At 37.8% G+C, this 71,875-nt stretch overlaps 7 protein-coding genes across 16 annotated transcripts in view; 4 read left to right on the forward strand and 3 right to left on the reverse strand.

Annotated features, from left to right (window-relative positions):
• Positions 1–29,569: 29,569 nt before the first annotated feature.
• On the forward strand, positions 29,570–30,972 carry LOC119981896 (transcription factor RSL2-like). Its single transcript, XM_038825036.1, has 4 exons — positions 29,570–30,187; positions 30,297–30,551; positions 30,642–30,773; positions 30,865–30,972. The coding sequence occupies exons 1-4, from the start codon at positions 29,570–29,572 to the stop codon at positions 30,970–30,972; spliced, it is 1,113 nt and encodes a 370-aa protein (XP_038680964.1).
• Positions 30,973–43,259: 12,287 nt separating this feature from the next.
• Positions 43,260–44,644, reverse strand: LOC119981897. Its single transcript, XM_038825037.1, has 3 exons — positions 44,623–44,644; positions 43,667–43,824; positions 43,260–43,532 (listed from the first exon to the last, which is right to left on the reverse strand). The coding sequence occupies exons 1-3, from the start codon at positions 44,642–44,644 to the stop codon at positions 43,260–43,262; spliced, it is 453 nt and encodes a 150-aa protein (XP_038680965.1).
• On the reverse strand, positions 44,641–47,003 carry LOC119981898. Its single transcript, XM_038825038.1, has 4 exons — positions 46,448–47,003; positions 45,740–46,330; positions 45,543–45,554; positions 44,641–44,759 (listed from the first exon to the last, which is right to left on the reverse strand). The coding sequence occupies exons 1-4, from the start codon at positions 47,001–47,003 to the stop codon at positions 44,641–44,643; spliced, it is 1,278 nt and encodes a 425-aa protein (XP_038680966.1).
• Positions 47,004–55,938: 8,935 nt separating this feature from the next.
• LOC119981719 (mitochondrial outer membrane protein porin 2-like) lies at positions 55,939–60,008 on the forward strand. Its single transcript, XM_038824827.1, has 7 exons — positions 55,939–56,080; positions 56,282–56,349; positions 57,378–57,482; positions 57,600–57,689; positions 57,954–58,043; positions 58,929–59,143; positions 59,573–60,008. Exons 1-7 carry the CDS (start codon positions 55,978–55,980, stop codon positions 59,877–59,879), a joined length of 978 nt encoding a protein of 325 aa, XP_038680755.1. The 5' UTR covers positions 55,939–55,977; the 3' UTR covers positions 59,880–60,008.
• On the reverse strand, positions 56,074–61,269 carry LOC119981720. 9 transcript variants are annotated; one of them, XR_005464231.1, is made up of 6 exons: positions 60,730–61,269; positions 60,269–60,572; positions 59,243–59,309; positions 58,797–59,085; positions 56,699–57,740; positions 56,074–56,473 (listed from the first exon to the last, which is right to left on the reverse strand). XR_005464231.1 is itself a non-coding variant. In XM_038824831.1 (3 exons), the coding sequence occupies exons 1-3, from the start codon at positions 61,060–61,062 to the stop codon at positions 59,282–59,284; spliced, it is 282 nt and encodes a 93-aa protein (XP_038680759.1). In that variant the 5' UTR covers positions 61,063–61,269; the 3' UTR covers positions 59,143–59,281. The 9 variants fall into 9 exon arrangements, 3 of the variants coding, with proteins under 3 accessions (XP_038680759.1, XP_038680757.1, XP_038680756.1); XR_005464230.1 differs by having other exon boundaries at positions 58,944–59,122; XR_005464229.1 differs by having other exon boundaries at positions 58,797–59,122.
• Positions 61,270–66,691: 5,422 nt separating this feature from the next.
• LOC119981899 lies at positions 66,692–71,000 on the forward strand. Its single transcript, XM_038825039.1, has 6 exons — positions 66,692–66,843; positions 67,937–68,086; positions 68,537–68,711; positions 68,919–69,317; positions 69,672–70,064; positions 70,179–71,000. Exons 1-6 carry the CDS (start codon positions 66,692–66,694, stop codon positions 70,998–71,000), a joined length of 2,091 nt encoding a protein of 696 aa, XP_038680967.1.
• A 635-nt stretch (positions 71,001–71,635) lies between these two features.
• The window catches only part of LOC119982195 (adenylyl-sulfate kinase 1, chloroplastic-like), a 6,055-nt gene continuing 5,815 nt past the window's right edge, over positions 71,636–71,875 (forward strand). The window contains exon 1 of one of the 2 annotated variants that reach the window (XM_038825437.1): positions 71,636–71,875. This exon is cut by the window's right edge and continues 136 nt beyond it. The gene's annotated coding sequence lies outside the window, so the exon portion shown is untranslated. The other variant, XM_038825436.1, reaches the window with a different exon arrangement.

Genomic DNA, 71,875 nt, shown 5'->3' on the forward strand with positions numbered 1-71,875 from the left:
CGGACTTTCCTTTGCCCATAAACTTATCAGACGTGGCAATGTGTGACTCTGAAATTCTGTCTTCATTACCCTTGGTAATAAGACATCCTCTTTCAAACTATCTCCATGCTCGGATTGCATTCTGCTCAACTCATCTCTTACGTCATAGATGTCCACCTTTTCATATACGGACACCCTTGACGCCATCCTGTTTCAATTGAAAGATGTTTTGACAATATTATCAAACCAAATTGCAATGACTGTGCCTATGTGAATTTCATGGGAAAGGAAACCAGTAATTACAATTAAGAATGTGTACAACAAAACATCAAATGAATAAATCACACAAAAATAAAACATGCCATTATATGGGGTAACCTAACTTTCTGGAGGTTTCGGCCATGGATCTAGGGCTTTATAAAGTGCAGGGGTAAGTTTATCTAACTACTCCGCGAGGTCCCAGATCATGTTGCTTTTAAAATCCCAACTATTGGGACAAAAGCTCCTCCCTTAACTTTTAAGGGAAGTCGATCCGGTGAGGATATCTTCCACTATCCATGCGGAGACGGAATCTCACGAGAATAGTGGTCAACCCTCTCTAATACTAAAGGTAGAGCCCGGGTGGTAGGCTACAGTGAGTGTAAATGTATGAGATGACAAATACTTTACCACAACAAAATAAATCAACATCCCTAACATATAAAGGAAACAAACAATTAATCATACAAAAAGAAGTAACCGTAGCCAATCAATTTAATCATATGGGTTTGACCCTCTTAGGTTTAAAAAACCTGGTGTCCCCAGCAGAGTCGCCAGTTGTCGCAACCGGGGTCACGACGCGGACCGGCGTTTGAGGATGAAAAATGTTTAGAGTCGCCACCAATTGATTTAAGGTGCAATTGGACACCGAAAAGACCTGCGAACCAGAGAAAAGGGTACGGGGATCGATTGAGTGTGGGGAAGGTGTTAGGCACCCCACAACTCCCGTTTGAAAACGGTTACCGGGATTAATCTAATGGCTATCTTATGGAAACTTGCTCTTTGCAAGGTGTAATTGTTAAAGTTTGAATTATTACTTTCAACACACTTATCAACTTATGATAGTGTTTGAAAAAAGCTTGGAATATTACTATCAATTTATGATGATTTTTATTTGGAAATAGGTTTGAAATAACACTATCAACTTATGATAGTTTTGGGAAAAGATTTGTAAGAATACTATCAACTTATGATAGCATTAAAAAAAATTGTAATATTACTAAAACTTATGATAGTTTTTATTTGGAGCCACACTACCAACTTTTGGTAGATTTAATTTTAAACACCAACTTATGGTGTTAATGATAAAATGTCCTACCAACTTTTGGTCGGTTTAATTTTAAACACCAATGTCGCAACCGGGGTCACGACGCAGTCCGACGTTTGAAAGGATGAAAAATGTTTAGAGTAGCCACCAATTGATTTAAGGTGCAATTGGACACCGTAAAAACCTGCGAACCAGAGAAAAGGGTACGGGGATCGATTGAGTGTAGGGAAGGTGTTAGGCACCCCACGACTCCCGTTTGAAAACGGTTACCCGGATTAATCTAATGGCTTTCTTATGGAAACTTGCTCTTTGCAAGATATAATTATTTTGAGAAAAAGATTGGTATGAAAAATACTATCAACTCATGATAGCTTTGGAAAAAGGGTTTGAAATAACACTTATCAACTTATGATAGTGTTTGAAAAAAAACTTGGAATATTACTATCAATTTATGATAGTTTTTATTTGGAGACACACTACCAACTTTTGGTAGGTTTAATTTTAAACACCAACTTATGGTGTTAATGATAAAATACCCTACCAACTTTTGGTAGGTTTAATTTTGAACACCAACTTATGGTGTAAATGATAAAATGCCCTACCAACTTTTGGTAGGTTTTAATTTTGAACACCAACTTATGGTGTAAATGATAAAATGCCCTACCAACTTTTGGTAGGTTTAATTTTAAATACCTACTTATGGTATAAATGATTATTTGGAAAAAATGTCATTTGCCAATTTAATCCATTATTGCCAACTTATGGCAAATTCATAAATGAAATCAAATATGGTCCATAATCCAGATAAATGAAATCAACTTATGATTTCCTTAATTGAAATGACAACATATCAAAGAATCAAGATTTGCACAAAACAGATTTTCAAACCACACACTGCGCACCGATTTTTCAACTCTGATTTCACCTATCAAATGAGGTCGAAATGCAACGAAATTTTATATACAATGTCACAACACCTCAATAAACACTATATCAAAATTTCAGAGCAAAATTCAAAGTTTAAAGCAGTCTGCTAATCTCGGACAGATTAGGGTCTTGAAAATCCTGCAGTTTGAAGTCCTTGATTGTAGAGGCTCGCATTGGAGAAGATTGTTGTAGCAAAAAAAATAACAGGAAAGCTTGATGATTGATGAACTTGATAGCAAGAAGTTTCTCCCCTTTTCTTTCTCTCTTTTTCTTTTTCTTTCCCCCTAGCTCTCTATTTTTGCTCTCTTCCCTTAGCTCTCTCCCCTAGCTCTCTATCTTGCTCTCCTCCTTTAGCTCTCTCCCCTAGCTCTCTATTTTGCTCTCCTCCTTTAGCTCTCTCCCCTAGCTCTCTATTTATAGGAAATTAGGAGCTACCCATCCATTGAATGACCAACCATGGCAACCTAAGTGGAGTCACCACCATTGAATAACCAATTTGCACTAAGTAAGTGGATTCACCACCATTGAATGTAAATGGAGTCACCACCATTGAATTTGCACTAAAATGATGGATTCACCACCATTGAATGTAAATGGAGTCACCACCATTGAATTTAAGTGGAGTTGCACATCAATTTGCACTAAAATGATGGTGATGCATGGAATGATGTCAAGAGAGATATACATATATGTGTATATATGTATAGGTGGAAATAGTAATGGGTTTGACAAATCATGTGGTGGGCTTTCAAATGATAATCAAGACATTGGTCAAGATGGTAGTGGACACAAGCAAATTAGCTTTTCATGAAATGGGCCAACAAATGTTGAACATAGGTTGGTATGAATTGGGCTAAGATATGAGTATTTGTGGGCTTAAGAATCCAAGAAAGAGAATATTTATGGGCTTATAGGTACAACAAATGTGTTTTTTTGCATTTTTGTGTTTTTTCTCATTTTTGTATTTTTTTGTATTTTAGCCGGACGAAAATCGGGTACTACAGCTGCCCCCCTTTGTATGTCTTTTATGAAATAAAAGGCAAACAAAGGTATAGTCAACCGAGTTTCGTACGAGAATTGAAATGCACGGGATCACTATGGCCATTCCCGGCTTGGCCAAATATTTGTGCAAGAAAATAAAGGGGCACGGGATCACAAGGCCATTCCCGGCTTGGCCAAATATTTGTGCAAGAAAATAAAAGGGCACGGGATCACAAGGCCATTCCCGGCTTGGCCAAATATTTGTGCAAGAAAATAAAGGGGCACGGGATCACAAGGCCATTCCCGGCTTGGCCAAATATTGGTGCAGGAAAATAAAGGGGCACGGGATCACACGGCCATTCCCGGCTTGGCCAAATATTTGTGCAAGAGAATAAAGGGGCACGGGATCACAAGGCCATTCCCGGCTTGGCCAATGTTTTTTTTTTAATCTTTGACTTTTTTTTTTGGTGAAAAGGTGCTCGGGATCACTGTAGCCATTCCCGGCTTGGCTGAAAATTTTTTATTTTTGATTTTTTTTATTGTGAAAAAGGTGCTCTGGATCATTGTAGCCATTCCCGACTTGGCTGGAAAAGATTTTTTTGATTTTTTGAGAAAAAGGTGCTCGGGATCATTGTAGCCATTCCCGAATTGGCTGGAAAAGATTTTTTGATTTTTTTGATTTTTTGATTTTTTTTTTTTTTTTTTTGAGAAAAAGATGCTTGGGATCATTATAGTCATTCCCGGCTTGCCCGGAAAATTTTTATTTATGCAGCGATGATGCATGCACTGACCTATTTTGCTCAATTATGAATGTCTCATGAATGAATGAATGCATGTTTTCTCAAGGCTTTGCCATCCTCCAACAAGCGCACAATTACGAATTGCTAAACCAAATTTGTTTCTCTGTTAGGGTTGACCTTCTGACTCACTGAGCTTTCAATGTATCTTCTTTAATCTGATTAGTGAAGGCCTTTTTCCATTCTGGATTCTAGCTCTTGGGCTATCTCTTTTCCTTTTCCAATGTGCATTCCCATAATCAATTGATTTTCCCTGAAATTTGCATGTTCGTACGCATCTGAGTTCAAAGCTACCCATTTATCTGAATTTCCTTATTCAAATCTTTTTTTTTTTTTTTTTTTTTTGCACGGCTTAGGAATGTGAGCTTATCTTTCCTGCTAACACCTGCTTCAGCTTCAAGCTTTTCACTCAGATCCTTTCCAGCTTAGGATGCCAAAATCCATCAACTTCCTATCAAAAGTATTGTCCTGATGCACTCATTATATCTCCTGTCAAAACTTTGTCAGTGATAAATTCAAAAGTACAACCATGCTTGTCAATTATTGAAAGCAAATGATAATAATTTGTTTTTGGAGTATGAGATGAGAATTGAATTGGGATATGAAAAAAGATGCCACAAGTGACAAAACCGAAGAAATGAATTTCCTCACAATTTGTTTTTTGGAGTATGAAATGAGAATTGAATTGAGATATGTAAAAGGAGACTACAAACAACAAAATTGAAGAAATGAATTTCCTCACAATTTTTATTGAAAAGGATAGGTGGTAATAAAATATTTTAGAATGAAATATGTACAAGAAAGTAGAGAGGTCAAAGGTAAGAAGGACAAACCGAACTTCTTCAAGATGAAATATGTGATAATTCAAAGATTGTACCAAAATTGCCCCAATTTTGGTGTGCACCCAATTAACAATAATCAAATCTGACTTGTATGAGGCTATCTCTGAACCTTCCATTTCTGCCAACAAACTTCTTCTTCTATGTAACAGACTAACACCTTAGCAAGGTAAAATATCTGATGGTATCAAGAGCACCCCAAAATCTACCCCAGTTTTGGGCGCATGTCCAATTAACTGATCTCCAACCCTTCAATTACGAAATTAATTTTGCACTCCCACCTATGTCTATGTGAGACAAGTTAACAGCCAACTCAGGCAATACTCATCAATTCAACAGATTCGTGCTCCAACCATCTTGCAGCCCAAACTAAAATGCCCATAAGGGTTTTTTTTCACTTTAGCGGAATTCTTCTTCTTGTTTTTTTTTTTTTTTTTTGCCCCTATTTTTGCCTAGAGCGCCCTTGCAGGTTTTCACTCTAGCGGGAATATTTTTTTTATTTATTTTTTTTTCTACCAATAAAACTTAACAACTTCCTTGAAATTGTCCCGAATGTGCATTTTGAGGGGTTCAACTTCAACTAGCGTCTTCTCAACCTCTTGAACAAACTTTTCCAAGTTAATCATGTGATCTTCATCCTCACTTGGCTTGGCAATTATGTTATCCCCATGCACTTCAATCTCTTTATGCATCATATCATGAAACAGAATGACCTTGGTTTGCTGATAAGTATCTCCTGCATTTTTAGACCAAATGGCATGACTTCATAGCAAAAGGTATCACATAAAGTGATGAAAGTAATTTCCTCTTTATCTTCTAGTGCCATCGTGATCTGATTACAATCATCCTTCTTCAGTACTGGTGCAATATTTCCATATCATTCGGGGTATTTTACTACAGCAAGACATCCCGCATCAAATTGCTTCTTTTTTTCATCTCTAATCTTCCAAGTTTGCACCAATTCAAATTTCCAACCCCAAATTAACAACCTCATCCATTTGAATTATCTTTTCTTTTTGATTAAACTTGTTTCAACATTTCTGACTATATCTCAGATTCATCCTCAATGTTCAAGTCAAACTCGACATTGTTAATGGGTGCCCTAAAATCTGGTTCATTCGGTTCATCTTTTCATTATCATCAATTTCAATCCTGTCAAAATGGAATTTGCAAGATTTGGAATTTTGGAGGTGATGGATGAAATGAAATGAATAGATGTGAGAATTATGAGCAACGATTTTTGTGTATGATAAGCATATCAGAATCATCAGAAACATGAGAACATGCAAAGGCCTTACTATGTGAATTCATCAAAAGATAAAGTAAAGACATGCTCATTATTAAAACCCAATCAGTGGCCGTGAGCTGGACCACAGATGGTAGTGCAGATGGATTTTACTCTTGAAGGCTGCTGACAGAATCTGGCAATTCCAAATTGGTCCAGTTACTGAGTTTAAAACATAACTCCCCAAAATTTCTAGTGTTTGGACTTCCGTACCATATCCATGACTGCGGCCAACATGTGCTCCAGCCTTTGCTGTCCCTCTTCTAGTGTTTGTAGCCCCATCTCTAGCCGGGCTATCGCTGCACGCATGCGATCTGATTGTGGAGATGCTGCAACTGTTGATGAGGAATCACTAGGTGGTGATACTGAGTGACCTTCTTGGGTCTGCTTCTTTCCAGCAGAAGTTGTTTTCAAATGGTTGATGCTCTGACGCCATGTCCTTCTTTCTAGCATGGTGACCTGATATCCCAAAGATGCTTGAGGCCGAGGAGGTCGAATGCTTTTGAACAAAAGCAACCTTGTGATAAGCCGTGGGAAAAATAACTTCCCCGCCTTTGTTGGCTTCGTCTCGACAAAATCCTTGGCTTTGAAGATAATGGCCAGATAGATCTTCCCAATATCAAACCACTGCCCTTTATACATAGAGTATAAGACTGACAAGAATTTTCCTCGTCGTTCTTGCTCATGGCTAATAGGGCACAGATTTTTCCTGACAGCATCATCCAGCAACCACATCTTTGAAGGCAAGTAAGCACGGCGTGTAGCGTTGCTGTGCCTATTCTTTTTTCCTCCACACATATCATCAACAATTTTCTGCTTTGACGCACAGATCGGTTGTCGAGATCCAGTGGGCTTATCATCTACTGGTGGATATCCCAAGCAGCAACACAGATCTGCTGTCGTGAATTGAACTTTTATACCATCTAGAATGACCTGATAAACCAGTTGATTCCTAATCCGCTCACTTCGTGGTAGCTCGATGAGAGTGTGATAGAAGGAGCGAACGATCTAAGGATACACCAGTAAGTCATTTTCTGGATCTGGGTCTACTAGAAACAGCAAGGAATGCTCCCTCAAGTAGCGCATCGCCCATTTGTTAAGTGCTTCTCGCTGTACCGTTTCTTCGATTCTACATTCAGGAATAATTTCAGCTTTGTTGAACAACGCAAGCCTGGACTGTAATCTTGAGGCGATGGTGCGCGAGCGTCTCGGCATAGCTCTTGATCTTTGTGAGAGAACACACTTTTGTCAGGAATGATTGAGATGAAGATGGAGATGGAGATGGAGATGAAGATAGCTCAGAGAGAAAACACACTTTTGCAATTGAGATGGAGATGAAGACGGAAATGGCTCTGCATATACGAAGACATTTGCGGTGCCTGTCACATCAGTACTTACTTGACTGTCACCATCCACTGTTATTTTCCCGCTTGAGGACAACTCTTTTCTTCCTTCTTTTTTTTCAACTAGATAATAATAAAAAACAAAACTGTCACACTCAACTGTTCATTTCCCGTTTGAGGACAAACTTTTTTCTTTCTCTTTTTTTTTCTTTTCTCTTTTTTTTTCAACTTAAATAAAAATAAAACAGAATAATAATAATAAAAAAAACTTTCACACTCCCCAAGAAATTACGAATATTTGCACAGTGAGGCAGGGTACATAACAGACGATCAGGATTTAATCCCAGCAGGACCTTTTAAGCTGTCTGATAAGAGATTCCAACGGTGGTGGAGAACATGACTCTAATGGTGATGGTGGTAGTGAAGGAGAAACTGACAGCGATGGGGGCGGAGAGCTAAGAGTGGAGGATGACGGTGACGGTGATGATGAACATAGATCACAAGTCCCCGGAAGCTTTCTTTTGTTTGTTGATGCATCTCTCTTGGTTTCCATCTCTGGTCATGTAACCTTTCAAGCGCTTCACATCTGACAACTTCACTGGCTTTACAATAAAATCCTTTGCTCCTTCTCTCAAGCATCTGTTGATCGAGTCACTACGTTCTCAGATGACATGATTACCACTGGAATCTCTCTCAAGGCAGACGATCTCTTGATTTTCTTCAGCAACTTGTATCTTTTCATTCCAGGAATACAGTAGTCGGTGATAATCAAATCCATCTTCAAACTATCAAACCCAACAGAACAATTATTCTCCTCGTGTAATCCCAGAAACTGAAGTACTATTTATTCCACTATCCACCGTAGTCACTTTACAGGAAGTAATCTTGAGCAACCTTTCAATGACCGTTCTATCAACAAGGTTGTCATCGATAGCCAAAACATGAATCTCCTCAGAATCAGACAAAGAATGATCCATTCCAACTCGATCAACAAGAAAATTAAGAGTCAATTTCCTCAAAAACTGCCCCAGTATTTTTGCTGCTCATTTTTCATTGTTTTAGCAATTCACAACTGTAATCTTGTGTAATAAGGATGGCGATGATATGAGTGAATTTTTCTTTTTTTTTTTGTTTCTCATGCATGACTATGAACTTATTTAGTTTGACAAAATGCAATGACTGTGCCTACGTGAATGCATGAGAGAAGAAACCAATAATGGAAATTACAATTAAAAATGTGTAAAACAAAACATCAACGACAAATGAATAAATCACACAAAAATAGAATATGCCATTACACGGGGTAACCTAAATTTCTAGAGGTTTCGGACATGGATCTAGGGCTTTATAAAGTGCTTGGGTAAGTTTTTCTAACTATTCCGCGAGGTCCCAGATCATGTTGCTTTTAAAATCCCAACTATTGGGACAAAAGCTCATCCCTTAACTTTTAAGGGAAGTCGATCCGGTGAGGATATCTTCCACTACCCATGCGGAGACGGAATCTCACGAGAATAGTGGTCAACCCTCTCTAATACTAAAGGTAGAGCCTAGCTGGTAGGCTACAATGAGTGTAAATGTATGAGATGACAAATACTTTACCACAACAAAATAAATCAACATATCTGCCATATAAAGGAAACAAACAATTAATCATACAAAAAGAGGTAACCGTAGCCAATCAGTTTAATCATATGGGCTTGACCCTCTTAGGTTTAAAAAAAACCTGGTGTTCCCCAGCAGAGTCGCCAGTTGTCGCAACCGGGGTCACGACGCAGTCCGACGTTTGAAAGGATGAAAAATGTTTAGAGTAGCCACCAATTGATTTAAGGTGCAATTGGACACCGTAAAAACCTGCGAACCAGAGAAAAGGGTACGGGGATCGATTGAGTGTAGGGAAGGTGTTAGGCACCCCACGACTCCCGTTTGAAAACGGTTACCCGGATTAATCTAATGGCTTTCTTATGGAAACTTGCTCTTTGCAAGATATAATTATTTTGAGAAAAAGATTGGTATGAAAAATACTATCAACTCATGATAGCTTTGGAAAAAGGGTTTGAAATAACACTTATCAACTTATGATAGTGTTTGAAAAAAAACTTGGAATATTACTATCAATTTATGATAGTTTTTATTTGGAGACACACTACCAACTTTTGGTAGGTTTAATTTTAAACACCAACTTATGGTGTTAATGATAAAATACCCTACCAACTTTTGGTAGGTTTAATTTTGAACACCAACTTATGGTGTAAATGATAAAATGCCCTACCAACTTTTGGTAGGTTTTAATTTTGAACACCAACTTATGGTGTAAATGATAAAATGCCCTACCAACTTTTGGTAGGTTTAATTTTAAATACCTACTTATGGTATAAATGATTATTTGGAAAAAATGTCATTTGCCAATTTAATCCATTATTGCCAACTTATGGCAAATTCATAAATGAAATCAAATATGGTCCATAATCCAGATAAATGAAATCAACTTATGATTTCCTTAATTGAAATGACAACATATCAAAGAATCAAGATTTGCACAAAACAGATTTTCAAACCACACACTGCGCACCGATTTTTCAACTCTGATTTCACCTATCAAATGAGGTCGAAATGCAACGAAATTTTATATACAATGTCACAACACCTCAATAAACACTATATCAAAATTTCAGAGCAAAATTCAAAGTTTAAAGCAGTCTGCTAATCTCGGACAGATTAGGGTCTTGAAAATCCTGCAGTTTGAAGTCCTTGATTGTAGAGGCTCGCATTGGAGAAGATTGTTGTAGCAAAAAAAATAACAGGAAAGCTTGATGATTGATGAACTTGATAGCAAGAAGTTTCTCCCCTTTTCTTTCTCTCTTTTTCTTTTTCTTTCCCCCTAGCTCTCTATTTTTGCTCTCTTCCCTTAGCTCTCTCCCCTAGCTCTCTATCTTGCTCTCCTCCTTTAGCTCTCTCCCCTAGCTCTCTATTTTGCTCTCCTCCTTTAGCTCTCTCCCCTAGCTCTCTATTTATAGGAAATTAGGAGCTACCCATCCATTGAATGACCAACCATGGCAACCTAAGTGGAGTCACCACCATTGAATAACCAATTTGCACTAAGTAAGTGGATTCACCACCATTGAATGTAAATGGAGTCACCACCATTGACTTTGCACTAAAATGATGGATTCACCACCATTGAATGTAAATGGAGTCACCACCATTGAATTTAAGTGGAGTTGCACATCAATTTGCACTAAAATGATGGTGATGCATGGAATGATGTCAAGAGAGATATACATATATGTGTATATATGTATAGGTGGAAATAGTAATGGGTTTGACAAATCATGTGGTGGGCTTTCAAATGATAATCAAGACATTGGTCAAGATGGTAGTGGACACAAGCAAATTAGCTTTTCATGAAATGGGCCAACAAATGTTGAACATAGGTTGGTATGAATTGGGCTAAGATATGAGTATTTGTGGGCTTAAGAATCCAAGAAAGAGAATATTTATGGGCTTATAGGTACAACAAATGTGTTTTTTTGCATTTTTGTGTTTTTTCTCATTTTTGTATTTTTTTGTATTTTAGCCGGACGAAAATCGGGTACTACAACCAACTTATGGTGTAAATGATAAAATGTCCTACCAACTTTTGGTAGGTTTAATTTTAAACACCAACTTATGGTGTTAATGATAAAATGTCCTACCAACTTTTGGTAGGTTTAATTTTAGATACCAACTTATGGTTTATTTAATAAAATGTCCTACCAACTTTTGGTAGGTTTAATTTTAAACACCAACTTATAGTATAAATGATTATTTGGAAAAGTGTCATCTATCAACTTAATCTATTATTGCCAACTTATGGCAAATTAATAAATGAAATCAAATAAGGTCCATAATTCGAATAAAGGGAATCAACTCATGATTTTCTTAATTGAAATGACCTATATTCAATTTTAAACTCATATACTTATAATAAATAAATAAAAATCCAAATAATTAATGTCCAAGTTATACATGTTAATGGGGGTGATATACTCAACATAAGGGCCAAATATACATACTTAAACAAAGAATAAAGAATATCTTAAGCAAAATCCTAAAATTATTCAAGTTCTCCTTGATCCCGGCCCAAATGATGTTCAACTCAATTCAAACCCAACAAATAAACACAAAAATGGGGGTCAATATGGGTATTCAAATATAATATCAAACCAAACACATACTTAAAGATTTACATATACATATAAACATATATACAATATATGCATATACACACATCCAAACCATGTATAAATACACACATACCGTACACATATAAACATAAATCTCTAAAAAAACCTATACAACTTATTCCTAATGTTGCCGGGTTTTGAACAAAAAACATATATACAAAACATCAATTATACTCAAACCGGACATCAAAATATACTCAAACAAACAACAAATATATTCAGTATATTAGCATGCCATATTGACTGATTATGAATGAGTCAAATCCAAATCCAGTATTGCAAAACCAAGTCCAAATCCCGTACCAATACCACCGATTATCATTCTATATAGAACTTGAAAATTACAAGACCAAATCCGGCACAAAAACCAGCAAATCTATTACAACTAGCAGGGTAAAAACAAGGAATAACCTTAGTCAATCATCATCAATATCGAACAAAACAAAAACCCACATCATGAACCAAATCTATGAGCAAAAGGTTTGAACAATAACGTAAACATATTGGCAACGAGTCCGAACAAACACATAGAATAAAACCAAATTTGAATCAAGGAATTTGAGTCATTACCTTCTCAAGGAGACAAAGAAAACCAAACTTCTTCTCTTCTTTTGCTCGGTTGCTTCTCCAAATCTCCTCCTTTCTTCTTTCTCTTCTTTTTTGTTTTTGCTTCACCAAAAAAAACCAAAGTCTCCTCCTTTCTTCCTCTCTCTCACGCCTCCTTTCTTCCTCTCTTCTTTTTTTTGTTTTCTTTTTTTTCCACAAAGTCTCTTCTCCCCTCTTCTTATTCTTTTTCTTTCCCCAATTTGTGCCACATTTCTCTCTTTGTCTCCTTCTTTTTATTCTTTTTCTTTCCCCAATTTGTGCCACATTTCTCTCTTTGTCTCTTTCTTTTTATTCTTTTTCTTTCCCTAATTTGTGCCACATTTCTCTCTTTGTCTCTTTCTTTTTATTCTTTCCCCAATTTGTGCCACATTTCTCTCTTTGTCTCCTTCTTTTTATTCTTGGCTTTTTCTTTCTTATTTTTTACTTTTCCATTCTTCTAGCAAAAACAATAAAAAGATTAAAACAATTCTCTTATTTTTAGATATTTTCTAAGATTTGATCTTATTGGGTCAAGATTTGAGTATTTAAGGATCCAAGAAAGGGATTATGAATATCTATGGGCTTGTAGGTCAAAGAAATGAACTTTTGCATTTTTTGTGTTCTTTTTCTATTTTTTATTTTTCGGATCGGACGAAATCCGGTTACTACAGCTGCCCCCCTTTGTATGTCATTTATGAAATAAAAGGCAAACAAAGGCGTAGTCAACCGAGTTTCGTACGAGAATTGAAATGCACGGGGATCACTATGGCCATTCCTGGTTTGGCCAAATGTTTGTTCAAGAAAATAAAGGGGCACGGGATCACAAGGCCATTCCCGGCTTGGCCAACTGTTTGTGCAGAAAAATAAAGGGCACGGGATCACGAGGCCATTCCCGGCTTGGCCAAATGGTTGTGCAGAAAAATAAAGGGCACGGGATCACGAGGCCATTCCCGGCTTGGCCAAATGTTGGTGCAGAAAAATAAAGGGCACGGGATCACGAGGCCATTCCCGGCTTGGCCAAATGTTGGTAGTAGAAAAATAAAGGGCACGGGATCACGAGGCCATTCCCGGCTTGGCCAAATGTTGGTAGTAGAAAAATAAAGGGCACGGGATCACGAGGCCATTCCCGGCTTGGCCAAATGTTGGTAGTAGAAAAATAAAGGGCACGGGATCACGAGGCCATTCCCGGCTTGGCCAAATGTTGGTGCAGAAAAATAAAGGGCACGGGATCACGAGGCCATTCCCGGCTTGGACAAATGTTTGTGTGAACTTTATGCAAGAAAATATCCATGAGTGTATGAATGTATGAAGAGAAATTGTATTTTATTTTTTCATTTTGAAAATTCGACTTCGGTTAATTGTCGTCAGCACCATCACCCCTATCATCCTGCCATTATCCCTCATGAGAAGACTGCATCTTTTGATTCCATCCTATCTTCAATCTGCCATGTTACCCTTATTCTTGTATCTTTCATTCTCTTTTGTCTGATCTTCCCATCGATTTACTGTTTACATCTGATTTCCATCAAATCCGACGTATCTTTAATGCTAAACAAAATCTCCCTGGCCTCCACTAATGCCTTTTAACGCCATTTAATTTCTTTTAGCCCTCCTAGAGTTAAGAACACCACAATCTCTCCGACTCCCCCATGCCTTTTAGCGTCATTTAATTTCCTTTTGCTCCGTCATAGCCAAGAACACCAAAATCTTTCAAGTCCCTGTGAAGAACAATATCCTAATGCACTTGTCATAATTCTCTTATTACTTTACTCAATTTCAAATAAATTCAATAGCATGGCGATGCTTGTACTATATGAGAATTTTGCGCAAGCAATCAAAATTTTGATGAAAACAATCAATGAATTAGGAACTCAGAAATGAATGACCTCAGAGCATTTTATTAAAATGGATAGATAACAAGAGAAACTGACGAGGTACGTATATGATTCCAGAAGGTTAGAAACAAAGGAAATAGCAGAAATCTTTGCAAGATATGAATGAAATAATTCCGATTCCGCACAAAACTGCCCCAGTTTTGTGTGCCCCCATTTTGCAATTATTGAATCTGACTACTTCCATATCACTCGTCTCCTTCGCAGCCTCATCATGCATACCCCTGAACATAGCCAATTCACCTGTGTACAGCCTCGCCATCTGTCATTCATTGTATTTCCTTATATTCATCTCAAATCCTCGAAAGGCCTCTGCCTCATTCCCCTTAGTTGCTTTCACCACACCCTTCTGATCTCAATATTATTTGAAGCTCCCATGAAGGGTTTTCACTATAGTAGAGACTTTTCTTTTTTCCCTAATTTTTGCCTGAAGCGCCCACGGGGGATTTTCACTCCAGCGGGATTTTTATTGCTCTAATTTTTGCCTAGACCGCCCTTTCGGGTTTTCAATCTAGCGAGCTTTTTACTCTAATTTTTGCCTAGATCGCCCTTTCGGGTTTTCAATCTAGCGAGTTTTTTTTTTTTTTTTTTTTTTTTTGCTAGGGGTAATACTTTTTGATGGCGTCTGCATTCACCGGATTAGACAATTCTTCTCCATCCATTCTTGTCAATATTAATGCTCCTCCTTCAAAAGCTTTTTTCACCACATATGGTCCCTCATAATTCGGTGTCCACTTCCCTCGGTGATCCTTTTGAGGTGGCAAAATCATCTTCAACACTAACTCTCCCCCCCTGAAGCTGCGAGGCCGAACTTTCTTATTATGTGCTTTCATCAATCTTCTTTGATACAATTGCCCTTTGCAAATTGCTCTTAATCTTCGTTCTTCTATCAAATTCAACTGCTCATATCTCGTTCGAGTCCATTCTGATTCTTCCAAACCTGCCTCCAGAACTACTCGAAGGGATGGAATCTCCACTTCGATAGGCAAAACTGCTTCCATACCATACACCAAAGAGAAAGGAGTCTCCCCGGTAGATGTGCGTATTGATGTCCGATAACCATATAGAGCAAAAGGGAGCTTCTCATGCCAATCTTTGTAATTCTCTGTCATCTTCCTGATGATCTTCTTGATATTCTTATTCGCCGCCTCAACAGCCCCATTCATCTTTGGTCGGTATGGCGTCGAATTATGATGACGAATTTTGAACTGGTCACAAAAACCTTTCACCATTTTGCTATTGAAATTCGTGCCATTATCAGTAATAATTCTTTCCGGGACTCCATATCGACAAACAATCTCTTTCCTCAAAAACCGAACAACCACGCTACTCGTCACATTAGAATATGAAGCAGCCTCCACCCATTTGGTAAAATAATCAATGGCAACCAAAATGAAACGATGCCCATTAGAAGCCTTTGGCTCAATTGAACCGATGACATCTAATCCCCACATAGAGAAAGGCCATGGTGACGTCAACACATGTAATGGATTAACGGGAACATGTGTCCTGTCTGCATTAATCTGACACTTGTGGCATCTATTTGCATAACTTATACAATCCCTCTCCATGGTTAACCAATAATACCCTGCACGTATAATCTTCCTTGCCATTGCATATCCACTAGAATGAGTCCCACATATCCCTTCATGAATTTCCTCCATGATTTGCTTAGCCTCAGCAATATCAACACATCGTAAGAAAACTATCCCATCATTCCTTTTATAAAGAACATTTCCACTCAAGAAGAAAGATCCCGCCAATCTCCTGATGGTACGCTTATCATTTTCTGATGCTCCTGATGGATATTCCTTCTTCTCAATGTACTGTTGAATATCATGATACCACGGTTTACCATCAGGCTCTCCCTCCAAATTTAAACAGTAACCTCGAACTTCTCGTTTCTCGATTTTAATCACCTGCACTTCCCCTTTTGGGTCTACATCAAACATTGCTGCCAGAGTTGCCAGAGCATCTGCTATTTGATTTTCTCCCCTTGGGATATAATCCAGCTCCACCCAATCAAAAAACTTGATTAATTTTTTGATATGCTGGTAGTATGGAATAAGCTTGTCATCTTTGGTTTCCCATTCGTCATTCAATTGCCTAATCACCAACTGTGAATCACCATAGACCTGTAGCCTCCTAATCCCCATATCAATGGCAGCTTGAATTCCCATCGTACATGCTTCATACTCAGCCACATTGTTGGTACATTCGAAATACAACTTAGCTGTAAACGGTATAACCTTCTCTTCAGGTGATATTAACACTGCACCAATTCCGCATCCTATAATATTAGAAGCGCCATCAAACAACATAGTCCATTTTGCCAAATTCTTTTGATTCTCTTCTTCTATCGACACAGTCATGACATCAATATCTGGAAATTTCAAATCCATAGTTTGAGTATCATCAATCGCTCCCTCTGCCAAATAATCTGCTATTGCACTCCCCTTGGTTGCCTTCTGTGTGACATATAAAATATCATATTCTGATAATAACATTTGCCATTTAGCTATCCTCCCTGAAAGAGAAGGTTTCTCAAAAATGTACTTGATAGGATCCATCCTGGAAATCAACCATGTAGTGTGATAAAGCATGTATTGTCTAAGTCGATGCGCAGCCCAAACCAACGAGCAACAAGTCTTCTCTAACATCGAATAATTTGCTTCACAACTGGTAAACTTTTTGCTTAAGTAATAAATGGCATGCTCTATCCTTCCTGATGAGTCATGTTGTCCGAGCACACATCCCATCGAACTATCTGAGACAGTCAAATAGAGAATAAGCGGCCTGCCAGCCACAGGAGGCATCAACACTGGAGGACTTTTCAAGTATTGCTTGATCTTTTCGAAGGCTACCTGACAATCTTTATTCCACTCAGTAGAGTTACTTTTACGCAACAATTTAAAGATAGGTTCACAAGTAGCCGTCAACTGTGAAATGAATCTGGCAATGTAATTCAATCTTCCCAAGAAACCCCTAACCTCCTTTTCTGTCCGAGGGGGTGACATCTCCAAGATCGCCTTCACTTTATCAGGATCTACTTCGATTCCTTTCCTGCTTACAATGAAACCTAACAACTTCCCCGAGGTTGCCCCAAATGTGCACTTAGCTGGATTCAACTTCAATTGATGCTTCCTTAATCGATCAAACAACTTCTGGAGATTCACAATATGATCTTCACCTTCTTTGGATTTTGCTATCATATCATCGACATATACTTCAACTTCTTTATGCATCATATCATGAAACAAAGTGACCATGGCCCTTTGATAAGTGGCACCGGCATTCTTCAAACCAAAAGGCATGACTTTATAACAGAAAGTTCCCCATAGAGTAATAAAAGTTGTTTTCTCGCGATCTTCTGGTGCCATCTTGATCTGATTGTAACCTGAAAATCCATCCATGAAAGAGAAGGTAGAATGTCTGGCTGTATTATCCACTAAAACATCAATGTGAGGAAGAGGGAAGTTATCCTTTGGGCTTGCGCGATTAAGGTCTCTATAGTCGACACACATCCGAACTTTGCCATCTTTTTTGGGGACAGGTACAATATTCGCCACCCATTTTGGATATCGAGCCACTGCCAAGAAACCAGCATCAAACTGTTTCTTCACTTCATCTCTTATCTTCAACAACATGTCTACTTTCATTCTCCTCAATTTTTGTTTCACAGGGGTACATTCTGGAATTAATGGCAACTTATGAACAACAATGTTTGTATCAAGACCCGGCATGTCCTGATAAGACCATGCAAAGACATCCTGGTAACTATGCAATAAATCTATCAACTTCTTTTTGCTTTCTCCTTCAAAGGCAGCTCCTATCTTGACTTCCTTTTTCTCCGTTTCAGTTCCCAAATTCACGACTTCAGTTAACTCTTGATGCGGCTGTATTATTTTCTCTTCTTGATTGACTTGTCTTAATATCTCAGGAAAAATCTCCATTTTTTCGTCTATTTCATAGTCAGATTCAACATTGCTAATGGGTGCATCAAAATCTGGGTCATTAAGTTCGTCCTCTTTATTATCATCATTTTCAATCCTGTTAAAGAAATGAATGAAATTGGTTTTGAGAATGGAGAATAACACTTGAATGGAAATGAAGAAACATGAATATGGATGACTATCAAGAGATTTTCACTTCATGGAAAAGGAAATGTGAACAAAGATAGAACATGCAATCGCCATACTATAAAATCTATTGAAAGCAAAGTAAAGCATGCTCATTACAAAAGATCCAAACGAAAGCCGTGAGCTAGGCCCACGATGGTAGTGCACTCGGGATTACTCTTGCAGGTTCTTGAGAGATACTGGGAGCTCCAAACTGGTCCAGTTGCTAAGTTTGAAATTTGAAGGACGCGAGATGACAAAGCAAGGTCTAGCAGCTGAACTCTGTTCCCCTTCCACCACAGCAACTTGGAATTTTTCAAAATGATCACATATATTTGCCAAAATCGCCCTAGTTACACCAGTCGAGTTTTGAAATGACAGTTTTCCAAAAACTGCCCCAGTGTCAGTCAAACTTATCTTGTTTTGCATCCCTCCATACACAAAACTGTCATAAAGCCAGGGAATCGGTTTCTTTTCAACTTCCAATTCCTTTCCTTCCAGACGGGCAAGCCTCTTCGCCTGTTTTTCTGCTTGCACACGATTTCTGTCAACCCTAGTTGGCTTATAACCCAAACCCCAGCGTTCTGGATGTTTCACCATTTCTACTGGCTTCTTAATTCCCTGTCGATTCTTACCGAGTCCTTCTCCTGGGCGAAACCCCTTTTTCAACATAAATTTTGCTACATTCTTCGTAACCTTTGATATTTGTGGCTTTAGGGGAGAAAGTCCTTCCTTCCCGTAGCTAGCACTAGCAATTTCGAAAGATTGGAATGAACTCTGAATCCCCTCTGTCGGAGCATCAATAGGAGAACTATTAGACAAGCTGGCAACCATCCATTCTGACTGACCCTTTACTATGTAAACCCTTCCATCATAAACAAATTTGAGCATTTGGTGCAACGATGATGGAACAGCTCCCGCAGAGTGAATCCAAGGGCGTCCCAACAGGCAACTATAGGTTGGTGAGATATCCATTACCACAAACGGCACATTGAACATTACACTTGCAACCTGTAAAGGTATTTCAATTTCTCCCATAATCTCTCTACGTGTTCCGTCGAATGCTCTCACTACCATTGGTACTTGTCTTAGATAAGATCTGTCAATTGGTAGCTTCTCAAAAGTCTCCTTTGGTAAAATATTGAGGGATGACCCATTGTCCACCAGGATACTTGCTAATTCCTTTCCACGGCACATGGCTGAAATATGCAAAGCTTTGTTGTGCCCCATCCCTTCAGGCGGAATATCATCTTCAGTAAAGGACAGCAAATGGGAGGCCAACACATTTCCTACAATGCCATTGAAAGAGTCTGTAGGAATCTTGTCTGATACATATGCCTGGTTTAACATTCTCATCAAGACTTGTCGATGTGGTTCAGAGCTCATTATCAACTCCAAGATCGAAATTTTTGCAGGGGTTTTCTTCAATTGATCCACCACCATGTACTCACTCTGCCGAATAATTTTCAGGAACTCCTGAACTTCCACGTCAGTTACCACTTTCTTTTTCTCTTCTGGGCGTACAAAAAGACCTTCTTCTGGAATAAAACCTGACTTTTCAACTTCAGGTATTGCTTTCCCTTTCCTTTTACGCTCTGCTTCAAGGTCCACCATTAGATTCCCTTCTGTCTCATTTCTCGTGTAACATCTTCCACTCCGGGTAACTCCACCGACGCCAGAAATATTATCTACCACTTCTCCTTGCTTTCCACTAGCTCCTGCTTCATAATTCCATGGCACAGCCTTGTCATTCTTGTACAAAGGATCTATTTTTGGAGTCACAGTCATTGGCTTGTCCTCTGTAGAGTATTGTAGAACAAAAGGTTTCACACAATTCGGCCTTGGTCCTTGGTAGTAACCCCCTAAGACATTGATATGGCCCTCTCGACTTTCTCCTTCTTCAAAAATAATTCTCCTCAAATCCATCAACTCTTGTACGTTCTCTCGAAAATCATTGCATTCTTCAATAGTATGACCTTCCATTCCACTGTGAAATTTGCAAGTCTTAATTGTGTCAAGTTGATTACTTTGGCGGAAAGAACTCATCATTTCAATCATCCCTTGCTCCTTTAAGATGTCAAATAACTGGCTCAATGGCATCGTAATCTCTGACACCCATCTCTTGATAACACGAGACTCACCAACACAATTCACACCCTCATTTCCATGGTTTGGCAGCGGATTGTTGTTAACATTTGGTTTGTCCACAGCATCCAAGTTGAGCCATTTTGCTTCAATCATCCCCTGAATTAACCTCTTGAAAGTCAAACATGCTTCAGTTGAATGTCCGGGTGCGCCCCCATGGTAAAGACATGTAGAATTTGGATCATACCAGGTAGGATATGGAGGCTGGTGAACTCTTCCAGGTATTGGTACTACCGCCCCTTGGGCTTGTAGCTTAGTGAAACACTCCGTATATGTCATAGGTATAGGGTCAAAACGTTCCACCGGCCTTCTGGGTCTTGGATTTTGGAAATTTGGACGAGGGTTTTGGTAGGTATTTGGGTTCTGAAAGTTTGGGTAAGTGTTTGGGTTTTGCGAGTACTGATTGGGTAGCGGTGTATTGAATCGGGGTGGGTAAGGATTTCGGATGTGGTGTTGGTTATAGTAGACTTCTGGGTTTGACATCCTTGGGGCATTGCTTCTAGGGCGATAGTCTGAAGTAAGCGCACCATAAACAGCGGGATCAAAATTTACAGAATGCACTTCAGTCTTTTTGCCTTTACTTCCTTTAGCTGGGTCCGGTTTATCAAGGGTGGGATAATGCAGAGTACCTCTCTTCATACATCGTTCAACTCGCTCTCCTGCCTGTATCATATCAGCTAGGTTATTGTGGCCACCTCCTGCCAAATTGGAAGTATAAGGTTCCTGGAGAGCATCAATAAAAGCATTCAACAAATCCTTCTCTGACAGTGGTGGAATTATCTGGGCTGCCAAATCCCTCCATCGATGAGCAAACTCCCTGAAGCTTTCCCCACTCTTCATTGTTGTATTCTGCAGATCATAAATGGTAGGGATCTTCTCTTCATTGTGCTTATATTGCTTCATAAACACTTCAGCCAAATCCTCCCACGAAGCTACTGATGAGGGATTAAGGGTATTGAACCACCTTTGAGCTGCCCCAATCAGACTATCTTGGAAATAATGCATCAACACTTTCTCATTGCTTGCATATGGCTGCATACGTCGACAATACATCGTTAGATGATCCAATGGAACTCCAGTGCCATCAAACAAACTGAATTTTGGTAGTACAAAATCATGCGGAATATTCAGATTCTTCACAAGGCACAAATTGGCCGGATTCAACATCCCTGAAACATTAAAACCCTCCATGGCTCTTAATCTCTTTTCCAACTTCTTAATGGCAACTATTGAGTTATTTTCTTCATTCTGAACTTCCTCATTCACTACTCTGGCGGTTACAGCTTCCGCAATATTAGCGTTGACTGGGAAGGGATTATCATGCACATGGGTCTCAGCTGAATGAATATATGTCGGGTTCTGAGTGGTTGCCTGTTGGGAAACATACTGATGCTGATGCAAACCAGGCAAAGGCTGATTACGAATAGGAGTAAACCCGGGTGGGTAAGTTGGTATTTCCTGGTGCAGATGATTCTCAGGAATCTCTAGTGTTTCAGAATTTTCAGCTACTCCCTTTCCTTTCATCAGCAACGCCATATTCTTCATCAATAAGGCCATCTGTTCTTTGATTTCAGCTATATCCTGATTCTGACTATGCTCACCCATTTCCTGCTCCATATTCTCAATAATTCTTGATTGTAGGCGAGTCTGATAGGGGTGACGATGTTGCTTCTTGAAAGCTATGATTAATGATGCACTTAAATCCCCTGATAGCCTTGAAAATAAAATTAATCCCTAGTTTGGAAACCCTCCATGCCGGAGCACTCCAATCATCTCTAGGTCCTTGCGAAGATTGGCCAAGAATTGTAGGACTTTCCCGAATTCTGGCCCCTGAAGCACTTCATCTTGGCTCAATTTTGCAGCTTCTTCCTCAAAGGCAATAGCCCATGCAGACAACTTTGTCACTTGGCACATTGCTATCTCAATTCGACGGGTAAGCGTAGACCGTGCCTCACGATTCTCTACAAGTCCATCAAGTAATGCCTCATTCTCATCTGCTAGCCTGACCATCTCAGTCTGATTATGGTTTAGCAACTCTTGATGTAACACTCTTAGCCGCTTAATTTCTTCATTCATTCTTCTCATGGCTGCTTCCATTGTGACATTTGCTTGCTCAATTCTTTGGTGTTGGGACTTCCACGCTTTAAGTTCCTCTAATGCATGTGACATCCCCACTTTTGCCCTTTGGAGTTCAAATTGTATTTGTAGGTTATTTTGTTCCAGCTGCTTCCTCTTCTTACTCACCATTTCCAGTTCTTTCATTTCCTCCATCTCTTGTATCTTTGCTTGAGAGAGCTCTTCTTGTGTTAATTCATACTTCCTTTTATAGCTTTCGGCTTCTTGAGTCATCCTCAGTAATGCTTCTTCCAAATTCTGAATCTTCTTCACAGTTAAGTCCTCGACTTCTTCAGTGTCAGGCCCTTTTCTTCTGTGACCCGTATGCTCATTTCCTTGAAACCTCAATTTATTTTCCCCTACTATATTCTGAGGTATCCTTGTTCTTTCCTTATGGGTATTTCCTCCTTGGATATGATCTTCAGAAATAGTTTTGCCCCTCTTCTCATGCCACTTAAAGTAAATTAGGGTACCATCTGATGTGTGCTTGCCTCGATTCGTAATCTTGAGATTTTTCCATGCCTGAAGTATTTTTCGTACCGTAGGTACAATCAACTCCAAATCTTCTCCATCATCATAAGAAAAATCAAGATCTAACAACCCATGTGTTGCTGGAATACAAGGATTAGACCCTATTTGCCTAAATACTAATGATGGTGCTTGACTGACAGCTCCCCACGGGCCTAAAAGAGGGACCCAAGGAAAATCTCCACACCTGTATAGAAATGTGTCAGGCAAAAACCAAGGTGCTTTTCCTTCTACACTGCGAACATCCAGGGATTGCAAGATCTTTTCCCATTTTCCAATATTCGGGTGGCCAGGTTTCCACTTTGCCTCTGTGAACTCCAATATCGGTCTCCTTTCTGGCCGCGTATGATCCTTAAAGCCAATCTTTGGAAAATCAAGCTCCCTACAATACTTAATGTGACTTACTAACCAGATTCCGAGCAAAGCTGAACATCCATTGAACCTTGCTTTTATATTGCGACGACAAAAGTTGAGAGAACGAATCGTTTCACATATTATTGCAGGAACTGGGTTCACATCGCGATCTACCTGATTAAAAAGCTTGATCACTCTCCCTTCCACATATCCTTGAGTGCAAGGAAATAATATAGCTCCATATATTGCAAGTGCCAATGCTGACTGTCTCAATGTTGTCTTCGGCTTTCCCTCCACGTATTTCATCAATTCCTCAATTGGAAAACACCACTTGCTCCCTTTGAATGAACCCATCCTCTTGACATTCTCACTCTCACATCCCAACATCTTGGCAATAATTTTTTCAGCTGACATGTTTTCCTGGAAGTAATACATTTTTGTATTATGAGGCTCCAATTGTAGTAACTGAGCATATTCCTCAATTGTGGGTGAGAAATCTATTTGCCCAAATGTGAAGCACCTATATGCGGGATCCCAATATGAAATGGCTGCTTGAAGCAATGTCACTGGTATATCGACCCTTAGCAGACTCCCTATGAGACCATATTTTTTTGAGAACTCCGGGCTTAACTGCGGACTTTCCTTTGCCCATAAACTTATCAGACGTGGCAATGTGTGACTCTGAAATTCTGTCTTCATTACCCTTGGTAATAAGACATCCTCTTTCAAACTATCTCCATGCTCGGATTGCATTCTGCTCAACTCATCTCTTACGTCATAGATGTCCACCTTTTCATATACGGACACCCTTGACGCCATCCTGTTTCAATTGAAAGATGTTTTGACAATATTATCAAACCAAATTGCAATGACTGTGCCTATGTGAATTTCATGGGAAAGGAAACCAGTAATTACAATTAAGAATGTGTACAACAAAACATCAAATGAATAAATCACACAAAAATAAAACATGCCATTATATGGGGTAACCTAACTTTCTGGAGGTTTCGGCCATGGATCTAGGGCTTTATAAAGTGCAGGGGTAAGTTTATCTAACTACTCCGCGAGATCCCAGATCATGTTGCTTTTAAAATCCCAACTATTGGGACAAAAGCTCCTCCCTTAACTTTTAAGGGAAGTCGATCCGGTGAGGATATCTTCCACTATCCATGCGGAGACGGAATCTCACGAGAATAGTGGTCAACCCTCTCTAATACTAAAGGTAGAGCCCGGGTGGTAGGCTACAGTGAGTGTAAATGTATGAGATGACAAATACTTTACCACAACAAAATAAATCAACATCCCTAACATATAAAGGAAACAAACAATTAATCATACAAAAAGAAGTAACCGTAGCCAATCAATTTAATCATATGGGTTTGACCCTCTTAGGTTTAAAAAACCTGGTGTCCCCAGCAGAGTCGCCAGTTGTCGCAACCGGGGTCACGACGCGGACCGGCGTTTGAGGATGAAAAATGTTTAGAGTCGCCACCAATTGATTTAAGGTGCAATTGGACACCGAAAAGACCTGCGAACCAGAGAAAAGGGTACGGGGATCGATTGAGTGTGGGGAAGGTGTTAGGCACCCCACAACTCCCGTTTGAAAACGGTTACCCGGATTAATCTAATGGCTATCTTATGGAAACTTGCTCTTTGCAAGGTGTAATTGTTAAAGTTTGAATTATTACTTTCAACACACTTATCAACTTATGATAGTGTTTGAAAAAAGCTTGGAATATTACTATCAATTTATGATGATTTTTATTTGGAAATAGGTTTGAAATAACACTATCAACTTATGATAGTTTTGGGAAAAGATTTGTAAGAATACTATCAACTTATGATAGCATTAAAAAAAATTGTAATATTACTAAAACTTATGATAGTTTTTATTTGGAGCCACACTACCAACTTTTGGTAGATTTAATTTTAAACACCAACTTATGGTGTTAATGATAAAATGTCCTACCAACTTTTGGTAGGTTTAATTTTAAACACCAACTTATGGTGTAAATGATAAAATGTCCTACCAACTTTTGGTAGGTTTAATTTTAAACACCAACTTATGGTGTTAATGATAAAATGTCCTACCAACTTTTGGTAGGTTTAATTTTAGATACCAACTTATGGTTTATTTAATAAAATGTCCTACCAACTTTTGGTAGGTTTAATTTTAAACACCAACTTATAGTATAAATGATTATTTGGAAAAGTGTCATCTATCAACTTAATCTATTATTGCCAACTTATGGCAAATTAATAAATGAAATCAAATAAGGTCCATAATTCGAATAAAGGGAATCAACTCATGATTTTCTTAATTGAAATGACCTATATTCAATTTTAAACTCATATACTTATAATAAATAAATAAAAATCCAAATAATTAATGTCCAAGTTATACATGTTAATGGGGGTGATATACTCAACATAAGGGCCAAATATACATACTTAAACAAAGAATAAAGAATATCTTAAGCAAAATCCTAAAATTATTCAAGTTCTCCTTGATCCCGGCCCAAATGATGTTCAACTCAATTCAAACCCAACAAATAAACACAAAAATGGGGGTCAATATGGGTATTCAAATATAATATCAAACCAAACACATACTTAAAGATTTACATATACATATAAACATATATACAATATATGCATATACACACATCCAAACCATGTATAAATACACACATACCGTACACATATAAACATAAATCTCTAAAAAAACCTATACAACTTATTCCTAATGTTGCCGGGTTTTGAACAAAAAACATATATACAAAACATCAATTATACTCAAACCGGACATCAAAATATACTCAAACAAACAACAAATATATTCAGTATATTAGCATGCCATATTGACTGATTATGAATGAGTCAAATCCAAATCCAGTATTGCAAAACCAAGTCCAAATCCCGTACCAATACCACCGATTATCATTCTATATAGAACTTGAAAATTACAAGACCAAATCCGGCACAAAAACCAGCAAATCTATTACAACTAGCAGGGTAAAAACAAGGAATAACCTTAGTCAATCATCATCAATATCGAACAAAACAAAAACCCACATCATGAACCAAATCTATGAGCAAAAGGTTTGAACAATAACGTAAACATATTGGCAACGAGTCCGAACAAACACATAGAATAAAACCAAATTTGAATCAAGGAATTTGAGTCATTACCTTCTCAAGGAAACAAAGAAAACCAAACTTCTTCTCTTCTTTTGCTCGGTTGCTTCTCCAAATCTCCTCCTTTCTTCTTTCTCTTCTTTTTTTGTTTTTGCTTCACCAAAAAAACCAAAGTCTCCTCCTTTCTTCCTCTCTCTCACGCCTCCTTTCTTCCTCTCTTCTTTTTTTTGTTTTCTTTTTTTTCCACAAAGTCTCTTCTCCCCTCTTCTTATTCTTTTTCTTTCCCCAATTTGTGCCACATTTCTCTCTTTGTCTCCTTCTTTTTATTCTTTTTCTTTCCCCAATTTGTGCCACATTTCTCTCTTTGTCTCTTTCTTTTTATTCTTTTTCTTTCCCTAATTTGTGCCACATTTCTCTCTTTGTCTCTTTCTTTTTATTCTTTCCCCAATTTGTGCCACATTTCTCTCTTTGTCTCCTTCTTTTTATTCTTGGCTTTTTCTTTCTTATTTTTTACTTTTCCATTCTTCTAGCAAAAACAATAAAAAGATTAAAACAATTCTCTTATTTTTAGATATTTTCTAAGATTTGATCTTATTGGGTCAAGATTTGAGTATTTAAGGATCCAAGAAAGGGATTATGAATATCTATGGGCTTGTAGGTCAAAGAAATGAACTTTTGCATTTTTTGTGTTCTTTTTCTATTTTTTATTTTTCGGATCGGACGAAATCCGGTTACTACACTTAGTAATGATGTAAAGATTGTATATGAGCCTCTCAGATGGGCTTTCGGATTTGGGCCTAATCGTGGTAGTCTAAGTGGGAAGACCCAAATAGTTCTACTAGTTTTGTCATTATGTGATGACGTGGTGCCACACCATTTTTGGCACCTACAAAAAGGCGGTTACTAGGGTAAGCTGCTCCGCTCGACGGTAATGAGTTTCCGCATCTATCATTATCTTGTTGATGTAGTATACGAGATTTTGTTATTTGTTCTCGTCTTGAATGAAAACAATACTCACTGCCTTCTCAAAAGTTGCAAGGTAGCGGTACAACTCTTCCCCTTCTTCTATAAGATGTTCCTTATATTGGTCCTCAGTCTCGTTGTCCTCAACAACTCTGATGCTTCCTTCAAACCTAGACAACGTCTCTCATTAATAGCTTTCTCTCTCATCGAGGGAGCCTATTCTAGTGCATTGTAGCTTAAATGCATAGGTAAAACAAAAAAGGAGTTGAATGTGAACCCATTTCGTGTAGCCTGAGCACCAACTTTGGAGGAAACCAAAGAGAACAATTTGCTAGTAGGTTCAAGAAACAAGAGCATAGGAGCAGACCTCTAAAATCCATAAGTTGGAGAACCAACTTCAAAGCATCTACATTGACATCATTGAGGTCCATCCACTGAGGAAAAACTGTAACAATAAGAGACCGAATGTAAACAAGTAGAAATATGAAGAAAAAAAAGCCAAAAGTAACGAAGGCAAGACATATTGGGTTTAGCTGAAATCATACAATGACAAATGATGGGGTCTTTCTCACCCTCTTTAGGGAGTTCCCAAGGACTAGATACCAAAACGTCAACATTTTCGCGCTTGCTACTCGAAGAGAGGTAGTGATCCAGGTTGTAACCTATTCTACCCTACAAGTTAAATATCTCCTTCTTCGTTGAAAGAGAATGAAATGAGTAGTAATACAATATTTCATTCGTGCCAAGCTTCACCTCCAAGATCAAATGCATCTTCAGAATCCCTCCAAAAATCTTATATGAATTAAGAGTCGATTCTCAAGGATGGAGCTTCAGCTTATCAAGGACAATCTTGATAAGACGAGGCAAGGAAATGGGAATTTGTTAAAGTTAATGTTATTTTCTCCTTATTAAATATGTTTTACTTTAGTTTATTAAAACATCTTCTTATTATGTTGTTTTATGTTTCAGTCTTAAGGACTGTTTTCTTCTATGTTGATGTTCTTGATTCAAGCTTGATCTACTTTACGACTTAACAGAATCCTTGCCTCAGAGATAACTAGAATAGAAAACTTTATGAAAATTACGTCAAAGTTATGGTCTCATTAAACGGTGACCTCATGGAGGTGTCCAAGTCCTATAAAATTCATGTACTAATGATTTAGTGCCAAATATTATTTTGCTTAAAAAATTTGCATGAAAGTTATTTCTCTAATAAAAATCTCTCGTAGTGTTATTTCTAAAAAAGCCTCATTGAGTATGAAAACGATATAGAGGTGTTATGTTTCTTATCACTTGAACGAGGTTCAAGATTTCTTATTGCTCGAAAAATTACTAATATAACCTTAGAACAAAGCTTATATATGGGCGTCCTTAACTTGCAAAGTTATTGACGCCCACTTTATGTGAGTAACAGCGGGGCCAATACCCAAGCTCACTTTTTCAAATAGTCTTTTTGTGTGAGAATTTGCCTATAACTCCACACTACCTATAACAAACAACAATAATAAAAACTATAGGGGACAGAATCAACAAAGAGATACTAATTGTCTGATCACAGGTAAAGAATGTCCAAAGCATCATCTCCACGACCACATACAGCCGTCCTTTTCCTCTCCATAATAATATGATGATTGAAGAAGAAAGTAATTAACTAAAGAACCCCCCACGTTGTGTCGATTTTGCCAGGTGTTGATTCCTCTCTTAATCTCATTCCAAATCTCAGTCTCTAATTCTAAGTGATTGAATCTCTTTTAACTAAAAAAACAAACAAACTCTGTGTCTCTTCTGGGTTCATCAAGGGTTGCCCTTCACATAATTAAGAATATCCTCTCATCTTAGTTGTACTTGGTGGCCCCATTAGGGAAACACATAATTTGGAGACTTTTTTTTCCATATAATGCTAATCATTGGCTATATATTATTTCATTATATGGAGATATAGTTCCACATAAACAGTATAAATACTTGGTCTTGATCTTGTTCCCTCTTCAAGCACTATTCACTCAAATCAATAGAGCTTGTTTGTTTATAACTTTTAGCAGAAAAAAACAATGGAGTCTGTCATTGGAGCCATTTCTGCAGAGGGAGAGTGGAGCTCTCTTGGTGGTAATGGTGGTATGTACACCACAACAGAGGAGGCTGATTTCATGGCACAATTGCTGGATAACTGTTCCGTTGATCCGCTCGACCTGGGTTTAGGCTTCGATGTTCAATCAAGCTTCTGGGCATCATCAGGAGTACTCAATTATAATAAATTAGGCTCATACTGTAATGCTGATAATAATACTAATTCATTTGGTTTTTCACAAGGGAGTACTAGTTATAGTACTGGCACTACTACTAGTAGTGTCCAGTTTCTCCATGATTCGAGCCAAGAGAGCTTCTACTTGAGCGATTCAAACCCGATTGTTTCGATGGATTATTTCGGTATGACAGATCCTGCTGCCACAAACAATGCTGCTGCATATCTGATTGAAGTTGATGATAGCACCAGCTTGAACCAAGATATGAGTGATGGTAATGCAGATGATGATCAGTCTGCTAAAAGGCTATCGGAATCTGCCAAGAATACGCGGCAAATGCAAATGGAATCATTAGAGATGCAAATTGCAGAACCAGCTGCAGCAGAAGATAAGAGTTCTAGGAAAAGGTCGCAGAGTACGAGCGATGTAAGTATATTTGATGAGATATATTTTCATTTCCTGTTGAATCTGTATTGTTGTTCTACAATTTGTTTCCAACATTATTCCCATTCTCACTGCGATTCAATAATTTTAGGTTCAAAAGAGTAAGAGGAATGTGAAATCAAAGAAGAATGAGAAGAATGAGGAGGATGAAAATGCAGCTGTGTTTAACAGGCAAAGCACAAGCAGCTGTTGCTCGGAGGACGACGGGACGAGTGGTTCTCAGGAGTTTAATAATGGAGGAGAAAGTTGCAGCTTGAGCTCAAAAGGGAATTCTGCCCTCAACTTGAATGGCAAAACAAGAGCAAGCAGAGGTGCAGCGACTGATCCCCAGAGCCTCTATGCAAGGGTAAGTAATTACATTTCTATCAATGTCAAGACAGAAAAAATGTCCAAGAATTGATGAATTGACAGAACTGGATTTAATTATATTATGCAGAAGAGAAGAGAGAGAATAAATGAAAGGCTGAGGATTCTACAGAACCTAGTCCCAAATGGAACAAAGGTTGATATCAGTACAATGCTTGAAGAAGCTGTGGAGTATGTCAAGTTCTTGCAGCTTCAAATTAAGGTAAGAACACATAGAACAATGGTTTGTTATTTGATTGGATCAATTTCAAAATGGGTTATTTAGTTAGTTCTTGTTTGGGATTTTTTTGCAGCTCTTGAGCTCAGATGATCTATGGATGTATTCTCCCATTGCTTACAATGGAATGAACATTGGACTTGACCTTAAAATCCCAACTTACAAAGATGACTCTAAAAGATAAGGAGAGAGAGAGCAGAAATGAGTTTTCTTCTGTAAAAATAAAGCCTTTGCCACTATGGCATGAGTATCTCATACCCTGTAATCAAAATTCTTGAAGACAAATCTTCAAGAATATTACTTTATCAGATTCATTTTCATTCATTTATTTCATGTTGTCACCTTGGTACTATAGATGTTTATTATTTGATAAACTAAAACAAAAAAAGTGTACAAAAAAGCACATGAATTTCTTTCAAAAGAAGGGATGGAGATGTTATATATATGTTGCCACTTGACATTGTTTTTACCAATATTGCTTTTGGCCAAATGTGTGTCCCTAGTTAATTAGTCATCATACTCATAATTTCTGCAACTAGTCAGGATTATACTTCAAATCCAATTGTTATTTCTCTAGGTATTCTTGTTATTTATTTGGTTTATTTTTTTAGTACAGTTGTATTCTATTTTTTTTTAACCGATAACGATATTATACAAATTTACCCTTTAGACATCTGATATGGGTTTAAACTCGGGTTGTCAGACCCACGCACACCAAGCTTCCCACCAAATGACAGGATAAGTTGGGCTAAAGCACAACGCGTGACCATAAGGGTATTGCTCCTTAATGGGAATCAAACTCTTTTTTTGTGAGTAAGTAAGTTATATTAAAAGGAAAATAGATATATAGATTATGAGGGACATTCCCCAAGCAAAGTCTCAAAGACGTCAAAGATTGTGAAACCAAGACAAAAGCCTAGACCCAACCAAAGTTAACATCCAAAACAAATCAAAAATAGGGTAACACAAATATACAAAAATGCAGAGAACCAGTCTGAACATTATCACGGCTTCTGCAGCTGCAGCACTCAGTAGCAAGAGTCATCCATTGAATACAATTTCATGTCCCAGCATCCTCCTCCATAAGTTCCATGTCTCTAACAAATTTGGGTATCGTCGCCCATCTTTAAAAGGAAGCATACTTTGAAGCTTACTCCGCACCTTCTCAAAAATAAAATCCACCACAAAAGTGATCGGTCTAAAAGATCTCCTGAATTCTTATGACTTGGTCCTAAAAAGATTTACCAACTAAAGAGTCACCCAAATGATTAGAGTTGTATTTGGTGCTACATGACAAAAGAGTCAACAATGTTAGACAACTCCACTTTGAAATCTAAAATAATCTAATTAATAGGTAGCTAATCCCACAAGGCTATGAAACCACGTTTTTATAGTGCATCGAATATTTCTTTCTTTATTTTTTTTCGTTCCTTTTCTATTTTATAGTTTTTTTTTAATGGCACAAAGTTCTATATTATAGTTTTGTGTTTAAGAATATATTCGTTTCATATGGGAGGAAATTTGGATTAACATGCAAAAGTTTCATGTGAGGACTATAAGTCTAAAAATTTAAACAATTTTTTTCTTGTAAATTCCTCTATATTTGTGCAAGATTTACCCCTAAACCTTTTTGCCCCTAATTTGTTAGTTTTAATAATTATATGAAGCATGTGAGAATCTTTGGCCCTTCCAATTTGTAGCTCAAAATCATGCAATCAATTATTCAAAAACCGCATATAATGTATGACTAAAAGCTCGTCATTCATCTCATGAAAAACCTTTTGTGTTCGCTTAACCCTATATCCATGGGCGTGTTTAGTATTCCCTTTGACCACTCTAGACTCTAGTTACCATCTCGTCTGCTCGCATAGATATTTGTGTTGGAGATGTAGGCCTCCACACAAGTCCCACATAGAAAAATGATGAGTTGTGAGTGATTTAAAACCCTGTTTTAGGAGAAGATGTGAGACACGTGTAAGAAAAAAATCCCAAATGCGGACGGGTTTTGCCCTCCAAACCTTTATGAGATCCATGACCTAACGTTATGTTTACAAGGTATTGGATGGATCTAGTCTCAATCTCGATCGTAGGGTCAAAATGGGCATTCATCCAATACTAGGTACATCCAATGTTAGGCCCATTAACATGGGCTTCCTCCTTGGATCCACATAAATATTAACAATTCGTTCTATTGAAGTGGCCTATGTAAGAGGAAGGGATAGAAGGGATCGTAGAGGGTGGAATTGAAGTAAACTCTTATTCCCATAGCTATTATACCAATATTGCTTCCACACATATGCAACTAGTCTCTTAATAACAATCTAATTAAGTTAACCAACATAACATTTTGAGATAACTTTTTCTAACTAGGGTATCTAAATTTGCCTATCCATATTGACATCAAATGACTTGTCATGGTATTTGGAGGAATGTTGTTAAACCCATTCCGGGAATCAACTCGGAAAGGAGACTTATTCCTTGGTCATCGCTCCTATATAATGCATACCCTCTTATCTGTGTATGTATGCAAGCTGGGTGGGTATATATAAAGACAACACGAATCCCACTCCTAATCCAATGTCAACACACGTTATCTATTTGACCATCATTGTCATACAACTCAATTTTAATTTTTGTCTCATAAAAAAATAAAAAAATAAAAATTTTGATTTGGCTGGCTATATGTATTCCCATCTCATTTTTATCATTTGGAAGACATTCTAGCTAGAACATATTATATAATTATAATATATATTCTATGCTAAAAGTGCAAAATGCTTGAAATTAAATCAAACTTAAGAATTAATATCGCACTAATGACATTGTTTTCTTGCTACTTAATGCATAGTTTCTCTTATTTTGTTTATCAAGTAGTCTTGAATTAAGATGATAATTTTGATATTCTTGAATTTCAACATTAGAAATTATGTAAATTTGTAGGTCATATTAGTCTATTGTTCAAAGACGTTTGTTTGTACCTTGTCACTATCTTTATCTTCTAACTAATTCAATTTGTTTTCAATGTCTTTTGTTACAAACAAAGCCAAAAACAATACAATTAATCATGAATCCAAATTATTTTAAAATTTTCATATGGGTTTAAATTCCCATGTTAATGTCAACATATATAGATAATTTCAGTTTCTAACCATTAACAATACGTTTTCTTCAAGGAAAACATCTCGTAATAACTCCGTAGTTAAGCGTGCTTCTGCGATATCACTATTGGGAGGACAAAGTTGTACGGGCCCGATGTATCCACGGGAGCTGGACAATCCAAAGCAGATAATTTTAGTGATGTGTATTGGGTTGGAAATTCTAATAATTAATTCAATAATATGAAAAGTCTCACTCTCATCCATATGCCAAATTAAATACTTGCTCAATAAATTAAATTAAAGGATATACATGCCACTTGACCACATATCACCTACCCAAATTGTCTACTGATTCAAACCATACCTTGTATATAAATCAACATTATGTGGACATCATTTGGTCCTATCTATCTATGTAACAAAGACATTCAAAGAAACAAAGTGAATTCTTAGTTTTTAAATCAAGAGAGAAATAATACATCCATGGAAGGTTTGATACCATTCCTTCTTCGTGCCATGAAGAAACAGAGGCCTCAAAACACCTACAGGTCCTTCTCTGAGGGCTCCGGCTGTAGCTACCGACTGTTAACCGGAGGTGACTCGGTCAGTGGCTCGTCTCATCGTCGAACAAGGTCGGACTTCCAGCCTCCCACCTCGGAGTTCTTGAACCAGCGACGACCCGGCGGCCTTGAATTGCAGAAACAACCAGTGGGTATTGGATCAAGCATCGGTACTTATTGTAAGGGAGCTAATTAATAGCAATACTTACAAATAATCTCCGACTGCGCTGAACAAATGAAAATTGTGATTAAGATTATTACTTGTTCCAATCAATTAGTTTAATTAGTTTCATGCTCTTCAAGTTATATTATATAGGGTGTGCTTTGTGTTGATGGAACGAAATCATGGGTTGCTTTTTTTTTTTTTGGTAATGGAAATTGTATATTACATATTTGCATTGTAATCAATATTCAGCCATTCAAATGAAAATTTTATATTATTTCATAGCAAACTCATAGTTGACTAGCCGTAAGTTATTATTTCAATTGGAGAAAACTATTTGATTTTGTTAATTAGATTCACAATCAAATTAGATTATGCTTGATAATTTAGCTATTCAATTTTTATCAGTTAAACAATTTATTTGTTTAATTTAGTGTTTTTATAAGGAACATTCAGATGAATACCTTAAAAACCGACAAAAATGCTAAGAGCATCTACAACAGCTCCTCTTAACAGATTCTCTAAAATACAGTAAAATGAGTCATTTTATAGTTTTGCAGAATCCCAATTCAACAGCACTCCACAGCAGCTCCTCTAAGCCATCTTCTATAATTTAAAATATTCATTTCTCCAATCACTTTTAAAATCTTTTATGTTTAATTTTTATCAATTACATTATACAATAAAAATTATATTTTTGACAATATCATTTTTAAAATAAAATAATATATTAAATATATATTTTACAAGAAATTTTGATTTTTCAATTTAGTCTAAAAGTTTACTCGAACGGCTATATTCTCTACACTCAAAATTCCAACGGTCATATATCAAACGACTATATTTACAAGATATTCAAATGGTCTAAAATATTCTAATGACATATTATAAAGGATCAGAATATTCCAAAGCATATTCTAAAGGATCATAATATTCTAACGGCATATTCTAATGGTCAAAATTTCAAACTTTACATTTCAACAGTCACATACTTTTACTATAAAAGAACTAGTGTCTCGCAACTTCATTTACACCTCTCCCAACTCTTCTTCATTATATTATATTTTCACAATGAATTCTCTTTTCAAGCGTATACAAAAAAATTATGATGATTCATCCTCAAACTCGTCCTCTGAGGATGAGTTCGAAGATCTTTTATTTTTGGAGTATGAAAGAAAACGATTCGAGCGAGGATCAACATCACGTACCGATTCTCATCGACAACGTTCGGTCATTAATCGTAATCGACTACAAGGTCATGAACGCATATTCAATGATTATTTTACAGAATCACCAGTCTATAATGATGCTATGTTTAGAAGGAGATTTCACATTAATCGAGCTCTATTTCTTCACATTCAATCCGCAATAGAAATGCATGAACCATATTTTCAACAACGAAGAGATGCAGCCGGTAGACTGGGGTCATCTTCTCTTCAAAAGATAACTGCAGCATTGAGGATTCTTGCTTCCGGAGTTGTTGCAGATTTCATGGACGAATATGTAAGAATTTCAGAAAGTACTGCTATTGAGAGTGTGAAATATTTTTGCAAAAGCAGTTATTTCTATCTTTGGTCCTGAGTATTTGAGGTCTCCCAACAACAACGATATTGAACTACTGCTAGCATTAAACAAAACTCGTGGATTTCCTGGGATGCTAGGAAGTATCGATTGTATGCACTGAAAGTGGAAGAATTGTCCGACTGCTTGGAAAGGTATGTACACTGAACATTGTCATGAACCAACAATTATTTTAGAAGCCGTTGCATCATATGATCTATGGATATGACATGCATTTTTTGGACTACTAGGGTCCCATAACGACATCAATGTGTTAGAACGATCCTATGTTTTTTCTGAACTAACTCAAGGGCGTGCCCCTATAGTTAATTATTCAATCAACGGTCATAACTATACAATGGAATACTACCTAGCTGATGGTATATATCCTTCCTGGGCTACGTTTGTGAAATCGATCCCGCTACCACAAACTATGAAGACCAAACATTTTGCAAGGTGTCAAGAAGGTGCCAGAAAAGATGTGGAACGTGCATTTGGAGTGCTACAATCTCGATTCGCAATTGTACGTGGACCTGCTTGTTATTTATTTGTGTGTTTATAATTGTTACTCAAATAAATTTAAGTCAAATAAAAACAAATATTATTTATCGGACTAAAACCAAGATGATTTACCCATATTGATAAACATAAAAAAATTGGATAATATAAAAAAAGATAGAATAATGTAGTCATGGCTCATGTGACTCACGTATGTATCATTTAATATTAAAAAATGTTTACAGGAGCTACAGTGCTCCGCACAGTGCTTCGCTACCTCTAGCGGAGCACTGTAGCATTACGACAATTTAGCGGATGATATACTGTAAAATGGGATGCAAGACCAGTTTACCAGAGTCACTGGAGCTGCTCTAAAAGTATCCAAAAATTCATTGAAACGTCTTAGGCCTAGAAATGTGCTCAAATTACATAGGCCTTAGCTCCTACGACGTTAGGCTCAAAACAAGTTTCAATTTGATATATTATGGGTCCAACACGTACAAGCGGTATACTATGTTAGCAAACATGTGTCAATTTTATCTATTGCATAGTATTTATCTATTCAATTTTATCTGTTCAACAATTTATATGTTCAATCTAGTGTTTCGTGTTGATTTTTGCGCTGGCTTGTTCAATTTGGCTATGCAACAATTTATTTGTTTTATAATTTATCTGTTGAAGTTTTATCTACTACAATTTTATGGGTTGAAATTCTTTTATCAATTTAGTGTTTTTACGGTGGTTTGTTCAATTTTATCTTTTGAAATATATTTAATTTAATTTTATTTGTTGAAATTTTATCTTTCATATATTTCTGTTATGAAAATATCAACAATGGATCTCGTTAGAAATAGATTTTCGTGCGTGTTGATTTCAGATATATAATTTTTTTCGAAATCCGTCATGTGTTTTGAAAGAGACGTTTTGAAATTTCGTTTAAGAAAAAAATACATACAGTTGGAATTGGATGATGTCAACATACTTGGGAGAGTGAAAAAAACGTGACAGATAAAGAAGAATATTATGAGTTACTAGGGAAAATTTATCAATAAAATAATATTTAAATTTTTTTTGTCATTTATTGTTTGCTTTGGAATTTTATGACAGTAAATTTAGGGTTTGGGCTTTAGATTAAATACCTAGTTGTTTATAATTGTAATTCGGAGATGGTTGACAAATAAAAATAAGAATTTGAAATATAAAAACTATTTGTCTCCTCTTGGTCTGTAGCGGTCGCCTCTACGGTGAGCATCTCAGGTATCCTCTATTCCTCTGCATCTTTGACCCGTCCACCTCTGCCTATCCCTGTATTTGTAGTAGTGGTGGTAGAAGACTAGAAGTAATAAGTCTTCAGAATGTATAGTGGACTAGATCCAAACCTGATGATCTTTCCCTTCCATGGTGATTTTAATATTTTCCTTTTATGTTTGATGATTCTCTTCTAGAATGCCTTTTATTCTCAAGTCCTGATTAATGTTAAATTAGTTTCACGGTTGACAACTAAAAATGCCTTGTTATTGAGAATCCCTTGTTTGGTAGGGTTTGGAACTTGGCATGTGTGTCATTTAAATTGATCTCAAAATTTTATGTTTGTCTATATTTTGAGGTGGGTTGTAGTAGCTTGAGTTTCTTTCACTTGTTCCAACTCATATTTTGATAGTTACTTTGGCACTCTGGGGACTTCATTTTCCTTCTATGGTTAGCACTAATTTGTGTTTGTCATGGTGATTTTGTTTCAAATTTCAATGTAGATGGCTAGAGCCAAAAAGAAGAATATGGGCCCTCCACAACCAGTACCTCCTCCTGTGGAACAAGTAGAAGAAGTAGATTATTCACATTCTTCTGAATAGGAGCTTACGCCTTCGAGTCACCAAACTAGTGGTGCATCTTCAACAGTCACGAAACCTAAAAAATAAAGGAAATATCAGAAGCATGGGCGCATTATGATAGAATAGTGATTGAAGGGCAGGACCTACAAGCTAAGTGCAAGCATTGTGGTGTGAAGTACATGGCTGATCTAAACAAACATAGAATAAAGAATTTGAAGATGCACGTTAAGAAGTGCAAAGTTTTATTGTCTCAAAAAGGTCCAATGGACAACTACACCATATCTCATGATGGTGATACTACAAGTAATGAAATGAGGCATCACAAATTTGATTCTAATCTGATTCCTGCCGCTCTCATTGAGTTGATTATTTGCGAAGAACTACCGTTTAGAATTGTTGACAGCGAGAAATTTAAAGAGTTTTGTAAGGTTATGGAGCCACGATATATGGTACCGTTGCATATCACAGTTGCCAGATACATCTTCAAGATGTATAATGCTCAAAAGGAGAAATTGAAAGAGGCTTTGAAAGGTTACGTTGGTCGAGTAAGTCTTACCATAGACATGTGGACTTCTTTAAACAATTCAAGCTACATGCGTGTAATCTTTATTGACAAAAGTTCAAAGTTGCACAAGAGGACCATTAGCTTTTGCTTGGTTTAGGACCACGGGGGTGAGGGCATTGGGAAACAACTTGAGAAAGTGACTAAAGTGTGGGGGATGGAAAAGATCATGTGCATAACTGTGGATAATACTTCTGCAAATGAAGATGCGATGGAATGGATGAAAAAATATGTGTAAGCATGTGTTGGTTGGAAATTATCTACATGTAAAATGTTTCGCTCATATATTGAATATCATCGAGAAATTTGGATTACAGAAGTGTATTATTTCGGTTGAAAGAATCAGAAATGCAATGAAATATGTGAGATCGTCTTCGAAGAGGCTTTCCAAGTTCAAGTTGGAGTTACTTGTACTAAATCTTTGTGCCTTGATGTGGCTACAAGATGGAACTCTACTTATTTGATGTTGGAGGTTGTTGTGGAGTATGAGCTTGTGTTTGTCCACTTACATGATGAAGATTTGGGTTACCAAAACTCTTTTTGAAATGACATTGTTGTTGGTTCTCCAACCTTTAATGATTGGATGACTGCTCGCAAGTTAATCCCTTTCTTGACACTTTTTTATAATACCACTATAGCATTATCGGGGAGTTCTTATGTCACTTTCAATAGCTATTTTTTTCAATTCCAAGCAATTCGAGATCACTTGAAAAAATGCTCAAATTGACAGCTATAAAATGATTTCAGAGATAGAGGGAGAGATGATGGTAAAATATGAACAATATTTTGCAAACATTTCAAAGGTGAATATATTAGTTTATGTTGCGTTAGTGCTTGATCCAAGGAGTAAGTTGGATATTTTCAAACGCTTTTACAGCTAGCGTTTGATGAGAAAACTACTGACAAATTGTATGAGGGGACAAAAAAATTGTTACAAGACCTATATGAGGAATATCATTCAATTTTAGGTGCTCCTCAATCATAACCACGTGTTTCACAAGTATCTGGAAGAAATGATACAAGTTTTTCATCTTCTACATCAAGCACGCAGGTTTCAAACGCGTGGGATGTAGTTTGTGATCGCACTGAGTATGCGAGTTCCCTTTCTAAATTTGAGTTAGATAAATACCTGACTGCTGATCGCGAGACACCAATGGATGAATTTGATTTATTGAATTTTTGGAAAGTTATGGAAGGCAAATTTTCGATTCTTGCATCAATTGCACGTGATATTTTTTCTATCCCTGCTTCAACTGTTGTGTCAGAATCTTCTTTTAGCACTGGTGGTTGTGTGATAACAGCTCGACACAGTTCTTTGCTACCGAGAACTATTGAGGCATCGTTATGCACGCAGAGTTGGATTAAAAATGTCATTGCGATTGATGCCGATGAGGTGATTATGGATGACGAAGATGCTCAAGAAGTGGAGAGGGCTGCTGAAGAAGGTGCACATAAATATTTTTGTCAATTGCTTATTTTCTTAACTATTTATACTAATGTATCTCATAATCTTAAGATTGTTTGTTTTTAACCGTCTTCTGAATATTGAACCTTGTTTTAGAATTGGATGGTGGAGCTGGACACGATGGAGGGCCTAGACCTATTGTTGTATGGGAAGCTTAATTGAAGACATGGTATATCATGAGAATGAATGAATTACACAAACTATGGTATATTTGCTAATTGATTTTGCATGGTACTTGTCTATTTGGCTAACTTTTATATGATTTATGATTTATACTTTATAATGGTATCATGGAAGGCTAGAACTTGGAACCATGGATCATATAGAAGCAAGGTTGAAGAATGTTATGCCAAAGCTTTGTATTAAGAATGTTTAGGATGTAGTGGTTGAATGTTTTAAACTTTTAATAGCTTTTTTTTTGTGTTAATGACTACATGTTTTGAATTTGGTGAGCTAATTCATATATTCCCTACGAGTCAATGCCTTACATGATCCATACAATGTTCTGGAGAATTGGGATATAAACTCTATTGACCCTTGTGGCTGGAGGATGATTACTTGAATGAGAGTTCTCTTCAATACAGGGGACTTCCTAAGCTTGTCTGGGACCTTGTCTCTAGGAAATGGAAATCTTACCTTCTTGTAGTCGATGTAAGTTAGACGCTTCATTTTCATTTGCTTTGTTTATGTGATCATCCGATGTGATGGTTTTCCAGTTAGTTGACTTCTCCAACTTAAGTTATTGTCACATTATGTGAGGGCAGTTTAGTACTTCAGTTTATATGTATAGAATGGAGAAGCTTGAAACACTGGATCTCTCAAACAATACATTCAGCTACTGCTTATGTTTTATTGATTGCTTGTGTGGTTATTTCAAACGGGTTACTCGAAACCCAAACCCAAACCCGATAACCTAGTAACCCAGTTTTCGTTAACAGGGTTATCGGACCGGGTCTAGGGCACTTAAAAAATATCGGGTCAGGTCAGACCCAGTCTGATAACCCGGAACCCGACCCGATATTCACCCCTAGATACTATCATGGGCAAAATGGGCTTCATTCGGTTAGCTAATACCTTCGAAAGTACCTTGTAAACCACATTGCAAAGACTTATTGGACGAAATTCAATCACTTTTTTTGGGTTAGGGACTTTCGGTATAAGCATATATGAGTACTATTGACATGCTCTGGCATCCATCCAATCTGAAAGAAACCTATCCATTTGGAAAAGGGTCATGTGTATTTGCTCTTCGGTAGGATCCTTTAGAACACTATCATTCATCCTTTGTGTAACCGTGCATTGAAGACTTGCTAACTCACTCCCAATATCAAGTAGACTATCGATTTGGAAAATTCTTTGAAAGAAATTAACAATTATCGATTCCACCTAACCTAATCCTCCTCATGAATCTATATTCATGTCTTATCCTCAATACCCATAATACAATTCTTCTGTTTCCTCTAACTAGCCTTTTTGTGGAAAATTTTGGTATTACGATCACCATACTATAGCCATTCAACACGCGAGCATTGCTTCCACATAGGCATGGCAACGGGGCGGGGGCGGATCATGGCTGCCCCGCCCCCACTCCGCCCTGTCCCGTATGTCGGGGCAACATTTAACCCCCGTCCCCGATCCGTAACCGTTACAATCCACGGATCCCTGCTCAACACGGAAATCTCTGCTTATGAATTTTTTAAAATGTTTTTATCAAGAAACATACAAACAAAGCTACTTAATATTTTTTTGATTGAAGAAACACAATAATTCAATATATTGTATTAAAAAAACGATTACTATTAAAATGAGATCTAAAAATAAAAGTATCTTCCGCATGTGGAGTGTGTATATATGTACATATATAATTATTTTCTATATATATATACACATGTATAGCGGATCGGGTTGCTGGCGGGTTAGGAGGCAACCCCATCCCCATCCCGTCCCGTATGCGGGTTGAGATTCCTTGCCCCATCCACCCCGCACAAGCCTCGGATAGGGGAAAATTCACGCGGATCGGGCCAGGGTGGGGCGGGGCGGGCAAAAATTGCCACCCCTACTTCCACATCACGTCCTCCCTAAGCAACAGTTCATTGATTCGGAATTCATTGAAAGTTAGAGCAACTACAATGGTGTAGTTTTAATGGGGAATGGAGGGTATATATTGTCTCATTTAATGGGATATGCATAAAAATATCTTCCAATGATAACATTTTTGTTGTCCCAATTTTGTTGTGCCAAACTTGCAAGCATGGAACATGATTGGCTTCTATATTGGCTCCAAACATGAGCTCCACTTAAACAACGATACTAAAACTCAAGACTGACCCCACCTCTATTATATCAAAAACCAAGCCAGCAAATTTACACTATTACCAATACATATAATATTTCATTCTCATTCTTATTCCCAGCCATCTCAGCAAAATGTCTCCCAATACATTTTGTTGTTCCCAATAACATTGCACCATTGTGTTACTCTTACCATGATATGTCACTTGGAGGATCCTCCTTAACCAATGCCCTAAGAGTGTAAGGGACAAAACCTTACTAGGAACAATATGGCAATGTAATACCGTTTGGAATTTCATCTAAATAAAAACAATAAACAAAATCCTAGACATCAAGCTAAATAAGCCTAAACAGTTTGGGACAGATCCAGTTTTTAACAAAACAAGGTTGTTCCGTATAAAACATGCCAAAACAAAACTCCCCACGACAAATGCCACTACATTTCTAGGAAGCCAGGAGTGCTTCAACTTTTGCAATTTGATTCTCTTCATTCTTCAGGGTAGGGCTCCTATTAGCCTCATGAAACAAGTCGTGCTTCCATTTCTCTACTCGACCATTGCTTGAGTGATACCCTTGCTTGCCACCGTATCTATCCCTTCCCCTATAATTGCCACCATTGCCAACATACCTTTCTCTCGGTGGAAAGCCACCCCTTAGTGCTTCACCTCTGTATGATTTCTCTCGTTTGTCCAGATGTTGGGTCTTATGGTCTCTTTCCTCCCGTTTTCACTTCCAAAAGCACTATGATCATATTTATTCGTATTAACAGCCTCAATTGCAGTTTTCTCATAAGGTTCAGGGTCTTTAATTTTCTTCTCCATAAATGCAGGCCTCTTTCATGCAGGGAGCACAGGATTAGCCTCCGTTTCCTGAAACCTGTCATGGCGCCAAACATTCTTCTCCTCCTCCTTCACTTCTGGTTTCCCATCTTTTGGATGTGTGTCATGACCTGCTGATTTGTTGGCTTCCCTCTCATTACGCCGATCTCTTGAATCTCTCCATCCACGTTCTACAAAATTAAAGAAGAGTAAGCAATAGAATTAAGAGATGGCAGAATGCTAAAGTTTCTGCTTAAGTATTACGTATAATAACGAGATGTAAATTTCAGGATCATAAGACAAGATTTTGATGCATCTCTAGATTACAAAATGCAAACAATAAATAAAAATGATCAAAATTGACATTTATAAATTATTAAATTGACACATTGAATGCCTTTAATTATACGTATTTCTTCAATACCTTGGCAAAATTTTAAATCGTATTCGTATGTAAGTTAATTACAAGACCTTATAGTTCCAAGAAGCCAATAGAACAGAAGCGGAAGATCGAAGAATGATAATTTAATTTCAAATTTCCTCATTCATTGACCTGCTTGAAGGCATGATTGGAAATGGATTGATAACTTAATTCTAGACAAGGCTCATTGAGAATAATGAGGGTTCTAACATTCTTCTAAATGAAAATTCAATAACCCAAAGTAAATGTATACAAAAAACCAAACTAATTGTCTCCATGTGAGTGTGTGCATTCAAGTTAAAAAAAATTATGTGCAGGAATCAGGATTGAGACGAAACACAGAGATTTGCAGGATAACTAGATTTGCAAGACCGGTTTAATAAAAAAAATAATGGGAAAAAAAAGCCTGCTGGAAGATAGGTACAGGTCTAACAGTGAGGTCAGGGCCTCAGGGGATGGGATAAAGGAAAGTTTACAAGCACAAATTAGTTCATGGAAATAAGTAACATTCATAAAAATCAAGTACTTACCATTAGATGCTTTCCGACCAAAGCTTCGACCAACTTACCTAGCATTGCCACGCTCATCATGCTGTTATAAGACATGCACAGGCAAACCCAATAGTGTTATACATGGAGACACTTGAAGGCACAGGGCCGAACAGAATCCCTCTACAAGAGCCCAGGAAAAAATGTTTTGTATACACTGAATAACAACCAAGTCATTAAATTCAATAAAAATACTGATGTAAACAATCATCTATCTAAACAGGACAAAAAGTATACCTATGCTGGGCTTGGGAAGAGCGGTTTGGGTAGTTCTATGGATTTGCATGCACAGGATCTTTTTTACCACTTCTAAGTGAATCCAAAATATGCAGACAGTCAGACACAAAACTAATACAATATTTAAATTTTATTGAAGAACTCTAAGGGCTAACTTTGATGACCCATAAAAATTTGAATTCCCTTCTTTCTTTTTTGTCCCATTGGACTTGCATATAACTTCATCATTATATCTATGTACATGCAGTCCAAACTAGAAAGAAACTGAAGCCCGTTAAGTTGAGGTCAGCTGGATGTGACCACTACAAAAGCAAAGCTAATGAGAATCCTGAATTATAAAAATAGAAATAGTGAAATTCAAGAGCTCATCAAACTGATTGTATGCCACAATAACTGCAATTTCCTCCACACGGTTTGTGACACATCCGTGCCCTCGAATCTTGCTTAGTGATCCAGTTAAGAAGTAAATATATGTCACCTCGATTTACTGCCATAACTCGGTTTTTACCTTTCCATAAGCCTTTTTAATTGATGAACCTTAGTTGTACCCCATTATTTGCTTAGTATACTCACTCTAAATAAACCCCAATTAAAATTAAAATAATTATGAGTTCATCCCATTTTCTTCTTTTTTAAATTTTGCAGCCTACACCCCATGTACAACAGAAAACAAAAACAGAGCATCTCATCCCATGTATTATACCAATAGTACAACCTAGAATCAAAGAAAAAATGAAGCCATAATCATATAAGAAGGAGGAAGTCATATCAGTGCTAAACAAAATGAACAAGGAAGTGTCTTGGATCAATCTATCAACCCCACAGTTGCTATGTTACATGGCCTCAACCCAAAAAGTGTCTTGAATTTTTCGATCCTAGAAGAAAACATATCTGACCAACCTCTGGCATTGGTATGATAATGATCTGTCCACATCTTTGAAACAGGAGGTATGGGACTATCTTGCGCTAATTCCATTATGATGAAGTGAGAGTCATTGATATACCCGAATACCATGATCCCTTGCTTATAATCCAGTGGCAGTGGATCCCTGAGAGGAAAAAATGTGAGGCAATGTTCTTGTGAAATGAGTGTAGCAACAACATTGTAGCATGTAGCTACCACATTTCCCATATAAGGCATGATCATCCAAATCTTTTGATCTGCCATGAAAGGAGCTAATAACTTGTCATATTGACCTCCATTCATACAAAGCTCATTTGCAAGATCTTTTCGAACTATTTGCCAACCATCGTCACCCCAACCATAGAACAATGCCACGACTCTGAATCCACGGTGGCCATCTCCAAGGACATCAAAAATATTGGAAATGTAGGCCTGCAAGAAATCAAGAAACAGAGACACCCAATTTTTGATGTTTGGCTTCCTAGTTCTATGAACTTTATACTTTCCCTTTTGCTTGACACTCTGCTTTGAATTCTGACTTTGTTGAACATCTTCAAAGACATGAGACTCGATAGCATGCTCAAATGCTGAAGGATCACGCTTGGTTGAATTTTCATCTACTTGAGATGATTTAAGCCCCTTCTACCTCTTCTTCCTCCCCCTTACATTAACCGTAGGCTTTGGCTCTAATATGGAAGTGCTACTTGCCTTGCCTAATGACTGAAGCTGTCTTTTTATTTCTAGCTTCTGAGGCACAATAACAATCTCAAATGTCCTCCTCACAATCTCCATCTTAGTATCAATGGTGACTTGATCTTTAGGGTCTTGACTGAATGGTTGGATGCACAACTGTTTCCAATAGTTATGTATGTCATTGAGTGGGATGCACTTACCTTCATTTCTGTAAATTGTCAGCATATGAGCACATGGCAAACCAAAACATTTGGCATTTGTGTGTAGACAATTCTCTACACTAACTCCTATACTGCCAATAGAAACACATTCAGTTTCAATCTTCTCCAAGGCAATAGTAGATACCACATTCACCAATTCCTTGTACAAAGGAATCCTAAATCGAATTGGCACTCTAGTTAGACTGTCTTCAAAGAAAGCCTTTATATCAACAAATTGACCTTGCAGTAACAAGTTAATCTTGCTAAAAGACTGGAAAAATCCACCAACTGAGTTAGAGAAGTACTTTTTAAGCTTAGAATGATTGCTCTCACAAAATAAGTCACAAAATAAAGCATATCGAGCCATCAATGGCCACTTCACTAAATAAAGGAAAGTCAAGTTCACCAATAATGCGAAAGCTTTCCGTGACACCTCTCCCTAAACCCCAAACACCAAAACCCTAATCAGCTTAGATAATCCAAGTACAACTTCACCTCACATTACCATTCAACCCAATTCAACTCCACGCAATTCTCATATACTAGTAGTTTCATTAACAATCAATTAACGAATCAAACTTGACCATCCAAGAACAACTTCCCTTGTAAGTCTCGTCCACCAAGAACCCACTTCCATCGCAACATTGTATAAAGATATACACATTAAGAAAAAGATACTAAAGTACTTGTGATCCTTGTCGAACCTGCTAGAAGGATGTCGTTGGGAGTCAGAATCCCGGCCCTCCCGTCGAGACATGGCTTCTCTCGATCATTTCATTTAGGGCTTTCAACTTCGCTTCTTTAGTACTGATGTGAAATTGGGGTAAGAAGTTATAGCGAATATACCATGGTGTAGCTCTCACGGATCAACGGTTTATGTGTAGCTTTTCATTAAAGGTGTGATTCTGTCTGTAGTGGCCAAAAACCGTCATATGATTCAACCAACGATATTGGATGATGGTCAATGCAATATGGGTCGGTAAACACCAATTTATGCTAACCAACTCGGTCAATACGAGTCGAAGGTGGATATGCCAATCTGTATCCAACTCCTCCAGCGGTCCATCAAGGGGCGCCTGAAACAAAGGCATCCAAAGCCCTCGACGACCCATGAAAGGGCACACAAGCCAGAGACGTTCAACGTCATTGATCGTCAATAGACAAAGACCACGCAAGCCTCAGGTATGCATCCTACACCATATTCATGCATACATTCGTACATACATATGTCTCACACCATATTGATCGTACACCTAAACCACTATCTCCTATCCTGACTTGGTCACCCTACGGCAACGATCGTCTGAGATCGTTGGCGAACCTGACCCCGACAAATCAAACAGCCCAGCACGTCATATCAGACAGTCTGCAGCCACCTCCTGACATCAAGCCGCTTGATCACTGTACAACCCTGATCTCAGCCAATGAAAATGGGTTGCATGTCCTGACATTCAACACCACCTTCTCATATCTACCTGTAAATCATACTACAATGTCTGGTGTGCCAATCTTGGTCGGCAAGTTACTCCACTATAAAAATCCCTCTCCTCATTGAGAGTGGACACGAAATCTTGGAAACGTAGACCCATAGCTCTAGCTCTCTCACTTTCTTCAACCTTCAGCTCATTCACAACTCTCTTACATTTTGCATACACCATTCCCATACAAGCATTCTCACTTTATGATTCTCATATCTTTACTTTGACCAACTTAATTTCGATTAACTGACTTGAGCGTCGGAGGTTCTTTGGCAGGTACCCTATCAGTGCCCAAGTCCTTTGATCTCAACCTTGCTTTGTTTCTCAGGATCCCGCTGTAGAAGGCCTCCTTATAAATTACGTTGACTATTCAACGAATGTAGATTCGGGTATCTATAATTTGGCGCCCATCAGTACCTTCTTCAAACTTTAACTTATTTTTCAATTTCAATTTCATTTTGAACGTTATACTGACTTGAGCGTCAGAGAGTCGACGGTTTATCGTCGACCAACCCTCACTTTTATCTTTGAGCGCAGGTGCAAAACTAGTGAAGCTCAAAACAACGGCGCCCATCAATATTTTCTTCAATCTCTTAGCTTATTTTCAGTTCCAATTTCATTTTGAACATTATACTCACCTGAGCGTCCGAGGATCGACGGGCCGTCGACCAACCCTCACTTTTATCTTTGAGTGCAGGTGCAAAAATAGCAAAACTCAAAGACAACGGTGCCCATCAATACAAAGAGAAGACTAATTTGTCTATTAAACTTCCTAAAGATGACCCAAGCTAAGTATCGCTAAATTATGTTCTATTTACAAACATGTTATGTTTATTTTTACTTAGGCATCAAGCTGCCTATTAAAGTGTAGTTCTAACACCGGAGAACATCAATGTTATATAATAGTTAGCGCCGGATAAGGAGGGTCAGTTAAGTAACCAAAAGTACCATTGTCATATATCAAAATTCGAAAGAGTTACAAAGTTTATACAATAAAAAAGCCGAAATCTATGCCTACCAACAAATAACCATAAACACAAGATATGCCTCAGTACAGGACTAGTCATGGTTGCTCACCCCGGCATCATCACCACCTTCATCACCTTGGCTTCCATCGCCCCCTTTACCTTGATCGCCTACTGTTTCCTCTTCATCTCCATCATCGTCATCATCTTCATCACCTTGCTCTTCTCCATCCCCGATTGGCCTGTATAAATGACCAAACTTCTCCAAAACAACCTCACAATCGGCAATCTCCTCCACAATATTCCAATTGATCTCCCGTCCATCCTTGTAGTCCTTCAACATCTCAAGCCGTGCCATAGCACCTGCCACACGTCCAACAATTCTCACTTTTTCTTCATGGCCAACTTAGGCCGCTAACCTAGCAACCTCCACTGCCTTAAGATTACTATTCAGCTTGGCCTTTCGCTTATGCCATTTCTTGGTCTTCTTGGCCATCATGCTCGTAAGAGTCGCCAAATCGAAATTTGCTTGTTGAGCATCCGCTAGGGCTTCAATCTTCTCCCACTCAGAAGTTAAGAGTTGATTCGTCAACTTTTCTCGCATCTCATCTGCTAAGTCTTTCACCGTTCGATAACCCTCTAAAATGATATCCATTTCAGACTTATACTTCGAAAGAGCAAGTATTTATTGGTCAACCAAGCTTAACTCCTCCAAAGCCTTAGATTCTTTCATTTTCGCACTGTGCTCGCTCGCCTGAGCCTGCACAACCTCCGCCTTTAACTTCTCCATCTCTAATGCCACGCTTGTGGCAGTCGATGCAAGGGTAGCTTCGGTCGCCTCCGCACGATGATCAGCCTGCTTGACCAACACCTTCAAATTCTTTGTCTCATCGGTAGTCCGGTCAAGCTCAACACACAATCGTTCTATTTCCGCATCGGCAGCCAAGATTGCTTTGAAAATGTTGCTTTGAAAAAGTTGAAAGGAACTATGCATCGACTCTCGGACCGTCCTAGCCAAACCCTTACTCTCAAAAACTAGACTATCTTTAGGAAAAAGGAGGCGACACGTATCGATAGGGAGGATTGGAGGGCGCTCATATATGGATACCAATCCAGGAAACGAGCAATCAATTCTTCTAAAACTACAAAAACTCTTGCTCGCCCCAGCTTCCTCATCAAACTCTCGCTTTCGTTTCTTCTTAGCTCTTTCCTTCTGATTCTTCGGAACACCCTTTCCTTTATCTAAACTCTTCTTCGTCTGACTTTCTTCTCTTCATTTTTCCTTTTCTCCTTCCCTCTCTCTCGTTACCCCTTCACCTATCTTTTGCCCAACCATGCCTTCGCTACCTCCAACGTCCTCCACATCCCGTCCACCCATCGCTTCATCCGTTTTGCCCGCTCCAACCTTCAGAACGTCCATCTTGCCCGCCTCCATCGCTGCTTCCCTATGGTCGAAATGAATGATAGTTGTTTCTCAGTCCGAAACCACTTTCGTCGTCATGATCGCCTCCGTAGAGGTGGGCGAAGCTCCTTCGTTTCTCACTATTACCGCTTCCTCCTCTTCACTAATCATCAATTTTGCCCTCCCCTTAGTCGCCCACGCTTCCATATCCTCTCCACCGACGATCTCCTCCTCTGTGGAAGCTTCCTTGGGTGCATCAGAAACTCTTTCATCCTCCCTTTTCGACCTCTCCCCCCCCCCCCCCGTGCCATCCCTACCAGCTCCTTGAATGAATAAAAAGGCTTAAACGACCTCTAAGCCCCAAATCTAGAACCAACACTGACTCCAGATTTCCTCTTGCTCGATTTCTGTGTAGTCTGCTTCGGCGCCTCCAACGCCACAACCGTTGTTCATGGCTTAGAACCCTATGTCACGATTGCTCCCTCTTCCATGACTGCCTCAGTCATTGTATCCTCTTCAGCCGCCTCGCCTATCTCAGCCGCCTCCCCCTTACGGAAGTGTCATCAGGCACATTTGCCTTTAAAGTCTTAGCCACTTCAATTATTTCAATCGATCTCTCCTCCTCAGATACCTTCTTTGCAACTTCAACCACCTTTGTCGATGACTCCTCCCGATCAACGGCAACCTTGGGCTTGAACGCCCTCTCCTTGGATGTTTTCTTGACACCTACAAACAAAATCAATCTTAGAATTATCAGAAACACTGACCAAATCATATATCAAAAAATCCTACCTATAAGCTTTGGAAACCGTTCAACGTTGGGTATGAGCTCCGTCATGATATTCTTTAAACTCCTTTCATGGTCCAAAAGATCTCTCATGGTCTTAGCCGCTGCGGTTGGCTGATCTTCTTGCCCCTTCCTCTTTAGAGGATTTTTGAAACTGCAAGACGAACAAGGTGTAAGATAGCCAAAGTAAAAACCATTCATTGAACGCCAAGGTAAAAAGACTTACTTGTGGGTTTCACCCAACGCCTCGGGAAGCTTTCGGTGCCATACATAGCCACCCCTTGAGCAAAGAAATACTCAGTCTTCTAGACGTCGTGATAGTCTGATGTTTGATCCAAAATAATAGGGGGAACATTTCTCCACGTGACAACCATGCACCTCCCTTTCTCTTCCTTATGCTCCTTAAAACCATAGATCAAAAGGAAGTCTTTCACGCCGAAGTCAATCTTAAACTTTCGGCTTAAATGTTGCACGCCCAGGATCACCCGCAGCGAGTTAGGCATGAACTGACCAAGCGATATGCCCAACATACTCAAGATCTGCCCCAGCAGCGAAGGAACCGGAAAGTTGAAGCCTATCCTAAACATAATCTCGTAAAGGGATACCTCCGTCCCACGATCCGTATCAACCATCTCGTGCAATTTGAGTGCCCGAAGCCTTCTTATCTCCGGTATCTTGGCCGCCGCCCTCAAAGTTGTCAAAAAATTTGTGTCGACCAGCGATACAAGATTATAAGTCGTAGGCAAGATCCTGAGAGATTCCAGTATGTCAACTTCCATGGAAGACATCCCCGCTTTGTCTCGTCCGCCATCCTACAAAGGCGCACGAGCTTTGGCAGACAAACCTTTCTTGTGCCCCAGCACCTTCGTCTTCATGGCAAACAAAAGAAGCTGAAACCTCGATGATATTTGAAAGAAAGACACTTCCTCTCTCTAAGAACGCTCTCCTTCTCTCTCTAAAAAGATGAAAGTAAAAACACTTAAAGTAAAAATGGGAGGACCCCACTATTTATAGTAGAAAATCCAAGGGCAAAGTCATCTTAGAATGTCACAATGATGAGGCATGACGTTTCATGGAACGGTGCCCATCAATCGAGCCTCCCAGATTTTCGTCTTCTCCAAACCACCGTTTCAGCAGCCCACAAATCCTAGTTGGCCACATCAGCCAACCCCATCATTGACACCCCCGATTCACGTAACCCAACAATACATAACCCTTCAAAAGCATTTAATGCCCGTCTCTTAGTAACATACAATATTCAATGCACTCCATTACCACTTTTAAACCTTGAACACCAGAACAATTCAAGGCAGTCAAACGCGATCACTTAGACAAACCCAAGTCGATCAAACACAATCGCTTGAGCACCCCAAGTTTATCAAACAAGATCACTTAAGCAAATCCAAGTTGGTCAACGTGATTACTTGAGCGTTCCACGTCGGTCAAACTAGACCACTTGAGCAATCCAAGTCGGTCAAACATGATCGGTTGAGCAATCCATGTCGATCAACTCGATCACTTGGGCATATCCAAGTCGGTTAACACGATCACTTGAGCAGATTAAGTTGATTAACGCGATCACTCGAGCAAAGCCAAGTCAATCAAAACGACCACTTCGTGTAACCCCAAGTCAGTCAACATGACTACTCTAACAAACCTCCTAAAAGTAACAATGAACTACTCTCACAGTCAAGACTCATCTGACTCCAAGAGGGGGGGACAAACTGTAGTGGCCAAAAACCATCATATGATTCAACTAACGATATTGGACGACGATCAACACCAATTTATGCTGACCAACTCGATCAATACGGGCCGAAGGTGGATCAGCCAATGTGTATCCAACGCCTCCAGCGGTCCATCAAGGGGCACCCGAACCAAAGGCATCCAACGGCCTCGGCGGCCCATGAAAGGGCGCACAAGCTAGAGACGTTCAACGTCATTGATCTTCAATAGACAAAGACCACGCAAGCCTCAGGTATGCATCCTACACCATATTCATGCATACATTCGTACATACATATGTCTCACACCATATTGATCGTACACCTAAACCACTATCTCCTATCCTGACTTGGCTGCCCTACGACAACGGTCGTCTGAGATTGTTGTCGAACCTGACCCCGACAAATCAAACAGCCCAGCACGTCGTATCAGACAGTATGTAGTCACCTCCTGACATCAAGCCGCCTGATCACTGTACAACCCTGATCTCAGCCAACCAAAATGGGCCGCATGTCCTGACATTCGACACCACCTTCCCATATTTGTCTGCAAATCGTACTACAGTGTCTGGTGTGCCAGTCTTGGTCGACAAGTTACTCCACTATAAAAAGCTCTCTCCTCCTCAGGAGCGGGCATGCAATCTTGGAAACTTAGACCCATAGCTCTCTCACTTTCTTCAACCTTCAGCTCATTCACAGCTCTCTTGCGTCTTGCATCCACCATTCCCATACCAGCATTCGCACTTTACGATTCTTACATCTTTGTTTTGACCAACCTGATTTTGATTGACTAACTTGAGTGTCAAAGGCTCTTTGGCAGGTACCCCACCGGTGTCCAAGTCTTTTGATCTCAACCTTACTTTGTTTCTCAGGATCCCGCTGTAGAAGGCCTCCTTATAAATTATGTTGATTATTCAACGATTGTAAATTCAGATATCTACACTGTCCACAAGATTGACATACCTTTGGAGTCCTTGGTTGACCTTTTCTGATGCAAGTGTTGCCATTGTTATGTACTTATGTTACAGCAAAGACCATGGTTTTAAATACCGGTTTGGACCGGCCGTTTCAACCGATTGAACGAGAAATCGGTTTTGACCGGTCTGATTAACAGAAATTCCAATATTTTACTATTTTATGGGACTAGTCGAAATCGGTCAAATTTGTCAATAAAAGGAGTGAAATTAGATAATTCCAGAGAGGATTTCATAGTACAATAAACTTGCCCGTTGAGTCTGTGAGTGTATCAAAGGACCTTCATTGAAATGGAAGTGGAAGATCGAAGCCCGGTCCAGGTCCGACCCTGCCCGGCCTATGTCAGGTTCCTGGTTTGGAGTTGTATTTGCATGAGATGTCTTTGGATGAATATTTGTTCATTCATCGATATTTTGAAGCTCTCTCTAGTTACATTTTCTATTAAGGGGCATTTGGTCGACATTTTGAGGGGGGAATAAGGCGAGCTGAGGATGAGAATAGACACTCTCTCGTTTGATTGAGTTTGGGAGGGTGGAATATCAAACTCATCCCCCGTCATTCCCTCCTTATGGAGATTAGTCAAGCTCACTAAAATGGTAAGATTGGTTAATCTGATACTCAAAAGACTATTATACCCCTTGGGATTAAGAAGTAATCACAACCATTAAATTAATCTATTCTTATTTTTATGTAAAAAAAATTGGATAGTATGAAAATTATACAATTAAAATTCGAACACTCATGCTCACTCTTCATTTCATATCAAACATGGTAATGTTCATCTCACACTCATCTCATACTCATCTCACACTCACCTCAAGCTTGCCTCACACACACACTCACACTCATTGGATTAGCAACCAAATGCCCCGTTCGGACCATACTAAAATCCTCCCATTTTGTGATCCCAAAAAACCCTCAAATCTATGAGGCATTAAAATAGTCATTGATTAAAAATACAAATGTATGGCCCATTTCACATTCAACATTTCGCATTAAATAGAGGTCTTTTGGGGTCACTTTTTGAGGGTCTCAAACATTATCATTTCCATAGTTCCATGTCATTATAGCACTCACAATGGTGTCATTTTACTTGGGCATGAATGGGTTTTTGTTAGGGCACAATGAATTTTAAGCTACAAGGCCATAATGATGGCCCTATTTTCTTGGGAACAAAGTTAGAGACCCCTAAAAATCTCTCAAATCTATGTGACATTAAAATAGTCATTAATTAAAAACACACATTTAGGACTCACTTCACATCCAACATTCCTATAAAATGAGTCCTTTGGGGGTCACTTTTTGAGAGACTCAAACATTATCCATTTCTTGAGAACAACATGTGGGCATGGATTTTGGCATGCCCCCATGTTGGCTTACTTGATTGGTCCCACTTCTATTATACTCACAACTACACCAAAACTAATATTGGGTCCCACCTCAACTACATTAAAAATCAAACCAATAAATTTACACTATTATACCAATAAATTTTTCACTCTTAGTCACATCAACAAAACACATTTCTCAATATATTTTGTTGTTCCCAATAAAATTGAATCATTGTAGTTATTCTTACTCGCTTCAATGCAGATGAGTACGATTCCAATTACAAGATAATTATCACTTAAAAGCGTTTTCCAATAAAAAAAAAGTCAAGTCAATTAAGAAAGCAAAAAAAGGACAAATTAAAGAATGGCATAAAAACCAAAACTTCATGTTTGATTATGCACTGCCTTTAACAAACAATGATTTTACGCAATAATTGTAATAATTAAAGATTCAACAAGACTAATTTAAGCAAATTATTTAAATTGCAAAAGGACAGATTTATATTTAAATAGCAATGCCATATTGATGTAGACTTGCAGTATAAATGCTTGCTTTGAAATTCTTCTTTATTTTATTTCCTTCCCTGCATCTTCTTCGAAAGCAAGCAGCAGCAGCATATAAGAAAATTTTCTTCTTCTTGGACAAGTCTCTCTCATTTAAGTCTCTTGGTCTACAATCATGGGCGACTCCACCAGTAGCAATAAGAAGAAGAAAAGAAGCAGCACAAGGAAAGAACCCAAAAGACCCAAATGTTTCTCTGATGTTGACAAGTTATCCAAAGGTAATCATCTTCAATACTCATCATTCATCACCATCACTTTCTTCTCTCTTTTTTTTCGATCTTTCAGAATCTTTGATCCATGCTGTGCATTATATGATTTCTGTTTCTGATTTCTTGCAAATGGTTTTCCACTCAATCCTTCAAACTTTCACGGTAGCTATACTTTTGTTGTCTCTGCAACTCTTGTTCTTGTGAATGCAGCCTTGCTTACAACAGGGTATTCCAGCGCAAGGAGGATCACCATCTCAACTCGAAGGAATGATGGAATGGTATGTAGAGATGATTGCCTGTGATGCTATTTTAATTCACATAAGCACATAACAACAAGAACATGAGGCATGCTTTCAGTCCAGTTCATGCGTGTGTTGGAATTCCAACCATGAGATATGAAGTCTGGAATAACAAGAAGAACAAGAAAAATAACATATCGTCAAAAAACCTGAAAATTCTCAATCCTATTCTACAAAGGCGATTAAGAACAAAAGTTAATCAGGCAATCGATCTGGGTTTTAAATATCTTCTATTTTTATTTATTTTTTTCTGAACTGATTACAGCACGAAAAAAGAACAAAATGAACCAGAAAGATAACAGGAAGGACAGTTGAGAGAATGGCTAACCTCCAAAGCAACAGAGGAAATCTTTTCATAACCCCAGCACTTCATATTTTTTTCAGCGCCCTTCATTCTCCAGCTCGATTATCATGCTATATGATTGTGAAAGGTTCACTAAGAACCAGCTTAAGCACAATCTAACTATTAACGAACTTTTAAACTCGATCAAGACTAATTTGCCACGTGATCAAGTGCTCAAATGGCAGCACTGAACCAAAATGACACCACAACACTTACTGTTTCATAACCCGAACTCGCCGTATCAGTAAATAGTAGGTACAGTAGAGAAAAAACTCAGAAATTCAACCATCTTCCAACAGAAAACCAGTAACAGAAACTCATGTGTGTGACACATATTCAGTGCTATATCAATTCTTATGCAGAAGAGAATTGACAAATACTCACTCTAGATGATAGTAGAAGGATTTATGGCTATTAAACAATTACAATAGTTCTTCTAGAACAAACAAACACAGAAATCCATGAAACTTGGAATACAACAATCCAGTTTGATGGAAGTATGGAACCAGATTGTATCAGATGGTAAAATAAATGAATATCACTCGGCCATTAGCATAGTAACACTAAAAACATAAGTCGTCGATGCCATTCCGAATTTTCAACAGCCATGTGTACCTGTTGTAAAATTACCGAGGAAGTTTGGATTTCTTCTGAATGTCTTCAGGTCATTACTTCAACCTATTCAGACCATGGAAGAATTTCACCCGTAGCTGTGGCAGGAAAATACGGGAATGCTACCATTGGTCTCGAAGTCGATAGAAACTCGAGGGTGAGTCTCCAATGCTACGCTGTTTGTCGCAAGTTATCAGTGATGCTCTCTCATTCCTGAGCTAAAGCATCTTATCTTTCTATCCTTTTATTTTTTTCATTTGTTTTTTTATGCCAGATTTCAGCAACCCTCAATTTCAGCAGAAACATCTTCCCCTCAACAAAGATAGCGGCTTCAGCAAAATTGGCAAATTACAAATCCGGCATGGTACGAAACTCTTTAGTTGTTAGCTGTGTATGAGGTTGCCATATCGGAGTCCTTAAATCAGATTGAAAAATTTGAGGATTTAGGACATGAGAAAGGTAACAAATTAAAAATTGTCAGCTTAAATGAAAAGGCCAAGCAATAAAAAAAGATCACAGAATGCTATACACACAGAGACATGAATATTTAAAACATATCGACAAGTTATTAGTGATGCTTTCTCATTCCCAAACTAACGCATCTTACGTTTTTCTTTCCTTATGCCAGAATTCAGCAACGCTCAGTTTCAGCGGAAACCTCTTGCCGTCAACAAAGTTCATAGCTTCAGCAAAATTTCCAAATTATAAAACCAGCATGGTACGAAACTCTTTAGCTATTATTAGCTGTGTATGAGATTGCCATATCAGAGTTCTTTAAATCAGATTGAAAATTATTTGGATTTAGGAACACAGAAAAGGTAAAAAATTGAAACTTTTAAGTTCAATTAAAGAGGTCAAGAAATCAAAAAGATCACAGAATAATACACATAAACAGACATAAGAATTCAGAAACATATGATCTTGCAATCATCCTAACATATAGGGGAATGATATTTCTCAATAAATATGAGAATGCCTCTTAATATACAGGAATGAGCTATGAGTCATTATCTACAAGGCATAAAACTTGTCCAACACAAAGAGGACACGACTATATCTACTATTTTAGAATATTTAAGATCCAACTCAAAGTTATTACACTATAGAGAAGTTAAAGTGAATCAAAGAGAGTGTTTATTTTCTTTTGTTTCCCTTTGCTCACTAACGAATGTATAGTAGGAGAATAATTTTAAAGAGACTTCCCTGCTTCTGTAAATAATTAAAATTTAAAGTTTGAATTATGATTCTTAAAACATTCAACCAACACATTTTCTTTTCCTACTCCATGCATGTTTGTCATATCTACTTTTGAAATACTGAGATGACCTCCAATGCCTGGGATGAGGATATTGCTATATCATTATAATGCAAGCTAAATTGTCTCACTTGGACAGCAAGTTCCTAACAAATGCCAATGTGTATGTCAATGCATGATTGTTTGAGGAATATGGGGTGCAAAGCAATAATATACTTTTGATAGATATATTACGGTTGCCACATGATACTTCTATGAAACCTTTGGACACCTTTGTTCTGGTCCATTGTAGACTTGTAGTAAGAACTTATTTTGTTGCTAACCTTTCCTTCACACCTTCTATTTCAGCTGAAGATTCAATACCTGGGTTTCCATAAGCATTCTGCTGTGACCATATCTGTTGTTTTAAACCAGCTCCCTTCAGCTAATCTTTCGGCAACACTTAATATTTCAAGCATTGCCATTGGCATGAAAGCAACATACAAGACTTCCTCCAGCCAGTTTGCTGCATATGATGCAGGCATCAGTGTGACAAAGCCCATCTGCGATGCATCAATTATTCTGTAGGTTGTTCTTTTATCTAGGATGGTTTACTCTTAAAGGAAAATGAAAATATTTATAATCCACAAAAAAGAAAAAAAGGAAGAAATATCAAGGAGCACCATTGCTTAGTGGTTGGCTCCTTCTTCACCACTTGGCCCTCAGCGCTGCGTTTGAATTCCCCAATCCCTGTTGAACAGATTAAAAAAATGAAGAAACAGTTGTACGATAGAAATAAATTGAATGAATCACTAATTGCAGCTTACAGGATTTTCCTAAACTGCCATTATTATGCCTCTTAAAATTAATGAATAACAATCTTTCACTAAATTTAGAAAAGTAAATTATTACTTTGTCTAGGTCTTGCTTACATGGTGTTGCAGATGAGCATTAAAAACAGCTGAAAGAAGGGAGTAATTACTAAATTAGTAGCTTTTTCATGAAATTTTCAGGGCCGACAAGGGTGACTTAATAAGAGCATCGTTTGTGCATTACTTTGACCAAGGAAGAAAGATAGCTGCCGTGGCAGAGATCACGCGGAGGTTTTCGAAGAAGGAAAACAATCTTACGGTTGGAGGTTCATGCTCTGTGGATCACCATACAACTATAAAGGCGAAGCTTGACAATCATGGGAAGCTAAATGCCCTCCTAATGCACAAATTTAAGCCCAAATCATACTTAACAATTTCTGGTGAATTTAACACCATAGCTCTCGACAAGCATCCCAAAATCGGATTGGCTCTTGCTCTCTCACTATGAGTAGATCCTTGATAAACAGTATGATGCTAATATATTAGTAAAACTAATATTATCTATTCCTTTTAGCTCCCTGATAAACAGCATGATGTTAGTGGATTAGAAAAATTAATAAACTCTACTACTTTTTTATTACAAGTATCAGGAAAAAGAATTGCAAAACAATTGCTGCACATAACCAATAAATATGAAACATGAACATGATAGGAGGCTTCATTACAAATGCATGATTACAATAAAGGTCAATCCTCTATCAGGTCAAGCCTCTATCAGCATGTCGTGTGGTTACAATATAAGGGCTGTTTGGAATGGTAGCATGAGGCTTATAATAAATATGTAATCCTTTAATTACAGCATTAAATCATGTAAAACATGACAATTATGCAAATTACCATATTTGGCCTTGCTACCAGCATCTCTAAATATCAACATAGGTGCTAAATAGTAGGCATTAGCATTCCGGGGAACAGCTCCTCACCAAGAGAGACCGATATCACCAAGTGATAACAATTTTTTGAGCAGAACTAAGAGTTAAGACTTGAACCTGGTACACCATTTTATCAAAAGCTCTTCAACATTGGCATCCATTCGAGTCCCAACTCCTCCCCACATTAACATGTGGGGAATGTCTCCAATTGTTGAACCAGTTACTTCATGCACAGTCTTGAACCCAATTCTCTTATAGAACCTAACAAGCTAATGGCAAATGGAGAAATCAAGAATATGATGATAGGCTCATCCATTTTTCTAACAAATAGTACATAACTCTATAACAATAACAAATTTGATACAGTAATAAGCCAATTCAAAACAGGCGCCTATAGAAAGAGAGAAAAAAGAGCAAGGAAAGAACCTTCGAATGGTAAAAATCAGAGTCATTGATGGCAAGCAACTCAGCAGTCCTGCAGCGACAATCGTAGCCATATCGAAAAGCAATAGCTCCAATAAACAAACCAATACCAAAGATGGACTTCTCCATACCCAGAGTCTCTCTCCTCAATCTGATTGAGTCTAAGTGAAGAATTCTGCCTCCCAACCAGACCCTTATCAGCCCCTCAGCCCTTCCTAGCTCTCGCTTGGTTTCTCGACTCTTGGCTGTGTTCCTGAAAAGGGGTCCTAGCAATTGGAGCTGAAGGTCAAGGTTTTGTGCCCTTGATGAGCCAATAATATCAGACATTGTCGGCATGGTGACTTCTCCGGCATTAAAACTCCTATGTTTGTCTCAGATGGGGTAGTGGTGCTTTTGGGGAGTGAACATTATCGGGTGTTTGGCGTGAACTGGGAAACTGCAGTTTGGGTTTTTGGATAGGGTAATGCCATGGTAGGATTTGTAATCATGGATGTCGGTCTCATTCTTCAATAGCTCTTTGAAATGTTTTTTTTGGCACCTAAGAGCGTCTCCAAGGGATAGATGTAAAAATGAGGTGCTATTCTTGTGTTTAGCATCCCAAAAAGTGAAAAAGTATGATTGTAAAATTATTGTGTTCTAAGGGGAGGGTTATAAACGGAGTGATAAAACTAATTTTAGTCCAAACTCATTCAATTTAAGTCGAATTCATATGATTATTGTCATTAAACTCGAGCCCAATAGTCTTGGTAATGCTTTGTAATGCTCAGCTCTTTGAAATGTTTTTTTTGGCACCTAAGGGCATCTCCAAGGGATAGATGTAAAAATGGGGTGCTATTCTTGTGTTTAGCACCCCAAAAAGTGAAAAAAGTATGATTGTAAAATTATTGTGTTCCAAGGGGAAGGTTATAAATGGAGTGATAAAACTAATTTTAGTCCAAACCCATTCAATTTAAGTCGAATTCATATGATTATTGTCATTAAACTCGAGCCCAATAGTCTTGGTAATGCTTTGTAATGCTCATTATACACACTAAAAGAGTCATTACTCATGAACCCAAGCCTATACATTAAGAGAGCCCATAACCCAAGCCTATACATTAAGAGAGCCCATAACCCAAGCCCTTTGTATGTACTTTGTCCCTGTCCTTCGTCTCCATAGCGGACTGCACGAAGTTGAAGAGAAGCAAATCAACATCTTCCATAATCCATGCTTGAATCCCTGGGTACCAGATCTATATTTACTAGCCGTTGGACTCTCCAACTACCACTTTTTCTTTCCCTCCAAGATTTACATCTCTCTTCTCTCTCTCTTCAATTGGGTGCTAAAATCTAGCACCCAACTCTGACAGGTTGTATTATACAACCTGATATACCACCTGCTTTGGAGAGAGTTTTTCAAGGATTGAAGTTGTATTTTAGCAGTTAGGGGTTTTACAACCCCATATACAATCCCTCTTGGAGATGCTAGACTTGGGCCCCCATCCCGTGTGACGGGATGGGGGCCCAAGTCTAGCATCACAAGTTTGGGCCTAACTCTCTATTGAAAACCCAGGTTGACAATAAGAGGTTTGTCCTCCTTTATAAGCTAGACTCCAAACCCACCATATTCTGATGTGGGATTCTCATCAATCCTCCCCCCTTGGGAGCATGCACGTCCTCGTGCATGGCCTTGACTTACCGCCCACTTACCGCCCCAAGCCTTGGGAGCCAGGGCTTACAACCCCACAATGGACACGGCCCACTGTCTGCTAAACCCCATCTCCAAAAAGGGTTCTATAATTGAGCATGTAAATTATACTATACACAATGGTGCTGGATAACTCATATAGTGATAATCGATGGGAACTCCAATATTTTAAAATAAAATTTTAAAATATTTTAATTCTCAAAATACATGTTAGAGTTTTTTTAAAAATTACATATTTAGAATCAACACATAATATTTTTTCTAACAATATCCATTGTCGATGAGTTTTATTCGGTGAATCTTAATTCCATTATTTTTTTCAATATAATTTCAAAAATAATGGATTCAAAACTAAAACTATAATTATATACTGTGCTTTAAAAAATATATTAAAACAATAAATTTTGAACAATGAATTCTGGGATAAAAGAGTCGAATAAAGCTATTACATTTATTAAATCAATGGAATAAACCTGTTGGGCTCCCCATGGGCTACCAAATTGATGGCTACATGTCATTTTCGATACTATACATACTCAAAAAGTCATTTACATACCATACCCTATTACATACTTTGATAAAAATTCACTCCAACAATAAGGTATAAAAGAAGTTTCTATATAATTAAAAAATGTAGATTTTGGAAAAAATCAAATTATGAGGGAAATCTTCAAATTTTAATTAAGTAGGAAAGAAAATTTCAAAATTCAATTCGGGTTATAAATATGATAAGTTCCCTTGTGGCCCATTATGCCCATTTAATCAATAACCCAACCCAAAATGATTAAACTCAACCCACAAAACATAATGAAACCCTAACATATTAAACTTACAAGACAGAGTCTCCTGGGTAGAGAGAAGAAATCAGTTTTAGAACTGAGAAATAAAGTGGGTTTGAGAATTTGCCGTCGACAATGGTCACACAGGAGCCTATGATGGAGATGCGTAGCCGGAGATGAAGATGTGGTGCATGATCAAGGTCTCTATGATGTATTTTCTTGAAAGTGGGTGTAGTTTTCTGGTTTGAGATGGGTGTAAATATACACAAAAAGCTCAACCGTCAAGACTAGGGAAATGTGATGTTCATAGCCATTGGGCAACGACTATGAACACCAACTACCAATTCCCTCGTTTTTTTACATACTGCTTCTCTTTCGTTTGGTGATTCGTAAATATGGGAACCAATTTCGGATTCGTAAATTTACCTCCTCTTTTATGAACTCTGTTGAAGTGATTTTTTGTTGTACTTTTGGGTTGTAAATCAACAATTAGTCTTTTACATCCTATTTTACGAACACGGTAGGAGATACTCTAAAGAAAGTGCTAAATCATTTGTTTATGTTGTCGTGTTTCCACAATTTCTCGATTATGTCCTCAAAGTATAAAATTTCTTGATTATATCATTGATGTTTTCAACTTTTCTCAATTCTGTCCTGATTTTGAAATTTTCAGTTGTTGATTGCCGGAGCTTGCTTATGTGGCACCAGATATACAGTAACATTTTTCCATGTCATACAATTTTTGAAAAACAAAAGTCACGTCCCTTAATGCATATACCACTTAAACTCATAAAACATGCACGAATATGATATCTTACCATTACTCCCATCAAAAAGCACTGTGTGAATCTCATTCCGGTTCTTGTAACTCGAAACTGTGTACACACGCTTGTGTCAAACAATTGATTCATTTATACGCACAACACCATGCGATAAGTCTATATGAAATTTAAGTTTTCAATACATTGTCCTTGGCCGGTCTTCCTTGCAATGTTTCATGTTTGGCCTCAGTCTCAGCCTCTCCCTCCCTAATAATAGCAAATTCGGTGTCAAACTTCTCAATCAGTTTGTAAAGGCTGAGAATGATATGATCTCAAGCCCAAAGAACCAATCCAGATAAACATCTTCAAGACGAAGACGCAGACCTAGATTGGCAGGAAGCAGAGGGCGAAGGAGATATCCTTTCAACACGTCAAAATCCTTTTTACTAATTCAAAACTCGAAAGTGACCTAAGTGAAAGTCCCTCTATATTTAGTAAGTAATCCACTTTGAGAAATCAATTTTTGGCCTACTAATTGAAAGAAAGGTGTTTTTTTTTTTTTTTTTTTTTGTCTTTGTTTGTTATGCCAAAAATAATGAGAAATAATGATGATGAGTTTAATAAATAAATAATTTTTGTGCACAAGATTAAGGGAGACTAGGGGATTGGACATACACATATGATATGACATATACACAAAATAGGGGATGGGGGTTGAAATCCCTATTTGTTGGAATGCTTAAAATTTTGTAAATCCGAGCCATTACTTCAATCGTATGGCCATGAGATGGACAGCTCAACATAATAAAATTACTTTTTTGTCCATTATTATTATTTTTGTCTATTTTTTCATCATTCCTCCTCATTTCTTTCTACCTTCTCTCTCCTGCTTCACGACCTCCACCCATGGCGGCTAGGCCTCTTGGCAGCCATGGCCTCCGAAGCATAACCACCTAACTGAATTTAGGTGGATTGTAGAAATAGATCCATCTTCCTAGTGTTTCTGAGTCGATCACACAACCGAGTAGATTGTAGAAATAGATCTTATCTTTTTGGTGTAGAAATAGATCTATTCATTTTATTTCAAAACTTTTCCCCACACCTACTTGGTTGCCATCCACGCAGAGAGTCGCGATCGTGGTCACCAATGAGAATGGCCATCCTCTGCGTTGTCTGGTCGAGAACCAATTTGAGGAGTAAATGAATAATAGATAAACTTAAAACTATTTAAGAGGTGATTTAATGATATTAAATCCCAACTATCAGATCAGTTGGATGACTGTGATTTAATTAATTTCACGTCTCCTATCCCTACAGAATAATTACGTGTAAGAAAAATTGGAACATATCCAACTCCTTATTTATTTTTCAATAATACTAGGTAGCTCAAAATATAGGAGCCCAAAAGAGCCCAAATTTAGGTGGCATGATGACTAGACTGATGACTAGGTTAATAAGAGAGAAAATTTCAAAAATTTCAAACAAATACCAACACTCTTACATCTCCAATACACTATCACGTTCTCTCTCTTCCCCTCTTTTTCTCGCTCTTTTTCTCTCTCCTTTTCTCTCTCTCTTTTCTCCTTCTTTGCCTGAACCCAAAGTCTACCATCCGACCACCGATCTGAGACGACGACCCATCAAACTGAAGCGCCGGAACGTTATGACTCACTCTCAACCTTCGTTTGTCGCCAACAATCGTCCATTTCACCGGAATCTGAGTTTGAAGTCGTGGTCAAACGAAACTTTTGAAGCTCGATCTGACCACCATGGGCCACCTCTTCGCGAATCACCACCACCGTTGGACTCGTCTTGTTGAGCTCTACAGGTTTCAGCCGTTGGACGGCCGGAATAGTCACCGGGATAGTTATCCATTGTTTTTTTTGGGACATCTGGTTATTCCATTGATTTCGTATGTTGTTCCATTACTTTTTTTTTGAGACATCTGGTTATTCCATTGATTTCATATGTTGTTCCATTGAATCATCCCAATAATTTTATTGTAAGAAATATAGTTATTAAACAAAAACTTTATATCAATGGATTTGGGCTATTCCATTGATTTTATTAGTGGATTTCGACTATTCCATTAATTTTTATCTATCAATCTACCTGAGATTAAATACAGTTCTAAACCAGTGGAACAACTAAATTCATTGTTTTGAACCAGTGGAATAACTAAATTAATTGTTTTGAATCAATGGAATAGATAAATTTATTATTTTGAACCAGTGGAACAACTAAATTAATTGTTTTAAACTAGTAAAACAGCTAAATTCATTGTTAAAAATCGATAGAATATATCTCTTGAAGAAACTTTCATTAATTTCAATCAGTGGATTTGGGTTATTCCATTGATTTTATTAGTAGATTTGAACTATTCCATTAATTTTTATCAATGGAATTAGCGATTCCCAAGTTAAAAAATAATGGAACAAAGAACAAAACGTAAGAGCATACAATAGCTGTTGAGATGAGATTTGTATTCAAGGATCGAAATCGGTGTAATGACATCAAAATCAATGGAATAACGATCTGTTTGATATTAAAACAGTGGAATAACAATCTGCTTGATAATTAAAAATAGTGAAATAATCATAAAAAAAATGGAATAATAATCTGTATGAGATTAAAAGCAGCTGAATGACATTAAAATTAATAAAATCCAAAATAAAATTCACTCCACATTGATAAAATGAAGACAAAACAAAAAACTATACAGTTCAATGGCTCCAAAAATGGGTTACAACCGGGTCACAAATGGGTTTCACTTTCAGGCGACTATTCAAGCCGTCCAAGGGCTGAAACATGTAGAGTTCGACAAGACAAGTTCAACGGTGGTGGTGGTTAGCGGAGGGGTTGCCTATGGTGGCCGGATCGGGCTCCAAAAGTTTCATTGGCCACGACTTTAAGGCAAGATTCTGACGAAATAGACGACTGTTGGCAGCAAATGACGACTAGGGATGAGTCATGGTGCTCCTACGCTTCAGATCGGTAGGTCGGCCGCCCTCATCGGTTGCCGGATGGTGGACCTTCGTTTCCGGCAATGGGGGAGAAAGAGAGCAAAAATAGAGAGGAGGAGAGAGAACATGAGTATGAGGGTGAGAGAAGAAAATGGGTATTTGTGAGAGGCTTTCAAATTTCAAATTTTAAAAACTTTCCACCTTGGATCATGACATGTCATGTGACATGGCAATGCCACTAGGAGCCACATAGATTTGGGATCTTTGGCCACCAAAAGTTTGGGCTCTTTGTCATTTTCCTTTATTTTTTGACAAAAATTGGAACATATCCAACTCTTTATTTATTTTTTCGTCCTTAAACTTTTTTTACTCTTAACTTCATCATTCAACTATTGAAAGATATATATTTCGTCTTTCAAGTGAGAGAGTAGCCGGAAAAATACAACGTGACATCTATTTCACATATCGGAGTAATCCTAGTTGACAAATTTTAACAAATGTGAACAATATTATCCCTAAACTATTATGTCTAGCACTTTTAGTGCTTAAACTATGCAACAAAATAGTTTGGAGATTTTGAAGAGTTAGATATTTTGGGAATTTTGTGAGATGACATGTGTAAAATTTAAGTCAAGTGGGATGATCGATGACAAGTGTAAAAATTATGCCAATTGAGATGCCGCATATGATTTTTCTGATGCCGAAATCATTTGAGAAACGAACATTGTACTTTTGAATAGTTGAGAGATGAATTTAAGAGTAAAAAATTATGGACAAAAATGAAAGGGTGTTGTTATTTATACCCACTCTATATGCCTATACCTATGAATCTATGTCTTTTTGTTTTCATTGACATTCAATGGTCAGCTGCAAATAGTTGAATCCGTACTAATTTGTGCAATTGACTATAAATCATCTGGTACATACACCATTGACTCTTGACTTACAACATATTTAAGCCTTTGGGCTTTGTTTCGAATTTATTATTGGATTTTATAAAAATCTTTGGTTTTTACCTAGTCTAGTGATAAGCATGCTCATGTCTTATCTTGTCCTGTGTTATATGTCTGAAGAGAATATATTCTCTGTTAAAGTGTGTAACTCTTTAGTTGCAGAAAATATATTCTTTGTAAAAGGGTGTGACACTTTAGTTCCATCAACAATTTCAACGTTAACACCATTAATCTATATATACATAGATATGGTTCTTCTTGACAATATATATACCAGCAGAAGTTATGAATTTGGATCAATTGAGGATTTGTGTCAATGATCTGCGATTGTCAAGTGGTTCAAGTGATCAGGTAAATATACAACTTCTTAAATGTTTTAGGAATTTTTTTCATTAATTGCAGATGCTCAAGTGAATGTCTATTGTTCTTAGGATGATATTCTCGGACACGAAATAAAACAAGAAGATGAAAATGTGGACGAATGTTCCACCGACATGGTATGATATTTAACTCAATTAATATATGTTTTATTATGTCAATTTGTAATAAAAACTTGTTAATTTCTAACATAATTAATACATTTTCGGCTATTCAATTCGCGTCAATCTCTAATTGATTGGATTCAAAATGCTGGACGCAGTTTAGGATATATCATTGTCATTAAAAGGTCAGAGGCTAGTCTAATCGGGAAGAGTCCTAGACTGTTGTTCCAATACGATCGCGGTGGCAAGTATAGAAGCAAGAAAACCTCCATGAAGGTTACAGGCACAAAAAAAATTGATTGTCCTTTCAGATTGAAAGAGGTGAAAATGCGAACAGGTGATGACTGCATGGCAAGGGTGGTATGTGGAACACATAATCATGCCCCTACAACATATATGGAGGGACATCCATACCCCGATCGACTCTCTGAATTCAAAATCCAGTTGATGGTACATTTGTCTACGAAAAATGTGGAGCCATGAGATATCTTGACATCGTTGAAGAAGCAGAATCCGGACAACGTGTCTACCATTAAAACCATATACAATGCACGCTAGAAATTTTAGACTGCAGAGAAAGCCGGTAAAACCCAGATGCAAGTTGTCATGTCATTCCTACAACATGAAGGATACATTTTCGAGAGTCAAACAAATGTTGTAACCAATGAGCTTGAAGATTTATTCTTCGCACATCCAGGATCATTAGAGCGATGGCGTGCATTCCCGCACGTGTTATTGATGGACTCAACATATAAAACAAATAGATACAAGATGCCTCTCCTTGAGATTGTCGGCGCGACTGCAACTAATATGACATTTTGCATAGCATTCGTGTTCCTGCACTCAGAAAAAGTGTTCAATTATACTTGGGCTTTAAGGTGTCTACAGTCAACAATGGATGGATGCACTGGTCCACGAGTTATTGTCACAGACAAAGAGTTGGCCTTGATGAATGCATCTGCCCAGGTATTTCCCAATGCTAAGAAATTACTTTGTAGATGACACATCTATAGGAGTATTTTGAGCAAGTGCAGACCATCAATAACATACAACAAATCTTGGAATGCATTCTACAAAATGTGGACTACGTTGTTGGAATTTGAAACTGAGAATGCGTTTGTGTGCAATTTGGTGGACCTTGAGGTAGTGTTACAAAACTTTCCAGGTATTATTAATTATCTTAAAGATGTATGGTTGACACCGTATAAAGAGATGCTTGTATCCGTCTGGATCGACAAATATCTTCACTTTGGAAACCAAACAACTAATAGAGTTGAGAGCCAGCATGCCAAGTTGAAATGATACTTGGAGTCATCACAGTCAGATTTGGTGACATCACTGACATTTATTCATCAAGTCATCCAATCACAGGACATAGCTATCAAAGCGAGTATTGACCATAACAAAACTATCGTCCAACATCGATTCAATATACCGCACTTCCAGGAATTACGTGGTTTTGTTTCAAGTCACGCATTGCATATGATTTTGAAGGAATTTGAGCAATCTAAGAATGCCGAAGAAGTTTTCTACAAATGCGGATGTCAACTTCGTACAAGCTATGGACTGCCATGTGCGCATGAGCAAGCAATATATTTGAACGATGGTCGTCCCATACCAATGGATTCCATAGATAATTTTTGGAGGAAACTTGACTTATCATCGTGTGTGTCTCTTCAAGACGATGACATCGATTGTGACGTCGATCTGCAAGTGTTCACGAAACAGTTTAAGCAGTAACCAAGGCATGGTAAATTCAGTCTTTTAAGGAAATTGAGGGAGATAATCACACCATCAACAACTTTAATTCATGAATCTGTTGTTAAGACGAACAATCGTGGACGCCCCTCCTTGAAGAAAAAAGTTACATTAAATACTCGTGCTAATCCTTCTGCATTACTGTTCGTTGAGTCTGATTCCCCTCATTCTGGGGAACCAAGCAGACATAGTTATTCATTTGGAGGCCCCGACTCGAAGAGCAGGGAAGACATATCCACTCGTGCTAATACGACTACATTTGAGTTTGTTGAGCCATATATTTTTCAATTTCAGGAACCAGCGAGACACAGTGGCTCCTCTATTTACAACTACTCTGTACATGCCTATGTTCGTCAGTTTCCACCTATACTTCATCCTTACATTATGCATGTACAAGACGTAAAACCTGATGAAAATTATGGCTTTTGGGCGATAGCTGTCTGTCTTGGTCTTCACGACGATGCATGGGCAACTATCCGATATAACTTAATAGAAGAGTTACACATATTTAGGACACAGTATGTTGCAATATTTGGCAGTGATGACCAGTGGACTCGTGTTTACAACTCACCGAACTTCTTTGCATTAGATAGAGGAGCACTGATTGAGCATTGGATGACTATGTCAGACATAGGTCTCTTGATTGCTTCAAAGTTCAATGTGATATTACACGTTTTAAGTGTTGCACAGAGCTTGACGTATTTTCCACTTCGATCTACTCCACCACCGTCGTATCAACATGTTGCTATCTCTATCGAGTACGTAAATAATAATCACTGCGTCCATGTTGTATTGACAAAGGGTTACCCGATGCCTCCCATTATGCCTCATGCGTACATGCAATATATGCGTTCTAGGTTTCCTTCTGGAACCATTGTGTTGGAAGATTAGAAATGTAACTGTGTTAATATGTTTGAATAAATTTGTTTTAAATATTCAAGACTTTTGTGTTATTAGTATTTAGTAGTTATAATCTAGTGTTTAGAAAGCCCTTACAATCTCTGCATGCAAGCCACGTGAACAAACACTATCTCTCTTTGCATATATAATGCATGTTATAATAGTGAATCTAATAATTAAAAATTATAACTGTTGACCTAACTCAATTACTTGTTTAAGTGAAATAATTAATAGTAATAAAAAAGTTTGTTTTGGTCAATTATATAAGAGAGATAACAGAAAACAATGTTCATAATGAGATTTTTTTTTCTTTTTTATGACATCACATGACATAAAGGAATTATGAAAATGACATAATCCACAAATAATATGATATTTGTCTGCGTTTATTGAATCAACATTAATATTGAGTCATATAATAAATTTCATAATAAATCAATTGTCATGAGATAGGAAAGAATAAAGAATAGGGTGAGTTTATATAGTAAATAAGGTGAGTGTTTTTAGAAAGTCCCAAATAAAATTAAAGGTGTAGTTAAAAGATAAAATGTATATTTTTACCTTAATTTTTCAACTAGAAAGGGGGAAGGAAAGAAAATTAACGGTCACATTTGTCCAAATCATGTTTCATGGATGATAGTTCAAATTAACTCTGAAACTTTGGCTTTATGAGCGTCATAAATTAAAATTTCTCGTCTTAAATCGCCATCAACTATCAACCACTGAAATCCCCCCAAAATTTGCCAAATTAAACTCATGGTCTGCACTTCACGTTTCTTGCATTTATGTTCCTCCGATTTTCTTGAAATTTCCGTGGTCGAATTACCGATTCTTCCGAGGGATGATCGCCAATCGCCAATTCTCTA

This window comes from Tripterygium wilfordii, chromosome 17 (genome assembly GCF_013401445.1).
Source record: "Tripterygium wilfordii isolate XIE 37 chromosome 17, ASM1340144v1, whole genome shotgun sequence".
Lineage (NCBI taxonomy): Eukaryota > Viridiplantae > Streptophyta > Magnoliopsida > Celastrales > Celastraceae > Tripterygium > Tripterygium wilfordii.

Coding starts and splice junctions, on each gene's coding strand:
- LOC119981896 (XM_038825036.1), top strand. CDS start 29,570: ATGGAGTCTGTCATTGGAGCCATTTCTGCAGAGGGAGAGTGGAGCTCT. Junction 30,188..30,296: donor GGTCGCAGAGTACGAGCGAT/GTAAGTATATTT, acceptor CAATAATTTTAG/GTTCAAAAGAGTAAGAGGAA. Junction 30,552..30,641: donor CCCAGAGCCTCTATGCAAGG/GTAAGTAATTAC, acceptor TATATTATGCAG/AAGAGAAGAGAGAGAATAAA.
- LOC119981897 (XM_038825037.1), bottom strand. CDS start 44,644: ATGATGAGCGTGGCAATGCTAG. Junction 43,825..44,622: donor GATGAGCGTGGCAATGCTAG/GTAAGTTGGTCG, acceptor TTAATTTTGTAG/AACGTGGATGGAGAGATTCA. Junction 43,533..43,666: donor AGGAAACGGAGGCTAATCCT/GTGCTCCCTGCA, acceptor TGAAAACGGGAG/GAAAGAGACCATAAGACCCA.
- LOC119981898 (XM_038825038.1), bottom strand. CDS start 47,003: ATGGCTCGATATGCTTTATTTTGTGACTTATTTTGTGAGAGCAATCAT. Junction 46,331..46,447: donor TCAGTCATTAGGCAAGGCAA/GTAGCACTTCCA, acceptor GTGATCCTTCAG/CATTTGAGCATGCTATCGAG.
- LOC119981719 (XM_038824827.1), top strand. CDS start 55,978: ATGGGCGACTCCACCAGTAGCAATAAGAAGAAGAAAAGAAGCAGCACA. Junction 56,081..56,281: donor TGTTGACAAGTTATCCAAAG/GTAATCATCTTC, acceptor TTGTGAATGCAG/CCTTGCTTACAACAGGGTAT. Junction 57,690..57,953: donor CAAATTACAAATCCGGCATG/GTACGAAACTCT, acceptor TCCTTATGCCAG/AATTCAGCAACGCTCAGTTT.
- LOC119981720 (XM_038824828.1), bottom strand. CDS start 61,062: ATGCCGACAATGTCTGATATTATTGGCTCATCAAGGGCACAAAACCTT. Junction 60,573..60,729: donor CTGATTTTTACCATTCGAAG/GTTCTTTCCTTG, acceptor ATTTGCCATTAG/CTTGTTAGGTTCTATAAGAG.
- LOC119981899 (XM_038825039.1), top strand. CDS start 66,692: ATGGGTTACAACCGGGTCACAAATGGGTTTCACTTTCAGGCGACTATT. Junction 66,844..67,936: donor GGCCGGATCGGGCTCCAAAA/GTTTCATTGGCC, acceptor GTTTTTACCTAG/TCTAGTGATAAGCATGCTCA. Junction 68,087..68,536: donor GTTCCATCAACAATTTCAAC/GTTAACACCATT, acceptor TGTCATTAAAAG/GTCAGAGGCTAGTCTAATCG.